This window comes from Chanos chanos, chromosome 1, assembly GCF_902362185.1.
Source record: "Chanos chanos chromosome 1, fChaCha1.1, whole genome shotgun sequence".
Taxonomy (NCBI): Eukaryota; Metazoa; Chordata; class Actinopteri; order Gonorynchiformes; family Chanidae; genus Chanos; species Chanos chanos.
The window spans coordinates 29,331,661-29,392,893 of record NC_044495.1 but is presented as its reverse complement, the minus strand read 5'-3'; the positions used below and the strand labels follow the sequence as shown (position 1 = coordinate 29,392,893).

Below are 61,233 nucleotides of genomic sequence, written 5' to 3'. Positions count from 1 at the left end.
AAGTTTTTATCCCTCTCTTTGGAACATACAAAAGTGTATGAATTCAGAACAGTGAACAACGCGGCAAAGAACTTGATGGAAATAAAAACATTTGTGTACATAACAAACATTAAGAACAATAACACAAAAATATGTATACAGATATGCACATTTCAAAACAACCTAAAGCAGTAAAACTATTGAATAATAAGTTAAAGTTTACATTAGGGAAAAAAGTTAAAAATGGCAATTCATTACCTTTGCTGGTCTGTCAATAAAAACAGTTTTATCTGTGACGATTGATCTATACCATGAAAATCAGTCTTCTAGAAAGGCGGACTCTTCCTGGTAATCTGATGTGCCAGTCCAGACCCGGTGATGTCTACAGTGGAAATCTTTGTGCTGTGATTGGTTAAAGTCGTGTGGCCCATATCACTGGCCAGCACACTGTAACTAAATTGTAAAACAGGTGCTATCGTCCATTATACATTTGGTCAACAAGACCACTGTCGTTTCCAGTCTTTCTTCGTGATAGTGCCGCAGCAGTCATCTGTAGTGCCAAGAACGGTCACAATTGATGTGGTCAGAATAAGTGCCACCACCAGCGGACTGTAGCCAAAACAGAGCTGCGCTTATACACAGTAAGAGCTTTGACCACACACGCATACACACACGCTTGTTATAAATCCAGTGGTTTCAGTTGGGAACTTGCTAATGATTCATCACACAGGTGGCTGGCCATTGTGTCGAAGCCCAGTGTAGGGCCACAGCAGCTGCTGGATGGTGGTCCAGGAGTCCCCAGTCCCCACTGGGGCTGCGTCCACCGCAGGCTGAAGAACAAGGCTAGCCAGTAGAGCCAGGAGACCGGCCAGAACCAGTACCAGTGCCACCCACAGCCACAGTCCACGAGCACTGCTAGGAACACTGGGACGGACCTCCATGGAGCAGGTAACAGCTGGCTCCATCTGACTGGTACTCGGACTGGTAGAAGTAGGACTGGGACTGAGACAGAGACAGAGAAACTGTGAAATGAATATGGGTCCAACAAAACATTTTTTTTCCCCTTTGGCCATAAGAGATGGCTGCAGCCACACAGAGGCAGGCGGAGTTAGACATGCTTGACCAAAGCAGCAGGATGCGAATCCTGCTCTGCAGCACAGAGAACATACAGTCACAGCCAGTCAGTCAGTAGCTCTGGCAGTGTGTCTGTAGCGTGTTCAGCAGCCAGGCAGAAGTGAGGTTAGAGACAGCACGCGCGTGCGCACGCGCACACACACGCGCGCACACACACACACACACACACACACACACACTCAGGTTGAGCAGAAAATCAGAGCCCAGAGAACTGTTATTTGTTACAAGAAGGAGGAGGAAAAACCTGATTATCCAGGGAGGCAAAAGGAGTGTTAGAGTGATGGACTTCCATGAGACAATCACAGTAATCCAGACCAAGAACTGTGTTTGCACAACACGTTTCTGGTGGTCTCCTGTCTTAGAGATTTGCCTGTGATGTGTTTTCAGGTGTGACTGTGAAAGAATATATGTGTAATGATACATATATAGTATAAAAGTATAGTAATCACAGGTCAGACTGAGTAGACCGTTTAGCACTCAGTCTATGAGGAAGAGAAAAGATGGCATTTAAGGGCATTGATCTCAAAGCTGAATTAGTCTTCCCCTAGCAGGCCATGGTCCCACTGCAAAGCAGCAGATTTACTGAGCAAGTCTCTCACACACACACATACACACTCCCTCTCTCTCTGTCAGTGCTATTGCGGAGTAGAGACCGGAACACTAACATCTTTTGCCTTATGAGGGCAGTGATTTTGTTGCTCAGTTCAGTTAGACTCGACTTCCTCTCCTTTGGCGGTTGCTCTCGACGTTCCTCCTCCGTGTATGAGTCTGTGTCATGACCGTACCTGCACATAGTCAGTCACAGTTCATACACAGAAAGCCAGTTCTACTTGATGGGCCATGTCATCTCCAAAACCTTTAAATGATGCTGCGCATATGGACGAGTGCACCTTTAAGCCGTTATATGTGAGCGATGCATTACATACATATGGTGAAGTGTAGCTGAAAAGTGATCGTGGGAACACACGTGTGGTCGTCATAACAACCTTTACCTATTGAGGAACGATGGCTCGTCAGTGTCGGCCCAAGCGCCTGAACTGACAAAGCGTTTCAGCGGCGGCCGCTGGCTGCTCTTCATCGCCACGCTCCTGCAAGCGTGGGACATATACAAAGTATCATCTGTTCTCTCAAAGCACCAAACTGCCACCACAGTCAGACCAGGACAGAGTGAAATAACTGAGGACTCTCATAAGTCAACCGGGATCCTGCTTAAAGGAAATATATCCTCCAAGAGTGAAAGCTGTATGTGTGTGTAATGTGATGCTGTCTACACACTACTCACCATGGTGATCTCCGGGCCAACCTGTCCGCGTCCGTTTCCGTGGCATCCTTACCCTGCGGGTAAGACAAGCAGTCAGGATGGATTTTCATGGTTTGGCTGAGACTTACAGCAGAAAATTGTTTCAAATGAATCATTTCCTCCCACAAAGGGTTAAAAGATATCTAAGATCCTGAATTTTAATTTTAACAGTTATAAGTTTATACACAATTTAATTGCTCTACATATGTGATACCCAGAAAGATTGGCATATCCAATGGAAAAATGCTTGAGTTAAAAATTATACCATGACTGCATCTAAAATAAGCTTCAAAGGACCTTCCTCATGTAGAATATTCTTTAGGTGAAACATTTAGGTCTTGTATTATGATTGCTAAGGTTATCCAAGATTCCGCTTTACAGAATACTCAAAGGGTAGGCCTAGATTCAGTAAGACTGTAAAGGGATGATAAGACACCTTAACCTCGCCTTGCATGGGTTCCAACTTTCATGGATTTGATTATTCGCGAGTCTGCCAAAGTTTGTCAATAATTAAATGGGGAATTTGTTTTGAATTTGGCAGCTTACTGCGGAAAAAGATGACATGTGTAGACTAGAAAATGTAAAGAAAACCAAAAAAAAGTTTAGTAAGTCATAAATGCAGTATAGTGTATTGTTTTACTTTTGTATGTTAAATATGGTCCACAGTATTAAGAGTTAAGGTTTGGGGGGGGGCCTAGAGATATTTGTGTTTTTTCCACTTTCATGGGCGTCCTGCACCCCTAACCTCTGCGAATGTGGGTGGCCGACTGTACTATCTAGTCTTTGTTCAATAAATAATAATATTATGAATATATATCTTTCACATCCATACAGATAACTACAGCATTGTCAGGGGAATCTTTGTGGAAGGGCTCAGGATAGAGTCATTGTGTCTCTCACCAGTTCAAAGTTCATGGGCCCACCACTACTCCGCGGGATTGCTGCAATACTGACCCGTCGACCAGAGGGCTGTGCAATGGAACACGTAGACACAAACACAGACACGCACGCAGACACACACACCACAAATTAAAATATTAGACATAATATCTACTGAATCAAATCTCACAATGACAGTGTCAATCAGACACAAATCATTCCCTATAGAGTTTGTTACTATAATGATACATATACTTGTGTTTTGACTACTGAATATACTGCACTGGATCATAACTCACCTTGTAGAATGAACCTGGCTGCTTTTTATTTCGAAAATCATCTGTAGATACCAAACAGCAATATTAACAAACATATTCAAAGGGCAACAAAGGGTAGTTGAAAATGTGGATGAGTTTGAGTATGTGAAAAGAGATGGAGAGAAAGTGGTAATGTTATGACAGAATGTGACAAAATGTATATGTGTGAACAAGAGCGTGAATGAGGTATGTGTGTGTATGTGTGTGTGCGTTACCTCTCTCAGTGTGTGTGCCAAAGGATCTCTCGTTCTGCATGAGTGTTTCTTTCAGCTCCATTAGCTCAGCATGTTCTTTAGTGTACATCCTCCGAAGATTCTCCACATGCTGTATCATGACCTCCACAGCTTTACCTATCCTACTCTCCTGCACAGCACACAGTACAGTTATACACCACACACACACACATACCTTTCATACTGTCCTACACAACAAATACAGTTTTAGCTATCCTACTCTCCAGTGAAACACTCAACCCCACTCACCTATACAACACACAGCACAGTCTGACACATGACTTTACCTGTTAAGACTCACCTATATAACACACAGCACAGTTCTACACACACAGCTTTATCTATTCCACTCCCCAACACAACACATGGTGCAGTTACTCACACTTTATATAACACACAGCACAGTTCTACACACACAGCTTTATCTATTCCACTCCCCAACACAACACATGGTGCAGTTACTCACACTTTACCTATTCAACCTATACATCCTACACGACACACACGCACACACATACACTCACTTGGTGAATGGCTCCCAACATCTCTGAGCGGCTAGATACTCTGGTCATGGCCTGGATGAGGATATCCAGATTCTTCTGCAGTCTTAAGATGATCTCCATAGACTGATTATCATCCTCACACCGTGGGATCAGTGCCTACCAGCACAACACAGCCCAGAGAACAGAGTTCAAATAGTACAGGCTAGTCATCACAGAGTTTTCATAGCACAGTTCAGTTAACACAGAGTGCACACAAAAGAGCTTGACAAAGTAAAAAACACAACCGTCAAAACACAAAACAAAGTCAAGAGCACACACAGCACAGTCCAGAAAGTATATACACTGCAGGTATCAAATTTGACATCAGTATGCACAATACATACGTAAAACTGCATATTTCCCCCCTGCGGTTTCTCAAAAAAATGATCCTGCTGAAGAGTGACTCCCCTATTGAAATCAGTGCTCAAATCTTTTCAGCTAAACTGTTTACTGCACAGAGTCACACTGCAGAGGCCCTCATACACATGCACACACTCACACGCACACACGCGCACGCACACACACAAGCACGGACCTGCAGCAAGCCTTGGCAGCTGGACACCTCCCTGCGAACATTCTCTTCGGCGAGATCTCGTGAGCGCTCCTCGAGACGGAGCCGCTTCTCCAAAGTGAACATGTCACACTTAAAGCCCAGAGAGAGCCGCTGGAACTCCGCCTGACAGCAGATAAATCACTCATATCAGCTGCTCATACATATCTATATTAGTTCCAGGAACCAGCTCATATTTAACACCAGGCTGTTTCCTCTCTAAACACACCTGTCGCACATTTATATGAGCTAATTTAAATAGAAATAAGTCAGCATATTGACATACCTCAATTTCTTTGTCACTTGGGGACAGGCTGTGGATGGATGGGACGTATCCTTTGTTAATTCATTCACTCATTTTATTATAGATTAATGTTGAAAAAACATGTTGTAAGATAAGCAATCTGTTTCACCACCAGTAAGGTGCTGAGGGGAAGATTCCCTTATATAATAGGATGGAAATGTACAGAAATGAACTCACCTGAACCTACCATCTGTACCATGAAGCATTTTTCATATGTTTCAGCTTAAATAAATGACTTGAAATGAATTGCTCGGAGTGTTTGAATCATCAAATATAGAATTAAAATTCCAGAATTATAATATTAAGAATAATGATTCACCTGTTTCTGTCATCTTTCACTGAATCGCTGGCATCCTCAGAGATGACAGATGTGTCACCTAAAACGAGAGGGAGTGTGAGCAAGAGAGAGCGGGAGAGAAAGTGTGTATATGCGGTTGATAGAAAGAAAGAAAGAAAACGAGAGAGAAAGTGAGAAAGAGAGACATGGAGAGAAAGAAGAAAGACAGGCAATGAATAGTGAGATGAAAAAGGAACAGAAAGCATACTAAATGTCGGCACAGCACAGTCGTTGAAAGATAAAGTCTTTGATTTACATCTGTTGCATATTTACCTTCTTTCTCAGTGCCTGCAAACACCTCACTGTCCTCCTGTGTTTTTTGTTCTTCTATGGCTTCCATACTGCGTGACCGATCCTGGAGACAGAGTGCATAATGTCCAAAAAGCCCCTCTACAGAGACCTCAGCTACACATACACACACACAGACTCTCACAACACTAAGACACCATTTACCGATCTTCCTCACACACACACACACACATTGATAGAGGACGACTGAGCAGGAATGAAAGCAGTTTTCACCGGTTGGGCAGGATAGACAAGAATTCTCCTGTGATTGTATGTGCTCTAGAAATTCACATGACACAAATACAGTCTGTGGTAAAAGCTCACCAGATCCCTTTTGAATTTGTTCCTCAGAATTAGAGATTCTTTTTTGGGTCCCGGTGGAGTCTGGCCCCCTAGTAGAGGGGTGGAGGGGAGACCCCCTTCTGTAAGACTGGGGTCAGAGTCTGCATGGCTGCCTTTGGTCTGGTTTGTTGGGCTGGATGGACTATCCACTGATTTGGGTTTACTGTCCATTCTCTCTGCACTTTGCTGGTCATGACCTAAGAAGAGAGAGAGAGAGAGAGAGAGAGGGAAGGGAAGGGAAAGAGGTGGGGAGGGAAAGAGAGGACACATTAGGGTTTGGATGGTCGGCTCAGTAATGGCATGAAGCCAGCTCTGTGTCACTCTCTCTTACCTGTTAAATCCACTTGAGCAGCTTCTGGCATGGCTTCCTCCTCCTCAGCCACCGGCAGTAAGTAGCTCCTGAACACACACACATACAAACAATACTTTAACAAATATAACAAAAATAAATTAGGCAAAAATAAAGACCGACATAAAATCAGTGAGGACCTCACCGGTCCAGCGTTGCGGAGGATTCGGAATGCTCTTCCTGGGACTGCCTCTGCCGAGAGGAGAAACAAGATTTTATTACTCATCTGGTAACACACACACACACCGCTCCACACTGTGCCAGCTGCCTGTAAGCCGTGCTGTCACAGCCCTGCTCTAGTGTAAGGATAGAGAGATGGTGAGAGGAACTACTAAATAACAGAATGAAACCTGCAAGACGTAAAGAAGAGAGGATAGGACAGGAGAGGAGAAGAGAGAAAAGGAGGAGAGAGGAAAGAGAAATTACACACAGTAGCATGGTGGTGCTCCTTTAGCTGTTTTTTTTTTAAACAGAACTGCCACTCTTGCTGAATTGGTCCTTACATAAAATGAAGAGCTAACAATGAGCGTTGGGAAGGGGTGTGTCCATTGTCCATCATAATCAAACGAATTTAGCTGTCAGCTCGTCTTAATGCCAAGGAAATCTCATCTAAGCCTCCAGACTGCGCCACTGTCTCATCCGTGTTCAAATGTTTCCCACAGCAGTGTTTCTACGTAACGACATCAGCCAGATATGAGGCATGATTTAGTAACTGATTAATTAATTATGCATTAATACCTTCTTATGTAGAGGAAATGGGATTGATACTTTCTCTAGTGTGTATGTATACACACATACACAAACACACATACACACACACACACACACACACACACACACACAGCACTACCTATTTCTCTCAGAAGGTTCCACTCGCACAAAGATTCAATTCGCAGTCTGCCTTCAGATATTTCTCACCAAGTTACTAACTTTCTGAGGCAAAACTGTGTGTATGGGACCAAGACTTAAAGTTACCTAAACTGTACCTATGTTACACTAGCTAGCACCAGAGAATGCTGGTTACTTATGAACAAAAGCGTAATATGAAAATGTGTCAATTGTTAAATGTTAAATGGCAAAAGCAAAGCCAAATAAGACAAGGTCACCCATAAAACGTGATTATAGTTGGAAGTCAAACAGCTTTCTCTAAGAGACCAACACAATTTTTCAATATGTTAACAACAGTGACAACATTTAAAAGACACAACTTACTTTGCATTTTAAATACCAGTCTCAGGTTCTTTTGAAATCTACAGTAAGCATGAGACAGCAAATCTGAAATATTATAGAATGACAAAGCAAACTACTTTTATTTTGTATGAGTAAACATTTTAACAAGCATTTTACTGTGACTGCAGTACTCAATATTGTGTTAGGTTGAAAATGTTTTTTATGCCTGTACTATATGTGCTCATGACAACTACAATAGAGACACTTCCCCAGGGCACCAAGCAGAGTTGCATGAAATTAGTTACAATGCACTCCCTAAGTGAGTGCATCTCACACAAACATGACAACAATGTAGTGCAGTTTTACACAGCACATCCCAGTCCTGCTTACCTAACATCGACCTCTCAGACGTAGGGCAGTAAAGAACTATTAAACCAACTACTATCAGACTTACTTTCCCTGAGCCCTGAAAAAAATCAATGAAAATATGAGTTTAAGAGATATATATGAGAGAGAGAGAGAGAGAAAGAGAGAGAGAGAGAAGAAAAAACGAGAAGGGGAAGTAAAAGACAACTAGAACGACAAATGTAACTGAAGATGAAGGAAGTGTCCTCTGCATGCTGTACTTCCTCTAAACTGACCTGTGAGTGACTCATGCCGTCTGTGGTCTCCTGCTCTCTCTGGGGTTCTCTCTCTGCAGCCTCCGCCTGCACCGCTCTGACCCAGGAAGAGAAAGAAGACACAAACTATGAGGATGCCTCTCTCAGGAAACAGCTGTGACCAATGGCTGTGACTCCAGCACTCAGTCAGGGCGGAGCTGGACCATGGGTGGGCACCCCAGCAGTGTCCCACAGGGTAAAGCATAGATATGCAAAGCATGGATGAAAACCCAGCGATAACCCCTCAATAGCCTTGCACACTGAGTGAGAAAGAATGTACATTTGACTGGCAAATGGGTCCAGAAAACACACACAAAGTTCATGAAGCTAAACTACACCATACACCTGCCATGGGATATCGCTGCACCTAAAGCCTTTGACTCTGAGGTAAAAATGAGATCAGGAAAAAAACGTACAAAAATCAAAAACGGAGGGCACCTTTCGGTTTGAGAAATGCTTGTGTCCAGTACTGGAGGGTTATTGCTGGGAGATGGCATCTCAGGGTTGCTTAGGAACCCAGGTTGTGTTGATGCAGCGGGTGACCCCTGTGTGAGGGACAGGAGTTCTGGTAAGGCCTGAACAGGAGTCTGGGTCAGCTCATCTGGAGGGAAAAGACACATTTTTTTATTCACCCACACAGACAGAGATCAAAAAAATCATCTCTGTTTTACACTGAGAAACAACAGTTTCACAGAAGCAGTGAGGAGACATCCAAGAAATTGATAATACACAGAGAGCAAAACTATACAAACACACATGTATCTCTCTCTCACGCGCACACTAATTCATGCACAGTAAACAGATTAGAATTCTGGTCTCTGTTCAGCATGGCAAAAACTGAGAGAGAGAAAAGCAAGAGCGAGCTCTTACCAACACACAGTGTGTGGGAGTGAGGGAGAGGAGCAGGTTCATTTGTTGCACTGTGGACAGCATGGTTGTGGGCGGCTTCAACTCTGGTGCATTCTGGGAGTCTGGCTTCCTCCTGCAAAGGACAGAGAAGTCCTAAAGTTAACTTCCATCCCTATCAGGATGACAAATTGGCTTTCCAAACACCACAGAAGCTGCTTTGGCTAGTTTTGAATAATGAGAGCAGCGAAAACACCACTGACGAATTTGCAAGGCAAATTATTCATGTGTCCTTGTGAAAATGTGTGACAGCAAGAGCATGCACATGACTCTGTGTGTGTGTGTGTGTGTGTGTGTCTGTGTTTTAGGTTTGCATCCTGTGGACCTTATGTCCTCAAAAGGATATAAGCATCTGAAAAAGTATGGAGATTTTGGTAGCCATGCAAAAGACATTTTTAAAAAAAAATATGATTGTTATGTCTTGTCTATGACAAATTGTCAAAATAATTTTTCAATTAGGGGTAGGTGAATGGCAGTCAATTCTTCAATAGGATATAAAGACAAACTTGTAAATATGCATGCACGTCTGTGTTCAAGGGATTTACGCGTTCCACCATTTCCTGCCTGCCACCATTCAGGAAAGAGCATCCCCTCTTAAAACTTTCATCGCCATGGCAGTAGGCTGTCACATGCACCTTCTAACCAATAAAATCACCCCAAAGAGCATATCCAATCACCATGACGACAACAGAACAATGTGGCTTCAGATGCATAAAACACATGACAAGGTCACTGAGAATCAAAGAAAAAAACTTGTTCTGGCATTAAACAGACCATTTCAGTCCTCCACTCAAGCGTTTTTACCTAAATTCAAAATGGGACATTCGGCATGCAGACAAACTATCAAAGGAAGTGTCACTCACCAGTGCAACTCCACTATTCTCTTGTTGGCCCTTCTTGGTAAAAATGGCAGTTTCTGAAAAAAACAACAACACAACAGCAGCAGAGGAGAGGAGAGAATTAATCCAGTGAAAAGAGAGGAGGGGTGGGGGGTCATGTTAACTACCATCCTTAAAGTTAACCCCCAGACATTAGGTGCTGTGATGTCTCTCTCCTGCCATGCCACCAGTCACGCAGAGAAGTCGATGAAGGATTACTGGGCCCGACTGAGTGCCAGAGAGAAGGACTCTGGCCAAAGAAGGGATTGCTTTGGGGGCCAGGACTGCCCTACAAGGCTGGGGTCTATAAAGATTGGAGGTCTCACCATCTTTAAGGCGTCAGGGCTGGCTGACTGCCTGGCACATTTCAGGGATTAAGAAAAGTTAATCCACTACAGACACTACAAAGAGAGGAAAACCTGCCCAAGCAGAACATGTTTACTGGGCCAGATCCACCATCAACATTACAGGGGAACTACAGTAATCTCTCAAACACTGACAGGCTATGCCTAAAAGATGCCTATACCTGCCCCAAAACAAATTAAATTGCCTTTGCATATTCACATAGTTTATATATTTTAAGAAATGAATGCCATCGACTACTCAATAATGCTCTTAGAAGGTACAATGAAACAGAGTGTACGTAGGGAAAAAGTAAAAAGCTGTGGAATGAACGCTTAAACTGCTCAAAGAGAAGTTTGGGAAACAGTGGTATAGATTAAAAAGATTTTACAATTATTCTCACCTGATGTGTCTCTGACAGTGAGGTGGTCTGGTGGAGCTGCCTGAGAGTGGGTGGAATCTTCTTTAATTTTTTCTTCTTCAACGCTAGTGTCTTGTGTTTCCTCTCTGTTTGAAGCCTGCTTCTCAGCTCCACCTTTGCGAATGAAGCATAGAACCCGTTCTTCGTCCTCTTGATGTCCACACCGTTCCACTCCTTCACAGCAGAACTCTCTCAGCACCTCCTCTGCCGGCTCTTTGTCTGGAGGAGACTCTGGGAGAGCATATTCCTCGTCCCACTCCAAAGAAGGAGCATCCAAGTCCTCGACAACCTAGAAATCACACACACATACATGTACACACAAACATGCACACACACACATCAAAGTCAACAGTGATGAAAAAACTTAAAACTAACTGGCACAATCTGTATCTCTGCTAGCTGGAATGGTAGGCTGCTAGCACGGGGATTGAAAGTGTGTGTGTTTAAGTATGTGTGTGTGTGTGTGTATTGAGCCTATTCTGAAGAGGACCTGCTAAAGTGGTGATGATGCCCACTCCTGCCTCCCACACACACTCCGCTCTTGATATCCTCTAGCGACCATCAAACTCATCCGCCCATATGAGCAGAAAACAACTCAGAAACCTCTACAAGTCACTATACACACAGAGAACCCCTTCTGATCTTCTGGTTGCGCTAAATATTTTTCTGCCTTTCTCTTGCATCACACAGTGATATTGTCCAAAACACCTCTGGCAAGTTCCTTCATTTGTTGTTAGTCATTTGTGTTCCACCAAACTCATTATAGCACTGACTCCAAGTTTATCCAATCAGCAGTCCCTATAGTCAGTGTATACTCAATATGTTATCATATGCAATAAGTGCGTGCTGTACACCATAGGTATTGCTTCCTGGCAGTGTGTGGATCAGCATGTGGTTAACACCTGGTCAGTGTAAGGTAAGAATTTGGAGCTCTGGTATATTAATATTACCTCAGTATGAGGTTGTTGTGTTCAGACCGTGTTACCTGCTGCAGGTTGTCTGGTGTCTGGCAGCTGGCTTCTTGACTGTCCTGAGGGGTCTTCAGCTGGTCCAGCTCCTCACACAGCTGTTGTTTCTGATTCTCCTGTTCTTGGACCCTACACACACACACACATCAAGGAAAACTTAATAGGATATCAGCTTTTTAGGAATTCCTTATGTCATTTGAGCTGCTAGATTTGTAAACATTGAGCAACTGGCTGTGTCCAGAAGTTGGAAATACTGTACCCAATCCTCAGGCCCCAGCAGTGTCCCATCCCAGCTGCACCCCAATCAGAACTCTAACAGTCCCTGCACAGCCACTATACCTCTGCTCCTTGCTCCAAACGTCCTCATAGTCAGATAAAAGATTGCCTCTTTCCTTATATTTACAACCCCCCCCCCACCCCCCCACCCCCCAGGCCAGTCCTCCTCCAAGCCATTTTATATTTCAGCATAGCTGCAGCCATGGGCCACGTGGCAGATTAAGAGGGACCACCCACTCTCCAACAACAACAAAAAAAAAATCTTAGCAAGGCAAAGGTCAGGTGTAACAGTCCCTTAAAACCAGCCATGAATCCCCCTCTCTCTCTCTTTTTTTTCTCTCTCTCTCTATGTATAAAATCACACAGTGAAAAGCAGTCCCTGGCTGTCATTGCCTTCATACATTAAGGGGAATAGGAAAGCTCACTCTGTTTTCCAGTAAAAGATCACAGCTGCCTCAAGCTGACGTAAAACTCCTCCCACTCACCTGACAGACAGGTGCAGGATTTCAGTGCGTGAGCGGCGCATGTTGCTGGTCATCTTCAGCAGCTCTTTCTCGAGAGAATCTGTGTAGTGCTCCAGCTGGTCCAGGCTGTGGAACCAGTCACCTCGTTGCTGTTCTAACTGCGCCTGGAGGCCCTGTAGAGGGTCCGGAGATGGGGCAGTGTTCAGTGACTGAGCTGCGCCGTGAGGCCAACTGCACAGCCCTGACACTTACACTGTCTGTTCACACACAACCATACACTTGAAATGTAACAATAACACATATGCTCACGCAAACGCACACACACACACGCGCACACACACACACACACACACACACAGTGTGTGTGCCATGGGATTTTCTCATTTGTGTCAGCTGGACAGTGTGATAACAGTACAGTGTGCTGGTCAGAGGGGGAAGGGATTCTTTGCTCTTCTGCACAGTCACACAAACGGACCAGTGTCCAGCCACTCACACACATATTCAGTGTGTTACATAATATTCTTTGTTAAGGCATACACAAGATACCAGAATGAGGCTGTCTTATGTAACCTTCTGATGTCCTTAGCCCTAGTCCTAGTCAATCCCAACACTGCCTGTACATCACCCTGTCTGACTCTACATCAAGAACCCAGAGAGATCCAGCATCTTAAATACCATGTCTAACAATCACAAAGACCATGATCTCCCTTCACGCTCTGACACACAGAGACAAACACAATCAATATTTTAGTTAGATGTATTTCAGTATGTTAACTAAAATTAAAAAAGTCTGGGAATAATTTCTTCTTACTTGCATTTTTAGAGATTAAAAAAATAATAATAATAATAATAATAATGAGATACTGAATATAATTTACCGGTATATCACATCTTCAGATTCAAAAAGGTGAAAGGCAAAAAACCCCCAAAAAACAAAAAAAATCACTGCTTAGGGCCTCAGATTGTTAGGTCAAAAAAAGTCCAGGAGAAAAGTTAAACTTACACTGAAGGGCATATCCATAGCTCTATGGTACAGCCTTCTACATAAAACAAGGATTTGCATAGAAGGATTGTCAGTGAAAAGACAATTCTGTCATTAAGTATGCAAAACAAATCCTCAAAACTGAAGCTTTTTTTTCAGGCACTTTGGACTGATGCAATGAGAACGGAGTTGTCTAACCACAACCACAAAAGACAGGAAAAAGAGAGAAGCATTTGAAGAAACCATAACCACCATTATGCATGAGAATGGACTTAAAATGCTCGATAATAACAGAGGTTGCGCAGCAGCGAGTGGCACATGAAATAGCGTATGGGAGGAAGAAAGATCAGATTCAATTAAAGATCAGCTAGACCTAGACTCAGTCAAAAAATGAAGCTGAAGAGAGGTTGGCTCTTAAACGCATCTTAAAATGAACCATGCAGTAATTCCACAAAAGACAGGTTAAAGCTGAGGAATGGACGTTATAGTCCTGAGTCTTAAACGCCAGTGAAAGTAAGTGAGTACATCAAAAAACTGCAGTGCTCACAAGAAGAAGAAACAGTGGGAAAAATTCCAAAGTAGGAACAGAAAAACTCTCTGATGTCGACAGGTTATATTGGCAGCTGTTACATCTGCCAAAGGACATATTACTGAGTACCAGCTGACAGTGTGGCGCAACTTTTTCACATTAGCTTTTTTTCTATGTAAAAAACACAAAAAGTCATTATGCATTAAACGTCAGATTTAACTTTAGTACCACATAGTCGAGTCAGCATCTCTTCACTTAACAATTCATCGTAAAACACTGATCAAGAGTGTACAAACAGGTATTCTATAGAAGGAAAAATCCAATAAACTTGTTTGCTAGCGGACTAGAGATCCTTTTAATTTACCTGTAGGACATGCTCAGTGCTGGGTTCTTGGCTGCTTTTAAAGTCTCTGAGGACAGACAGCACAGTGTGACTGTTCTCCTTAAATTCCTTTCTCTGTAGACAAACACACACACACACCAAATATATACCTGCAGTTAGCAAGAGATGAGATCAGTGTGTGGTCACAGCGAGGTTTGTGTTTCTTCAGTCTACAGTAGATGGGGCTGCGGTCAGTGTGTGGTCACAGCGTGGTTTGTGTTTCTTCAGTCTACAGTAGATGGGGCTGCGGTCAGTGTGTGGTCACAGCGTGGTTTGTGTTTCTTCAGTCTACAGTAGATGGGGCTGCGGTCAGTGTGTGGTCACAGTGTGGTTTGTGTTTCTTCAGTCTACAGTAGATGGGGCTGCGGTCAGTGTGTGGTCACAGCGAGGTTCGTGTTTCTTCAGTCTACAGTAGATGGGGCTACGGTCAGTGTGTGGTCACAGTGTGGTTTGTGTTTCTTCAGTCTACAGTAGATGGGGCTGCGGTCAGTGTGTGGTCACAGCGAGGTTAGTGTTTCTTCAGTCTACAGTAGATGGGGCTACGGTCAGTGTGTGGTCACAGTGTGGTTCGTGTTTCTTCAGTCTACAGTAGATGGGGCTGCGGTCAGTGTGTGGTCACAGTGTGGTTCGTGTTTCTTCAGTCTACAGTAGATGGGGCTGCGGTCAGTGTGTGGTCACAGTGTGGTTCGTGTTTCTTCAGTCTACAGTAGATGGGGCTGCGGTCAGTGTGTGGTCACAGTGTGGTTAGTGTTTCTTCAGTCTACAGTAGATGGGGCTGCGGTCAGTGTGTGGTCACAGCGAGGTTCGTGTTTCTTCAGTCTACAGTAGATGGGGCTGCGGTCAGTGTGTGGTCACAGCGTGGTTCGTGTTTCTTCAGTCTACAGTAGATGGGGCTGCGGTCAGTGTGTGGTCACAGCGTGGTTCGTGTTTCTTCAGTCTACAGTAGATGGGGCTGCGGTCAGTGTGTGGTCACAGCGAGGTTCGTGTTTCTTCAGTCTACAGTAGATGGGGCTGCGGTCAGTGTGTGGTCACAGTGTGGTTCGTGTTTCTTCAGTCTACAGTAGATGGGGCTGCGGTCAGTGTGTGGTCACAGTGTGGTTAGTGTTTCTTCAGTCTACAGTAGATGGGGCTGCGGTCAGTGTGTGGTCACAGCGAGGTTCGTGTTTCTTCAGTCTACAGTAGATGGGGCTGCGGTCAGTGTGTGGTCACAGCGTGGTTCGTGTTTCTTCAGTCTACAGTAGATGGGGCTGCGGTCAGTGTGTGGTCACAGCGTGGTTCGTGTTTCTTCAGTCTACAGTAGATGGGGCTGCGGTCAGTGTGTGGTCACAGCGAGGTTCGTGTTTCTTCAGTCTACAGTAGATGGGGCTACGGTCAGTGTGTGGTCACAGTGTGGTTCGTGTTTCTTCAGTCTACAGTAGATGGGGCTGCGGTCAGTGTGTGGTCACAGCGAGGTTAGTGTTTCTTCAGTCTACAGTAGATGGGGCTGCGGTCAGTGTGTGGTCACAGCAAGGTTCGTGTTTCTTCAGTCTACAGTAGATGGGGCTGCGGTCAGTGTGTGGTCACAGCGTGGTTCGTGTTTCTTCAGTCTACAGTAGATGGGGCTGCGGTCAGTGTGTGGTCACAGCGTGGTTCGTGTTTCTTCAGTCTACAGTAGATGGGGCTGCGGTCAGTGTGTGGTCACAGCGAGGTTCGTGTTTCTTCAGTCTACAGTAGATGGGGCTACGGTCAGTGTGTGGTCACAGTGTGGTTCGTGTTTCTTCAGTCTACAGTAGATGGGGCTGCGGTCAGTGTGTGGTCACAGCGAGGTTAGTGTTTCTTCAGTCTACAGTAGATGGGGCTACGGTCAGTGTGTGGTCACAGTGTGGTTAGTGTTTCTTCAGTCTACAGTAGATGGGGCTGCGGTCAGTGTGTGGTCACAGTGTGGTTAGTGTTTCTTCAGTCTACAGTAGATGGGGCTGCGGTCAGTGTGTGGTCACAGCGTGGTTCGTGTTTCTTCAGTCTACAGTAGATGGGGCTGCGGTCAGTGTGTGGTCACAGCGTGGTTTGTGTTTCTTCAGTCTACAGTAGATGGGGCTGCGGTCAGTGTGTGGTCACAGTGTGGTTAGTGTTTCTTCAGTCTACAGTAGATGGGGCTACGGTCAGTGTGTGGTCACAGTGTGGTTAGTGTTTCTTCAGTCTACAGTAGATGGGTGCCGTTGTGCAGTGTTGTGCAGGTCAGTGCGCAGTTGTAGTGTGGCCAGAGTTTGTTCACTCTGCAGTAAAGGCTATAATCAATGTGTCCTCAGCCTAAAGGAATTAAGAGTTGTGGTCACTGTATGGTAAGTGTGTGGTCAGTGAGGCATGCGAATAATGAGAAAACAGTATACAACAGATGAGAGTTCATCATGTTCCTCTTGTGGTGCGAGGTCAGTGAAGGTTAGTTTTTTACCAGTCTGTTGAGACGAGCCCTGAACTCCTGGGCCATTTGTTCTGGTGTAGGTCCCTGCAGCAGTAGCAAAACCTCTCGATCCAACGTCTCGTCAAGCGGAGAGGTGAAACACAGGGGGGAGGAAGAGACCCGCTCAGCACCCTGCACACAAGAACAAAACCATGCTACTAATACACCATGCGCATTAAAAAAAAGAGAGAGAGTGCTTAAACCTGTGGTAGGAATTACAGAATTAGGTGGAAAATGACCTCCTCAATTATCTGTACTAATGAGCGGAAAGTGAATTCCTGAATCATCATAGAACGGGATGTGTAGGGGACTTGTGTGAAAAAAGTGCAAAAGGAAATGATTTTCTTGATACCAGCCTCTCAGCACAAGTTACAACGTGTGACAGTAGGACATGGAGCCCTGGTGTTTTGTCTAAGTGTGCGCTCCAGTGGGAGTGAGTAACAGAGGGAAATAGATGTATGTTATACTTCAGAGGCAACAGAGGGTAGACACAAACCTCCAAGGAATTCTGGGCCATAGCCAGCTCTGTCTGCAGAGAACCAGAGCTTGTCTGATTCAGCCTGTAGGCCAGAGAGAGAGAAAGTCCTGCACTGATAAACAAACACACACAATCAGACAGAGAGATACTCAGATATTATAGACCGATGTACACAGAGAGAGAGAGTACTCTGCTCATAAACAAACACACACAATCAGACAGAGAGATACTCATACGTTACAGACAGATATACACAGAGAGAGAGAGAGAGAGAGAGAGAGAGTGAGAGACCTGCGCTGATAAACAAACACACACAATCAGACGGAGAGATACTCATATGTTATAGACAGATATACACAGAGAGGTGGAACACTCACACAGAGCAACAGAGGGAAAAAAATCACGTTTTTGTTTGGTTTGTATGTGTGACAAAGATTATGAGAAAAAGAAAAAGAAAGAGAGACAACTGAGAGATAGCTCACACTGTCATGTCGGGAAGAAGCTGCTGCATCTGACTTTCCAGCCTAGTCTTGTCTGCTCTCAGCCGCTGTTGGTACCAACAGAGAGCGAAAGGCAGTGAGAGTGACATCGGTTAAAATGATTAGGCTTCTAATTTGAAAAATTTTGGAAAATCTATCAAATATAACATAGAGAGAGAGAGAGAGAGAGAGAGAGAGAGAGAGAGAGAGAGAGAGCATCACCTCGGTGACAGAAGAGTATTCCATGACAGCAGCCTTTAGTTCCTCTATTTGTCTGCTTTTCTGTAGGGAGGAGAATTACATATCAACCTGTACAGTGTGTCTCCATGGAGACCTTAAAGTCTTGGGAGGTAATTAAATAGTTTAATAATTCATTCAAATTTCAGTTTTTCAGCGTTGTTAACATGCCATTTATGTTCATATGTGCGTCCAGTTAATTAATGTTGAAGTGTATACTCGTAAGTGGGTGCAGACTGGCTGAGACAGAAATTGGAATTGTAACAGAGTTCTCCATTTTGCATACTTTTTTTTTTTTTTGCTGGAGGCAAATTATTATTTTAAAGTGTCACATATCTCTGTGACATAAGCTCAAACACTCCCTGTAAGATCCAGAGCACAAAATAAGCCAAATATCACAGTTAAGTCATATGACCTTCACAGTTTATGACAAATGCATTTTGTTTTCACAGCTGGGGTACTGACAGTTTCAGAAATGGCACTCACCTCTTGAATCATAGCCTCCTTCTCTCCAATTACTGAGTCAAATGAGTGAATTTGAACCTAAAACCATGATTATGAAAACCAAGAAAAAAAATGCTGATTCCACCCCATCATGACAATTCAGAGGATACACTAACCCGTGAAAATCCAGTTATTTCAGTATTGAGAACAACTTTTTTTTCACGGTGTATGAACTTTGACTGGTAAGTGTTTAAGATCAGTGTCAAGTGACAGGGTCATTTAAAGCCCACCTGAAGGTCGGCATTGAGATCACAGAGCTCCATCATCTTCTTCTGTAAGTCATCCACTTCCATGGTCATTTTAAGGTTCTTTAACAAGAGAGGTGTATGAGTGGGGAAAGAGAGACAGAGAGTGAGAGTGAGAGAGAGAGAGAGAGAGTGACAGAGAGAGACAGAGAAACAGAAAGGGAAATTGTTTAAATAAGTGTGGTTGGGTTTTTTTTGGTTGTTGTAGATTAGTGTTGGGGGTCTTAATGAACGGTTTTGAAGGAGACAGAGAGGCCCTACCTCCTCTTGTAGAGAAGCAATCTTTGTTACAAGCTTCTGGTTCTCTCGTTCCTGTGGGTGTGAGCAGAGAAATGACAGCTTCAGCAATTGATCACAATGTTTTACTTTTTTGAGTACACGTATACAGCCCTGGATATCAGCAGCCAAAGCCTGAGATACATCTCACATTTGGAGTGAGAACTTGTGGGAAGTAAAACAGTCTAACATAATACCTAAGCTTAATGGGTATCCACAGAGGTAGAAAATGGATCTTTGACAGTGTCAGGCAAGTACACTGGTAACATTGACAACTTCACTGGCTCTACAGCTACAACTTCTCAGTCAGTTTGTCTTCTGTTTAGCAAATATGTGTGTTTGTGGATGTGTTTTTAGTCCCTTACCAACTGTTTGCTCTGCGTTGAGGCCTGTGCCCGGCTCTCCTCCATGATGTTCAGAGTCAGCTTCATCTCTTCAACCTCCTCCTTCAACAGCTTCTCCCTCTGAACCAGCTGCTGACCTCTGAATGAGAAAGAGAGAGAGAGAGAGAGAGAGAGAGAGAAAGAGAGAGAGAGAGAGAGAGAGAGAGAGAGAGAGAGTGAGTTGGTGTTTATATTACACATAGTATATGTTGCATTACAATAAAAATAGGACACTATCTTAAGACATGTGGAGGCAGTGGGCAAAACGCTGGAGGCTGGGTCTCTTGATGAGAGTGAAACCACAAAAACATATGAGATAAAAGAAGTGTAGCATCACATGCTGGAGATGATCTTTGATAGTCCATTACTTTGATGAAAGGAAACAGCAAATTAAGTGTGAATGTTATATTATAGCATGTTAGACACGGAATGATAAATTCTTGATAAGCTGGTTGCTCTGGTGGCATATTTCCAATCAGAAAGCAAATACAAATGGATGGCGCTGTAGTTTACCATAGAGAGAAAATGAGAGAGAGATGTGAAAGAGAAAGAGCAAGTTTTGTACACTTTAGCCTGAGTCTTGAGTTCTTCATTTTCTTCAATCAGTTTCTGATTGGTGTCCTCCATGGATTCCATGGCCTGTTTAAGCTTTCTCACCTCCTCTTGCAGCTTCTGATTATTAAACTGCAGGTCAGCCACACAGTACACCAGGTCTGACGTCTCTCTGTATACGTGCACACAAAAACAGTGTTCACTCTGGCTTAGAATGATCAGCATTTGCTACGCACATACTAAACAGCAGGCCAGCACCAATCACAACATACACACTAAGATTAAATGATCACACCACAGCAAAAACACATCTCAGTATTCCCATTCTTCGTCTCCCATTCTTTGTATACTCTGTCTCTCTCATTGTCGCTCTCACTCTCCCTCACACCAACACACAAAACTCTACTTACAGGTCAGCCCTGGACACTTCTCCCCCAAAAGCCTCCAGACTGCCAGATGTCATGTTGAGCAGAGCTGATCTCTTGGCTACAGAGAAAAGACAGAATAAAAGGACGTTTTAATAGGGCATTGCAATGTGTTCCAGGAAAGAGGAAAAAGGAAAAAACTGAAAATATGTAACTGATGATTCCTCTGGGCATGTCTGTAAGCTCAAAGTCACCTGACAGGCTCTCTCTGAGTTTTACTGCCTCCTGTGTTAGCTCCTGAGTGTCTTCCCTGAAGTAGTGAACGGATAGGAAGAAAGACAGTTTGTCAAAGAAACAAAAGGACAGGCTGTGGAACATAAACAATGTTCCAGGGCACATGCCAAGACAAATTCATTTTGTGCGACTTTTGTTTGTTTCACCAAAAGTATCAGAGCCCTCTGGACCCTCCGTCCCTGTGTAAAAACCAATATTACACCAAATTTGAGAAGGCATACAGTTGGCAAAAATTTCTTTCGTTCTATGAAAGACAGCACTCATGAGATCATAACAAGACAAGGTAACCTACATGAGTAACCAAAGCCATTTTAGTGCAATTTTAGAGTTTTGCAATATAGTGTAGCCTACTTACATCATTTAGGAAGTTTCCTTATTAAAGACTGAAGAATACTGAATCACTGACTCCATTATCCAATAGCTATCTAGAAAACCATGGCCAGTGATTTGGTTATCTGATCAGTTCTGATTGACTGAGCCAGTCAATACATACTCCTGGTTGCGACAGTCTTCAATCCACTCCTTCATAATGGCATGATAGGTGTCTAGATCGATGGAGATGTCTTTGTGCTCCGGATCCAGCATGTTACACAGCTCCTCTAGTCCACTGTCCTCAGAGCTGCGACTGGTGGTGTGACGCAGATAGTCCACAATACGTGACACATACACCTTACCTGGAGGAGAGGACAAGAGGTCACCGCTGGGTTGCGTCTGGTATACCCACCACTGACACAAGTCAACGCTCAGCTCTTTAGAAAGCTGTACCACCCACTCTGCCTGAGTCACAGCAACTCCAACGCAGTCACCGTTAAATAAAGCCTTGGTGTTTACAGCAGAGAGAAAAGGCCTAGACATCACTCATACAAACATGAGTCTGTTTAATATTCCCCTTACCAGGACTCAAGCTTAGAAAAACTCATCATGCATATCATGCTACCATCAAAAGATAGGCTAGTTAAAGGACGGTTTTGTTCCAAAAGCCACGGGGCACAAGGCTCTGTACACGGTGCTCGGGATCATGTTGAATGGAAGGAGGAGGACTGGACATAATGACAGATTAAAATGCCTGTTTCCCACAGGGGGAGTGTGGACCAGTCAGGGGAAAGATTACGTAACGCCCTTATGGAAGCACATGAGAAAAATGGCAAAACTGATTGTCTTGTATTTATTCTGACAAATAAAATGTATGGGGGAAAAACACAGTGTGTGTGTGTGTATATATATATATATATATATATATATATATATATATATATATATATATATATATATAAAGCATCATTTCTGAAATGCATGGTAAAAAAAATATTGTATAAAATGTATAATTCTTTGGTCTGCTCTATAGGCATAAATTCAAAAGGAAAACCATTTTGTGACAAACATTTAAAGAGTACACATTTTCTCATACAAATGATGATTGTTTGACTATTCTGAAGATTTAGTGTTGATGGTTCAAGTGCTTGTGTGGATCTGGAGAGTGAATATACCTCTACGCTGGGTATCACATGCGTGGAAGATGGTGTCAAGCAGGTCCTCCTCACAGATAAGGCTTACCTCTGCCAGACTCTCTTTTTTGGGCTCAGAGGAGCAAAGACCTCCTATAAAGGAGACAGATGACACGGACACATTGAACAGTCAAAAGACAGCGCAGTGCCGCCCTCAAAGTACAAACATTCCCTCAGTGAGAGCACAAAGCACAGGTTCATAAAACCTCAAATCACAACCAGTAACCAAACCTTACACGCCATCAAGACAGTGAGTATTTCACAATGTAAGACTTCTCAGTAACCCAGAGAACTTAAGTCAGCATCCTGTCAAGACATGCATAATCGTGAACTGGAACACACAGTGTGTTTACTACAGCTATGAGTCATTCAGAAATATTGGAAGTCCCTTGGCCAAAACACAGAGGGGGACTATAAAACAAGTGAAATGCACATATTTAAGATTTTCTTTTAAGATAGTCATACATGATTTGTCTACTCTCATAAAACAACCCTCACTGAAACAGCTGTAAACTTCATGTTTTGTAAGGAAGTGGGGGATTGGTGTAGTGTGGTGTTATGATACTTTACCATCTCCCATAGACAGTCTTTTGACAACCAGTGCTGGATAGGCCAGCTCTGAGTCCAACAGGGTGGAGGAGGAATTGGCAGAACAGAAGTTAAGGTTGTATGAGAGGAGGCTGTGTGAGGGGATTCTCTGCTGCTGGCTGTCCTGCCCTGACCCCTCTGGTTGGCTGTGGGTGGGGAAACGGGTGAAGCTGAAGTAGTTGTCTCCAGTCTGGGCAGATGGGGTGGAGCAGGGGCGTTGCCAAATCCTGCTCTGACCCACCCCTGTGCTCCTCCTCTCCCCAGTAGAGCCCAGAGTGCTAGTGATGGTGAATGTGGCATTGGCAGGTGTGAATGGGATGATGGCAGGTGTAGCTGTGTGGGTTGTTGGGCGGGGCCCTGGGGAAGCAGTGGGTGTCACCATGCCCGCAATCGTGCAGTCCTGGGCAGAGTCTGATTCAGGGTCTTCATGGAGGGTGCGCTTTTTCAGAATGGCCTCCAGGTTGCAGCGCAGCCCTGAGTGAGGGCTGTCGTAGCTGCTGGACTGAAACTTGGGGATCTGGAAGGGTGAATTGGTCTCACGATCACGGCGTTGGATGGTCTGAAGCTTGCGGCAGATGCTGTCTACTGGATTGTGCCGTCTCTGTGTTACACCCAGGTCCATTCTGGAGTAAACTTAGAGAACAGACCTCTCTCTGCAGAGGGAGATTACAATCAATGTATGGAGTTCAAATAATTTATACATTCTCCAAGCTAAGGGTCATACAATGTTTTGTATTTGTGTCAGCAATAAAATACACGTCAAGCATGTTTCATAAGTGGTTAGTACCAAACATGATGCACAGTATGACCCATTTTGATAAATGATAACTTTCAGCAGCCTCTGTGCAATCTACCTATCAAACCTAGGCCTACCTCGAAACATTTTATACCAAATGTCTACTGTGACCATTTGTTCTTTCTAAATTATTCAATGTTGCTCACAGTTAGGTCATGTCAAACCACCACTTTTGGGCTGCTATTCATTCATTAGATGGAAAGCAAGGGGTTGCCAAGGATTTCCAGCAGTCGCGTGGAAAATGTAACCCATACTTAAGAAGAAAGGTAGTTCAATACATAATTACAAATCACTCACATTTGCAACTTTCAAGATAGACTTCGATACTGCCTCAACTTTCCTTACTGCTTAAAGCTGTCAGTCTTTTCGACGACGAGGTTCTGATTGTGCAGATTAAGATGTTTTCATACGCAAGTGAAAAGCGATTCAATTAGGTCGGACGAGCCCGCCGGCATGACGTAATGTATTTAAACCTGAGGACGCGCGTACTGCCGTCATGTGGCTAATCTTGTCCTTGTACAGAATGCCACCCAGCGGACGCTAACGGTGAACGTGCATGTGATCACTGTGCAGTGGTTAGTTCATAAGTGGATTGCTTAGCTGAGTAAGGATCCTCAATAATCTGTGGGGTTTATTATTTATTTTTCAAAATGATTACCAAAATAGTTCATTAATAAACAAGAAAATAGACCATTCATAGTCAAATACACAGGCAGTGTTGTCTCTGCTATTCCTCTCAAATATATAACTCGGTAGTGGTGTGCCGGAGCATAAATAACAAACCGAGCTCAATGAAATCCAAACTTTCTCAAGATTTTTACAGAAATCGAAAATTAACTGTGTTAGTCTTAATGTGAGACCTGTTCAAGATGTTTAGATGCAACGACTAAAATCATTACTCATTTTCTAAAATGAGAGCGGACGTCCAGAGAAAAGTTGTTTGCTGTTTTTATCAGTATGCGGAGGTGTTTATTTTAAGGGATTCGGTTTTGATAAAGGTTATTCAGGAACTGTACGCAATATTTCGTCAGACTCTTGCTCAGCTGAGCAATCATGTCCAACAGTGTACATGTTATAGACTCTTAAAATCATTGACGAATACAAGTTTCTCATTTATCTTTCGCCTACACAGTTTCAACGAGTTTTAGAAATAATGATACTACAATTGCTTATTTAAAAGAAATGGGTTTAAACAACAAACATAACAGTTAAAATATTCATAAGTGGACAAACTTAGTTGTAGGTGGGGAGAACACCACATCTGTTGTCAAGTGCACTTACAGACATAAACTTAATTAAATATTAACACATTTTGTGCGAGGTGTATAAACTTTCAGATCCCAGCATTTTAATTTGTCTGAATACTTGATGTAAAATTGCAACGGTGTGGATAATTTTTAATCTGTAAGCGGTTTAAGAGTCACAGACAGGGTGCGCGACTCTTAGGCTACACGATATTCATCATGGCGAGTGTTCCAGTGCCTGCATCAGCAACGAGCGCTCCATCTCCCGAGGTAAATTTACTCCCCTTATATTTCACTGGTAACGATTGTTTGCGTGCGTAGGCTTTACATTCCAACATACTGATAATGTTAGGATGAAATGCCGAGGAGACCCAGGGCATCACAGCTCCGTGTTTTACAGCGCACCAGACGCTCTTATGTGGTTTACACATGGATTAGGAAACGAAGCAGAATGTCAAGCTAATTTCTCATGCTGCCATTATCGTGAATGTTCTTGTTTGTGTTGTTAGCACAGTAGTTCTGTAACGTACGATGTTGGTATTTGGGATAACATATTTCGGGTTATGAGACCCGGCCATATGACGACACATGATTTACCGTCGTCATGGGTCATGTATACAGAAGCGAGTTACGCTGTTTTCGTTACAACATAGGATGACATTCACCGGTTTAAAAAAAGCCGTTTGTCTAAGGTTACTATATGAGCCGTCTTTAAAATGTGAGGTAATTTCTTGAGGTAATTACAAATTACCGTAAATTAAGCGGATGGTATAAATAAATCAGAGACTGTGTGTGTTCAGCCAAGGATTCAACCAGCCAACGAGTCACATGCAGACTGAGTCCTTACTCTGAAGGAAAGAACTCAGAGCTAGTGTACCCTGTGTCAATAAAATATATTTCTCATTGAAGACACTCACTGAATGCACTCTTTTAAATTTGATTTTCATGATCCTACATTATTTATATTTTGGATAAGGGGAGGGGGGCGAGGAACAGACTACGGTCTACCTATGTCTGTGTTTCACTGTGTACCGCAATAATGTTGTTTATTTCTGCCTTTTGAGGCCCCTGATGCACGTAATTTGAGCAATGGACTGGCAGACATTACTCCTACCTTCAAGGTAATACTCTACTGTTTGTTTAATATCTGAAAAATGTTTGTATGTCAAATGTTTTTTTTTTTACTGATAATTGTACACACACATTTGATAATTGTACACACACATTTGAATGTAGAGCTTTACCAGTGATATTTTGAGCATGTTATTGTGTATGGTTCAACACTTGCCTTTAGTGGGGTGTCCAGTGGCAGCATTTTGATGTTCTCTAGGTCTTCTCTAAAAACATAAAAATTTCCCCTCTGAGTAGCCCAGTCACTCTGTACCCATCTCACTCTTTGTCCTGGATATCCTCTCGTCTCCCTGCTGAGTCCACACCAAACTCTCTTCTCACAGAAGCAAAATGTCCCATGTTGACTGAATAACTCCCATTGAACCTTCTCAGTATTCTACATGGACAAATGTTCTTAGAATAAAATAACTTTAACTCTTTAAAGACCTCTGTGGAGCCCTGACCTCATCTCCCTTACTGAGAGTGGGCCCTTGTTTTTGGACGAAGAGTTGAGTAAAGGCCCTTGGCTTTTCCAGTAGGTCCCGTGCCGAGTATAGAGACAAAGCACTTTCTCAGATCTCCCTAAGCCTTGTCAATCAAGCTTGGACCCTTAACTTGGAGCATGCTCAGTGCTCTGGGCTTTGATTGAGTGTGTGGTCGAGGGAGAGAAAGAGAGAGTTCTGCAGTCCAGTGTGCAGAATTATACAGTGCTGCTGACACACAATTTGTGACACGCTCTGACAACCTGTACTGCATGTTAAAAGGCAGGGGCATGTTCTTTTCAATGGACTTTAGCTTTGGCTTGGAACAAAGAGGACTAGTGATTAAACAGCTCAAGAAATAGGATCCACTGCATTTTTAAATTCAGACACAGAGTTTTGTAATGGCTTGTGTAACTGTATGACACCAGCCTGTGTACAGTTTACCAGACTGTACAGTTTCAGAGTTGATACTGTCACTAACAAGTCAATCTTCAGACAGACCAGAGTCAAACAAATACTGCAAGTCACTGAATGAGTGTCTGTGACCCAGTTTCTTTTTCCCATGTAGTTGTTTTTTTAATGATTATTTATTAATTTATTTAAATTTTTATGTATTTATTTATTTGTACCTGTAAGTGACCTAGCACCTGTGTTGTTTGTTGTAGATAAACTCTTCTAACCCTTCTTAGCTGAACAGTCTGGTCAGACAGAGTGCCAACAGCCTCTCAGATACACTTAGAAATACAACATAGACATTTCAGTGCCCAATGGTTCACTGTACAAAGATAAAACAATAGGATTATATATGGTCACGAACAGAGTGTGCAAGGCAGTCAGAATGTAATTGTGTCACCTGATTTCAGATGAAGACAGGATTTCATGGTGTGCCTGATTAATAGTTAATCAATAAAAATATTTCTAAAAGTGATAATTATATAAGCCTCCCTTTATCTGAAATTCATAAAGGAACAGTTTTTGTGTATTGTTAAAGAGGCAGCTCCATGATGGCTTCTTGTTTCTAGTGTTTAGAGGGATTATGGCCCATTGCACAATTGGATCTGGTGTATTTATGGAAAGGTAATCAGACCATTGGCAGTTCAGAGCTCGCAAGGTGAAGAGCCAGACAGCACTGGACATAGATTGTAACTCATTTACCCTAATTGTATTAAGGGTCTCTCTTTCTCTCTCTCTTTATTGGTCTCTGTCTCTCTCTCCCTCTCTGTGTGTTTCAGAGAGCAGCCCATGAAAATATTTGATATTAATACTTGCCTTTGTAATAAATGTCAGAGAAAGGTGAACATGACCAAACGGGTAGCCAAAAGGGAGACTGATGGTTTCTAAAACCGTCATGATCAGGTTTCAATGATTTTTTTTTAACTTTTAGCATAATTTGCACAGAATGTACAAACATAGTTGACAGAATTTCTGAGTTGGTCCTCTGTTGACAGAAGACAGTATGAATAACATGGTTGGTTGATAGGCAGTAGAAGCTGTATTTGAAATTAACAGTATCCTTGCACACAGTGAATGAAAGTGTCAAAGTGCTTTAAATGGTCACTGTGAGACAAACAGTTGTGACTGCATAGAGAGGCATAAGGCCCTCACCCTTCTCTCTGTAATCTGGGATTATACAGGAATGTAGCAGAACAGCAAAGCTATGAGTACCTTTAATCCCAGGCTCTCAGCCCAGCCTTCTCAGGGAAGGTAAGGACAGGCAGAGGGCCACTGGTTGGTCGCTGTTGTCTGTTGTATGCTTTATTGGTGTATTTACTGTGATCTTGTGTGGATATGGCACCACCTACTGGTTACTTTGATGACTGTAAAAAATGTGCTTTGAATGTAATAACGCTCAGATTTAATAAGATCTTTGAGTGAATGTATGTGTGTGTGTGTGTGTGTCTGTCTGTCTGTCTGTGTTGTGTGTGTGTGTGTGTGTGTGTGTGTGTGAATGTGTGTGTGTGTCTGGCCTTCAGGCAGAGGACACAGTGGTTGAGATGGCCCAGGACCACAAAGCTAAACCAGAGCCAGCCAATCTGGTGTTTGGAACGGTCTTCACTGACCACATGCTGACCATTGAATGGAGCAGTGATGGAGGCTGGCAGAAACCACACATTCGACCATTTGACAACCTGTCCCTCCACCCTGCGTGCGCCGCCCTGCACTATGCAGTGCAGGTCAGTCCCTGCCCCATGACCCAGGACATCCAGTGTGTCCCAGTAGCTATAGATAACATTCAGTATCACCCTCACTTGCTATTTCTAATCACTTAGAAGTTGCTGTACTCTGGCATTTCAAAAATTCATTTTGTTTTATTTTATCTTATACTCTGAAAAGCCATGCATAGTTTTAAAATAGGCATTTCAAATATTTCAGACCTTAGTTAAACCCTACTGCCTTTAGCAGGGTCTTTGTGTGGTGAACAGCTCATGTGACAGTACAGTCGCTCATACCACACATTTCAGTGGCATAGAACTGTTCTGAGCTGAGAATTAAGTAGCTTTGGGGTCATTGTTCAAGAGCACAAACCGCATGCAAACATCCCTATAGAACAGTGAATTAGATATTGGGGTCTGAGTGCATTGTCTGTAGATCCGTGCTTGTTTTCAGCTAAAATAAAAACACTGCTATACATAGGCAGACAGTATATATATATATATATATATATATATATATATACTGTCTACTGAATCTAGTCATAAATAAGTTATAATAATGATATTATGATGTAATATTTGTTTTGGGAATATAGACTTGCATTCGTTGAGCAAAGTCAGAGCTAAGACTTTTCATTACATCGAGACAAAGACATTTTGATCACATTTCAAATCAGGGTTATAGTTGATTCTAGAACAGACCAACTGTTCAGGGGTTTTAAGTAAACAGTGCTCGTCATTTTGCCTTCTTTAATGCACATACTCAGTGAACTTTTATTTTGTTTGTGTGTGTATCTGTTTATCTGTATTTGTGTCCCGGTGTCTGTGCGTTGTTTGTGTTCTGCACAGCTGTTTGAGGGGATGAAGGCATATCGTGGGGTGGATGGTAAAGTGCGACTCTTCAGACCTATGCTCAATATGAAGAGGATGTTGAAGTCTGCTGAGAGAGCCTGTTTACCTGTGAGACCAGTGTGCTACAACATAAATACACACACAGTGATACTTTGTTTACTGACTCAACTCTGATATCATGCGTATGTCTCTGTTTTTGCTCTCAGTTGGACTGGTTTACTGTTAAATGCTGATCTCTCTCTCTCTCTCTCTCTCTCTCTCTCTCTCTCTCACTCTCTCTCTCTCTCTCTCTGTATAGCTTTTTGATGGGGTTGAGTTGCTGGAGTGTATCAGGAAGCTGGTGTCACTGGATGAAGATTGGGTGCCTCACTCAGACTCTGCCAGCCTGTACATTCGCCCCACTTTCTTGGGCATTGAGGTGAGCTCAGGCCTCTCTAGTGTGGCACATATGGCATGAATGTTGGTACGTCAATGTCTGACCACATGAGTAGCTTTAGCTCAAATTCACTGACATCAAGCTTTGTGTGTGTGTGTGTGTGTGTGTGTATGTGTTTGTGTGTGTGTGTTTGTACATGTGTGTGTGCTCCTACTTAGCCTTCACTGGGTGTGAAGAAGCCCTCGCGTGCACTGCTGTTTGTCATCCTCACTCCAGTGGGTTCCTACTTCAGTACAGGGACTCAGCCTGTGTCACTGTGGGCTGATGCTAAATATATCCGTGCCTGGAGAGGGGGAACTGGAGACTGCAAGATGGGAGGGTGAGGACACGGATATGAACAGACAATAAAGAGACACATTATACCACACTTAAATTAGATGTATCCAGGCCCCAACAGAGACATGTTAGAGTATAGTCAGAATCAGTGCTAGAGACATTTTATAGCAGAAATCTGTGCATAAATATCCGTAACTTAATATGTAAGTGGCTTATATTTCACACATTTATACCTCACTGCCCAGTCAACACAGACATAGCTCACAACACAGTCAACTCAGACATATCTCACAGCACAGTCAGCGCACAAAGACCTTACAGCACAGTCAACACACAAAAACCTGACAGCACACACAGCAGAGACAGCACAGACATACCTGTCAGCACAGTCAACACACAAAAACCTTACAGCACAGACAGCAGAGACAACACAGCCTACCTCTCAGCACAGTCAGCACACAAAAACTTGACAGCACACACAGCAGAGACAGCACAGACATACCTGTCAGCACAATCAATACAGACATAGCTCACAGCAGGGTGAACACAGAAATGCCTTATAGCTGAGTTAGCACAGGTATCTCTTATTGTTCAGTTATCCCAGTGACACAAGTGACAGATGACAGATTTCTTTTAAATTTCACAGATGAAATTGTTTACTGCACCGTAGATCCACTGTTGCAGTTTGAAGATGTTTTGATGAAAAAAGCGGCCACATATGTGCAAAATCGCTAAAGTTGGAGTCACTTCTGAATTCAGCTGAGAATTGATGGATAATTCCAGTTCAGTTCAGGGATTTGAATAGGTGTTGACATTAAAAATCCTGAGAATGTAGAATTGTTGAATTAGAATGACTGGAAACACTCATTTGTGTTTATGTTAATTATTATGTTGATTATTAACTTTACATTTTAGATGCTGCTAAAACGTGTCTTCAAACTTTCTGCAATATTTGAACAGCACTTTTTCTCATTTTCCACTGAGACAATCAAAATAGTCAAACTTCTTTCAAAGTGGTGGACCTGAGTTTATCTTCCACAAAGTACAATAACTTGATATTTCTCATAATTCATATAAAAAAATCTTATAGTTGTAATTAAAATGCAGCTCCATTTCCTTAATGGAATTAGAAAATTTTCTAATTTCTTTTCTAATTCCAGTTCCAACCTGATTGTATTTCTTTACGTGAATATGATGAATTGCTTTGTAAATTTACCCCAATCCTAGTTGTAACAGATCTGTATGAACAAACTGCTAGTAGGCGGAAGTAAAATCTGAAAACTATTCGTATTCCACATTTTCCCTGACCTTAATACAGGCCCCACATACAGCCTCTTAAAGATTTCTAAAACATTCTGTTAACCAGAGTTGTGAGTTGAAGATTAAGCAAACTTTTCTGTGTTTGTGGAAAATAACAAAACTTCAAACAATGTTGTTAATGATTTGTATTCCTTCTGTCTAGAAACTATGGAGCTTCCATTTATGCCCAGTATGAAGCAGTAGAGAAGGGGTGTCAGCAGGTCCTCTGGCTGTATGGTGATGACCATCAGATTACTGAGGTTGGGACCATGAATGTCTTTCTTTTCTGGATCAACGAAAATGGAGGTGATTTGAATTTTTTCTCTCATATCAGATTCATTTGTTTACAGCCTTTTCTAAGCCATCCCAGCCGTGGTCAGAGGTCATAATGGCAAAACAGATTTTGTGTCCTTTAGGAACTGATTATTGCTATGAATGAATTATTTACAGGGTACTAGAATATACACTGATTTTTTTATCAAATGGTTTAAACTAATATCAGTTTGAGGTCAGAAAAGTAAAAGTAGTTCCCTACTCTGCAGAGGTTTGACTCATTTTGGTTTGGTTTTTCATCAGTGACTTTCCACTGGTCAAACAGTAGAACTGCCCAACAAGTCACATACAGTCAATCATATGCAGTCACAATACAGGTCACTGGTAGAGTTCTCAGTCAGGGCTTGGTCTCCTAACCTCATTTTTTTAGAACTCTGACCTGGAAAGATTGACTTGTGTAAAGTAATAAGTGTACAATGGCCAACCACTCTCAAACCTGTCTAGACTGCGGAGATTACTGCCCATCAGTAAGGGGAGGTGCCTGTGTTACTTATTATTTAAGTATCTCCTCTCTCGTCAGAGCATAATCAAGTCTGCGTATTTTTCAGAGGATGAGCTGGCGACACCACCTCTGGATGGAATCATCCTACCTGGTATCACACGCCAGAGCATCTTGGACCTCACACGCAAATGGGTAAAATCTGGTCTCCTGCCTCTTTTTATAGAGAGCTCCTTGAACCCACACACATGCCCTCCAGTGTGTCTGTTAGTGATAGTGTTCCCACTCCCTGTCTCTTCCCAGGGGGAGTTTAAGGTTTCGGAGCGTTATTTGACCATGGCTGAGCTGTGCGGTGCTCTGAAGGAAGGGCGAGTTAAAGAGATGTTTGGCTCAGGAACTGCCTGTGTGGTCAGCCCTGTAGGCAGGATCCTCTACCAGGGAGAGGTCAGTTCTCTCTCTCTCTCTCTCTCCCCCCCCTCTCCCTATCTCTCTCTCTAGGAGCCTTCAGTAAAGTCAAATATTGATATTTGATAAATCTTTATATTGCTAGTTAAAAGAAGTGTTACAGAGATAGTATTGATAAAAAGTTGATATGCTTTAGCTGGCCAACAAGGTCTGACATGTGTTTGCTGCCTCTTTAGAACCTAATTATTCCTAGTCAGGAAAATGACACACGGATAGCCTCAAGACTGCTGAAAGAGCTCTCAGACATTCAGGTGAGTATAACACCACAAATACACACATGCACGGATGCACATTCACACGCATGCAGGCATACACACACACACACACACAGAGCATTAGTCTGATATACATTTTGCCTGTTTTTTTCAAGCTTTTGGCTTTCATCTGCTTTAATACACTTCACAAATACTTCCTATAGCCTAAACCCTTGTATTTGTCTTGACAGAATAAATTCCCCCTCTAAGTTGTTAGCCATTGTAACATTTTTGTTATATTTACAAAATGATTGACAAAGATGCTGGTACTATCTAACCTCCTCTTCTGGAGGAGGTCCATATTTCTATGCATGTTTGTTTTTGGATTTGTGTGGCATGCAGGCACACCTACATTTGATCATATGCCATCAAAATTTCGTCATAATATTTGTGGTCTTGCACTCAGTCATAACTAAAGAGTATGCACTGTGCATCAGTTATAATGAGAACTGAACTGGTTTATTGTATTGGTCTTCTCAGTAGTGTCTCAATCAAACCTGTGGTAAGAGCAAAAGGTGCCATAGCTGTAGGACACACTGATGTTCAGTTCAGGTTATTGTATGTCTACAAGGCAGTCTTACACAGAATTGTCTAGTGTCAGGTTTAGAATGGAGAATTGGACCCAAAAGCAGATTTAGTTCAATTATTTAATGAAGAAAAAGATCTCACTCAACAAGTAACACAAAAATCTCCAGTCTCGCCAGGAAAAAGCAAAAACACAAAAACAGCACTCTAAATAGCTATAGACCAAAAACTTAGACAAACTGAAAACAGTCCAAAAGAAATCCAGACAAAGGCAGGCAAACTAACCAAAACAGCAGGCAGAAAATCACAATTCAGAAACTGGCAGGGTGCAAACAGGCAAACAGGCAGAATACCGCTAGCAGGCTAGCTGGACACAGTCAAGAGGCTGGGACAATCTGACAAACAGGGACTAGTAGAGGAAGATATAAATAGGCTGAGTAATACAAACAAAATGAGAAACAGGTGAACTCAGAAGGCAGGAAACAAACAATGGCAGAAGTAGAACACAAGTGAGGGGCGGGGTCAGAAGCACAAGGAAAACCAAAACAAACAAAAGCACATGGTAAAACAAAAACACAGAATGACCAGCAGGAGGCCACAGAGTAACCGTTCAAGCAGAGGTACTGACAGTCTAGCCCTGCCTTTCGTCATTGTGCAGCCACTCTTCTCAGTCTTTAAATCTCCAAAAGTCTAGCTTGGTGAATCAGACAGAGAATGTGCTGTTGGTGCCCATGTGTATGTGTGTGTAGCTGATGTGATTTCTGTGCATCAGCTCCGGGTCGCGAGGCTGACAGTATAAGGCTAATGTGAGCTTTAATGGCTGCCCAGGGACGGCGAGAGAGAGAGAGAAAGTGGTACGGGCCAGACACAGCTCCCAAGAAACCCTCATTACACGCCCGCTGTAATTACACAAGCCCTAATTACTGTCCCAGCCTAAACCATCTTCAAAAGCCAAGACGAGACGGATAAAGCTGCCGCAACACATAGGGGGCTGTAACGAACAATAAAATCGACAGAGCGCTTAAACGAAAGCGTCGAAATCTGTTGACATTTAATTTTTCCTAAGCACAACGCAACACACGCTTTCTGTCCTTCCAGAAGACAACAACAGGCACAAACAAGCGTGTGTCGGCGTGGGGCAGAGAGAGGGATGAAAGATGGGTTTACTAACGCGTCCGTTCATCTCTCTTTCATGTTAATTAGAAATCGCATCCCTTTTGTTTCCTCCTGGCGGGCGGCTGTTTATTCTGTACCCACCCGTCCATTAGAACAAATTTGCAACATGAGACGCAAATAATTGGATTTGTCTGTACGGTTGTCTTGGATTTGGAACATGTATTTTTTTTAATTTGTCTTGTGGTTGAGTTGATAGATTTGCGCTAGGATATTTGCTTGTTTTGTGTGTTTGTTTGTTGTGTGATTGGTAGCATGTTGGCACGGTTATGCCGTGGAATACATTGATGAAGGTCTCTTTCCCTTTTTTTTTTCTTCTTCTCTTTCTTGGTCTGAGCTAACTTGATATCACTCGTGTTTATCTTTCACCTTTTGCTCTTCTTTGGTTGCAGTACGGGCGAACACCAAGCGACTGGGCCTTCCTTGTGTAGTCACGCCGATCAGACGCGGAGAACCTGACACACGTACACACTCTCACACCAACAGACACACAAACATACACGCACAAACATAAACTACATAGGGATAAAACAGAAAAAATAGCCTCATGCCAGTATGTGGGTGAAATCTGTGTAGTGTGCAATAATTGTTTTTTTGTTGTTTTTTTTTTATCTAGAACTGCAATACAATAGCCTAGGCTTCTTTTAACTATACTTTTAAGTATACTTTGATTTAATGTGGAAAAAAAAAATTTCCAGTAGTTTTTGAAGGTATTTATGAGACTCCCAAACTATATTTTTCTTTGAAACACTGGTCATGCATAGTTGAGTGGTCTTATCCCTTTTTCCCCTGTGTCTTTCACTGCTCAATAAGTACTGTCTCACTGCAGAGTGGCTGCCATCGGTGTCACTGCCTCTGCCTCTGCGGAGAATCTCTTCAGAGTAAACCATTTTTACACAACAGAGCACAGTGTAAAATCTCCAAGACTAGCAAAGAAAACATATTCACACATTGATGTACTCTTAAGAATCATTTACTACCGTCATAGTTGATATGCAAGTACAGCTGGTGTATCGCACAGTAAATGCCATGCAAATGTGAAAACCCAATCTAAGCCTTAGTGAAATAGTGAATATATTGTTTCAGTTACACTGTTGTGAGTATTTTTTAGATAGAAATATATTTTTACATAGTCTTTGTGGTGTGTTTGTGTAAATAATGAGGAGGGGATATACAAAGATAGCATTTTGATGATTGGAGTGGAGTTGTTCGTTTACACTCAGTATGGCCAGAGCTCTCCAGCTGGACTGTAGGCTTTGAGTAATATTGTCTGTTCTTTTGAATAGAAGTGAGAATATGCAGTGGTGGCTTTAATGAAGAATGAAGCTTCTAATTGAATCATTCCTGTCCAGTTGCACTACACATGTAATGCTCAGTGTATGAATGTTATCCATTTAGTTTTGATGTATTTGTGTGTCAAAAGGGAACCCGAGGAATATCCCTGTGATCTTGGCCCCGAATACATTCTAGTGTCAGCGTGTGGTTCTCTATCTATACCGACCACTGGACCTGTTTTGCCTTGTCCTGACACCTCTGTTGAACACAAAGCACAATTTCTGATTCACGTAGAGTTCTATATTTGTCAAATACTAAAATTATAGTGTGAGTTACTTATGCATCAATGAGGTGGACATAGATAGTCTGTTATTTAGATCCTAAATAATAAACACATACAAAACCAAAAGATGAGTCTGTTTCATCTCTGTTAATGTTTTCCTAAAACATTTCTTCCTCTCTCTAAAACCTGGATTGTCTTAGTGTCTTCCTCATGGTCCTTAAGCAGATAAATAGATGCGTTGCATGTGTGAGTGTGTAAATTTTATTAACACTGGGTTTGTGTATTAGGGATATGGGGACCAGGGAAGATGATGTATGGATGTACTTATGGAAAGTAGATTGTCTCAGTGTTTAGAGAATCAATGCTCCAGCTCACAGAACTGAAAGTTCACACAATCTCACACACACTCCTTCTGCCACTGTTTCTCTTAGGCCCCACACACACATTCATCATCACTACCTGGCCTACTTTCATTAGACTGAATTAATCTATGCTTTCATCCTCCCACCATTGTCTCTGCACACACACACACACACACACACACACAAAAAGGCCATGCCACACCTAAAATGCCAGATGAAACGGCCTGAGACACTATAGAAAAGTTCCACAGAACAGTGGCACTGTGGTTTGTATCGACACGGTGGTGGCAGGGTGTCAGTGAACTTGGATTGAGACGAGTTTTAACCGGGTGACGGAGCATCACTCAGCCCCACACAGGTGATGGCACCGACTGCCAAGATCCTGAGTGTGAAGGCACCGTTGGCACTGGACCTGATTCAAACTCATCAGCATAATGGATTGGATTTAAGCTGCAAACGCTTGGCGCTGTGTTGGCTGCGGGCATTCAGGATCTCAACCCTCCTGTAGCTATAGAAAAAAAAAGAAGAAGAAAGAAAGAAAGAAATCTTGAGAAACAAATGGATATTCTGTGTTTATGATGCAAGGTGCGGCATGCTAACAAACAGTTGCCTCCTATCAGGAGCACTGGAGCGTGTTATTGAAAAAGGGAAGAGTTTCTCCCCCGTATATACCTTAAAAAAAAGACACAAATGGCCCTGGACCTAGAAAAAGGCTTTTACATTCATACCTATCATAGCTAGACTTAGTGGATTTCTTGTATGTTTAGCAGAATTTAGCATTCCTTCTACTTTGATGCTTATTTTTTTTTTTGAAAAGCAGCATAAACATTCATTTCTTTGCTTTAAGGACTTTTGAGGGTTGAGTGTCTCTGTCTGCCTTTCCGTCTCTCTCTTTTCTTCTATCTTTGCTTTCTCTCCTGTCTGTCTTGCTGGCTCTTTGCCTAAATGTAAGTGTCCTGAAGGCAGGGCACAAGCTCCCTGGCTCACACTCAGGAGGACAACACAGTTTGGCTTCAGCTCCCCCACTTCCAGCTGCCCAGCAGCTGGCTAACTCTCTCTCTCTCTCTGTCTGTCTGTCTCTCTCTCTCTCTCTCTCTCTCTCTCTCAACAACCCTATAGGAACATGTCTTATAATGCCTTACCCACTGGTGCAGTGCCTGAGGGTATCATCTCCCTGTCTTAACTCCCTGGTGTCTTGCCTTAGGATGCCTATGGGACAGTCCTTGCTCTCCCTCCCTTTCTCTCTCTCTCTCTCTATCCTTCTCCTATGGTGCCCTATGCCCCAACAGCCTCCTTCTGTCTGAGCAGGATGTTTTAATTGTCACTTCTCATTTGGAGCTGGAGTGGGCGTTTCTGGGCAGAGGGCCGTAATGAGAGGAGATGAACAGAGCTCGGTCCGCGCGCGCGCACACTTATCGGGAAAACGGCGTTTGGCTGGCAGGGCTGAACGCCTCTCTACTTGGCACAGAACCATGATCTGATTTGACAGGCACGCTGCTGTCATCTTGAGTTTGTCCAATTTGAAATTCTAATTAATGAACTTGCAGCCACTTTGCATTGGTGTCTTTTCTTTCTTTATATCTTTTTTTTGTGTGTGTGTCTCTCCCATGTTGTTTTTGTATGTTTGTTGTCTTTGAGATTTCTCTTCTTATTTGTCTTTTCACCATCCTTTCATCTCTCTAGAGCAAAATTCCAAACAGCACAGCTTGGATGTTATCAGAAAACTTAGAAACTCATCTCAATATGCTCATGCAATTAAACCTTTCCCTGTGAGGAAGATAAGCAATGTCATGACACCCAGTCATATGTCTAAGATTGTCATTGACAGAGTACTGAAGACCTGATTGCTTCAAGATAGCACTCCTCCCATTATGACTCAGTTCTAAATTAGTTCAGTGATACGGGCAAATTAAAAGGCCTTTATGTGCATGTTATCTCAGAGAGAAAAGCATTACCTTTGAGATGTTTGCTCTGTAATGCATTCAGCTTTGACATTTAGGTCAGCAGCACCAGTGATGACCACAGAAGCAAACTGATTGTCGTATGTTCAAAAACAATTCATTCCACTTTTGTCCAACAGGTGGCGGTAGCGTGTAAGCTTAGTAGCGCCGCAGTAGACACCAGGCTTTATCTGTCATAACATATAGAGTTCATATCTCCATTGCTGTGCTCTGGAACACTGCCAATCACTGTCCCAAAAACAGCAATGTTAAAGTAATCTATTTCCACGCAACTCTTAATCCACTAATACACTGATGAAATCATTTAATCGCAAATCATCATCATCATCATCATCGTCATCATCATCATCATCCTTTGCTGCCACTGCGCTGCTGTATTAAATGTGTAAATAACAGTGGGGATTAAGAGCAGCTTTAAGTGCCATGACATCGCTGCCGTTGACAGGCTCTGTTCACAGCAAACGAACGCAAGGCGTCAGTTGCACGACGACCACATTCAAGCTGCATTATCCTCTTCTCACACATGTTATTTGCCTTAACTGACTGTTAGTCACTGTTTTAACCACAGCTATCATACTTAAAGGCTTAGGAGAGACCCCGGTAATGGAAGGATAGATATTCAAAGTCGTGGTCCTGGACTCGTTCCAGAATGTTCCAACCACATGAAACTTCAGTCACATTCTCTATTTTGTTTTGCTTTAATTTGTCACATTCTACATGGCCTTTATACAGATAAAGACACATATATTTCTATTGACAAGTACCTGCTCTTCTGTGCAAATTAAAATTGATTGACGTGTTGACTCATAGGTCACTGACTTGCATTTTTAAACACCAAGGGGAAAAAAATTAGTACAGCATTTCTCTATTTTTTTTTTAGTGTTACACTGTCCTCTTGAACTGTCTCACTCTTAAAGATTTCATATTATTCCTTTGTGCTGTAACATTTTTTCCTGTCATTTTTTGTGTTATTCTTTCATGCTACATAATTTTTTTTTCAGCAATTTGTATTACTCCTTTATTCTGGATCACTTTTTGTGTTAGTTCTTTGAGTTTTCTTACCTTTTCAGGTTTATTTTTATATTATTCTTTTGAGCCATCTCACTTTCTCAGTGTTTGGTATTATTCCTTTGTACTGTCTCACTTTTTCAGTCTTCAGTGTATAACCCCATCAGCCTTCTGGCAGCCATCAGCAGTCTTTCAATGGAGGTCTCCTCTGTAATCTCCGCAGTGAAAAGTGACCAGCGTGACCTTTAGCTATGACCCAGAGAAACTCTCTTTCTCTCCCTCTTTCTCCCAGTCTCAGGCCTTCAGTCAATGGCTACCAGATGCCTCCAGGCCTGCCCGTTTCTCTCAGAGCATCACAATACCAGCTGTTTGTATTCTATTATTAAGCACCATAGCAAAGGAGGTGAGAGTCATGAAATGTCATCACACTTGCAGTTTCACACTAATTTCGACCATTTTAGAGGTGGGAGTTAAAATGCTTCATCATATGAATGTGAATAAATTAACATTCTAAATGTGGGAATGCTTAGACTGTTTGACGGGCGTGACAAACAAATTAGAGACAAGAACTTCTGTTTGTTCTCTGGGGGGCACAGGGCATGTGTGCTGTCCTCGTGGCACAGACAACAGACCACAGACTATTAACAGCAAGAAAACACTTCCTTTATGGTACACCGTGACACACACCCCTATACCTGTCCATCAGCTGGTCCTTGTGTCTCCATACTATGTCCTCCATTCGTGGAGGGAGAGAAAGGGAGGGCACCGTGAGGCAGTGAATGTGTCCTAGCGTGGCTGAATGTGCTTTTTGAGGCGAGTCAAGTGTGAGAGAGAGTCAGAGACAGAAGCAGGTCCCGCTGGATGAGTCATGTTCTTGGGGCGGTGGAGCTGCAGGTGGATGAGGTTGAGTCAGAGTGCTCGCTCTGCCAGCTCAGCCGCCTAGAGCGCCACAGCCATGCCAGCCCTCCCCTGGGCACCAGAGCAACCCCCCTCCACCTCCTCAAACCGAGGCTCGTTATGTTTACGAGCTAATGAATGCATCGCTAGTGTTAATCGGTGACATTAGTCCCCCTCCACTGCTGTGACAAACGTATTGCCAAGTTGACAAGATCCAGCTCTTTTGCATTCAGAGAGAGAATAGCCATACAAACAGGTGTGAGTGCTTTAATGGTTGTCATCTGGTGTGTTCACAAGTCATTATTTTACAGACAACAACATCGTCACTTAAAGAGTCTCTAATAAATCTTCCGTTACAGTGGGAGCATTGTGACTGTGTTATTGCTCTGTGTATGTGCACTTAAACTTTACTCTGATATGAGATGTAAAGCCTGGTTACAACTTACATATAATTTTAAATTAAATGTGTGCAGTGAACCTATATGTTCCTATGGCACGTTAGGGGCACCAAACATGTCATGGCAGCAAAAAAATAAGCTTTAAAGATTGTGTTTTGCATTGGACTCATGCAACAAGCCAGTATACAATGCAGTAGCTTGTGCCACTGTGAGTGTGATTGTTAGTTTGCCCTGTGTAGTGTTGATGTGGTGACATTTTGGGACTTCTCTACATTCCAGAGTGTTTTTCTACATGTCTTTCTGCAAATTGGCACATATGTGGCAAATATGCATGAGTTTGCATGTGTTTGTAGAGAGAGCACGTGAGAGAGCGAGAGAGAGAGAGAGAGAGAGAGAGAGAACAAGAGAGTGAGAGAAAGAGAGAGAGAGAGAGAGAGAGAGAACGAGAGAGTGAGAGAAAGACAGAGAAATCTCTGAGATTGGAGACTCAGGTGCATTATGTATCTGCAAGGTCCTCCATCCGTTCTATCAATATTGCACAATGCCCTGAGGGCACCCAAAGGACTTGGTGCAACCTCTCTTTCTGTTTCTCTTTAGTGTTGTCTCCCTCTCTCTTTTCTCCTTTTTTTGCACTGTTTCCTCCCTTCCCCTTTTCTTACCATCTGATATTTCTTCTTTTCTCTTCTATGTCCATTCCATGCTCTATTCTTTCATGTTTTTAATGGAATAACAGCCCTCTGCAGCTGAATGCCGTGGCGTTCCAGGCACATGTTTGCGTTAGATCTGAGAAACTCGTACTCCGGACACTGCTCTTTGGAATGAATGCAGCTGTGAAAGCTATAACCCCTATTTGATACAGAACACACTCAGAGAGAGTCCACAGCTCTGCATCACCCCACGTATTTACTAAAAGAGGGACCTTCCTCAACCTCCTTTCAAGAGTGTTCACTTACACAACACTTTTCCTCACACGTGGGCTCCTGAAGAGATATATTGTTCTCTTATTTATCTGACAGATAGTGGATTTACACACACTGTTTATCAGGGGTCAAGGCTAACACTAAGACATGTAACAAAGGTTTTTCACTGATATTTGTCGATATATGTGTGTGTGGATGTGTGTGTGTGTGTGTGTGTGTGTGTGTGTGTGTGTGTGAGTGACAGAACTGAGGAAAGATTCCATCCATGTATTTTCTGTAATGTATGGCTTTATAACCTGTGTTGCAGCTCTTAATAATATTATCCCTCCTTTCCTCCTAAAAAACCTCCATCAATCCCAGTCCCTTTCTCTCTTTTTACTTCTCTTCTCACTCATCTATGAAAGGACCCTCCTTTCCATCCTGGCCTGTCCTTAAGAGCCCTCTCTCTCTCAGTCTGTCTTTTCTCTCTCTCTCTCTCCCTCCCTCTCCCTCTCTTTCTCTGTCCCGTTCTGTCTTTTCTCTCTCCACATCCCTCTTTTTCTTCTGTCTGTCTGGATTGACATTGTGTTAATCCCTGGGTGTGGATCTGTGTGCCACTGTTAATCCCTAGTAGAGGATAAGAAGGTGCCTTACTTTTCACTCTGTTTAAGGAGAGGGAGGGAGAGAGGGGGAGAGACTGTGTAAGAGAGAAAAAAGTATGTGTGTGTGTGTGTGTGTGTTTATCCCCTCACCAGTGTTTCCTGATGTTTAAATTAAGACTGCATACCTATCTACTATGTCACTAAAACAACAGCCTGTCGCCATGGCTAGATTTATGAGAGTGGGACATAGGGTGGGGGTGTGTGTGTGTGTGGGGGGGGGGGGTACATAAACGAGTCATTGTGTGCCTGTGTTTGACTAAACCACCATGGCTGCTAGGGCAACTGCCCTCCTAACACTGTGTGTCTGTATGTGTATGTGTGTGTGTGTGTGTGTGTGTGCGGAGTTTGATTAGGTGATCACAGCTTCATATTCCCCACAGGAGAAGAGAGGTCAGTCATTTCCTGTGAAAACAGAGCAGTTCACAAAGGGCTCTTTCAGACATGGCTGGACCACTGCTAGCTCTCTCTGACAGCAACCAGACATTCAGGGCTTTGACGGTACCTGCCCCCACTAAAACACAACCTCACTCTACTGAACTCACCCCCATAAAACCACAACCTCAGTCCCCTGCCTCTGCCCCTGTAGAAATACAACCTCACTCCACAAGCCCCTGGCCTCCAATAGCGCAACAGTCCAGTGTGCTTAACAATAAATACAAGCTCCCTCCTAAATGCAGCCCAGTTCATAATGCATTGAGGGGGAAAAGCTGTAACACAAACGCTAGCCTTGACCCAGGCTGTTTTACAGTGGAGCCCTGAGAACACACCCTCGCTGATGAATAAGGTGAGCGATGCCTTGGATGGTAAACAACTGCAGTCACAAGACCAGTGATGGAAAGTCGGAATTACCACTGAACTGCTGTGGCTTTAGCTTAACCCTCTGACTTAGAAGGTCTGACAATGAACAATGGACATAGCTGTAGGGTTTTTTTTTTTCCCATTGCGCCCAATTCCACTGTTCCATATTAGAGTTCTGTAAGTTGATTATGGCGCTTTTTTTTAAAAATCTGTGTATGCATTACCCTTCTTTCCATCAAATTACAACATGTCGCTGAAGTCTGAGTGAAGACTGCATTGGTTGTGAACGCTTCCCCATGTTTTAAGATATAAATTTCTGAGTCATTCACATGATGTCACGCATAGTGTAATATCACTTACTAGGCCAGGAAATCTCCTGCAAAGGTCAATAATAATAATAAAAAAAAAATGAATATTGAAGAGGCATAGATATCCTAGAGTTAAATCCATTCTTTGTAGACCGTACCATTTTTGTCTGCTGTAAGAGACTTGGTCATGAATTTGACAAATACAAGTTGTTCGTTTTGACAGTGTTACTATATTAATGTGCCTTTGGAGAAAAAAAGATCAAGCCAAGCTGGCAAGAAAAATATTAGGATACAGGGTAAAGTTAGGTCACTTGATTTGGTTAGCTACTTGATTAGATTACCAGTAGTAAATGTGCTCATTAAAAAGACTTTGTACATTTCAAATGATTCATTGGTTATCGAAGTTTATACACATATGAATAGTCTTGTTAATATTTTAATCATATCAACAATATATTGAATATTATATTCCAGTACAAGTGCAGTCAACTAGCCTGGCCTCCAAAAGGCTACATTAAAAGCAGTTGTCATAACTGAGTGTTTCTTCCCTTTTTTTCCCCCCTGTTTGTCAGTTTGGGACTGTCTTACCCTACAGACATACAGACTGAGTGGCCATTTCAGCTTTTATTCATCCAATTATTCACCTAAGTTCTAAATTCATATCAAAAATGAAATATTTCCAGGTGTTGTTACCAAAATTGCCGTTTTAACATGATCTGTCATACATAGCTCTAAATATAACCCAGTCCCACTCATGGCTGTGTAATAGAGCAATGCCAATTGTCTTGGTGCTAAATATTTTGTCGTTTGTGTTGGAGTGAATCAGTGATGGGACTATTTCTGGTCTGGTCTGCAATTGCAAATGTGTTCATCTGTGCTGTGTATTTCCCCCATATCACATCCTTTGAGAGTGTTTTCAGTGGGTGGTTTTTGACAAAATCCATTTTTAGATTGGTTTGAATCATTTGAGTGTCCATAAAGTCTGTCTTCACTCCTCTCTTTCCCTCTCGCCTTCATTCTTCTACAATGATACATCTAACTGGTCAGTGTTGTCATACCAACAGATTCATCTCAACTAATCAAGATGCTCAACAGTGACTAAAGAAGGGACATCCATGCTGAGCAAGTCTCATGCGACCAGACATACGCAATGCAGCATGTAGTATGTTTCTCTGCCCTGAAAAAGATAAAAAATAGATAGGTTCATGTGGACGGCTGCAAAAGTAGAAAACCAGTGACTAAAACTGTACTTTTTTTTCTTGAGTAGCTTAACTGCAGATTCTGCACCCCAACAAAACTAATGTTTATATGACACCTCACAATCTGTCCCCCTTGTGTTTTACAGGTCAGAGAGCCTTTCGAGAGTAATGCCAGTGTGTTTTACTAGTCAAAAGCCTCTCACACTCTGTGGGAAGCTTTAAATTACCCCCCATTACAGGTAAAAGGAAAAGAATCTGGGCAAAAGAGAAATTCTTTTGAGAGATATGATTAAAGTCATCTTTTTTCCCATTCACCACGACAACTCTTCGTGTCATCGGAGAGCAAGATATCAGACACTTCAACTGCAACCAAAAAAAACAAACAAACAAACAAAACTCCCCTGAAAACGACCTGTAAGTGAATATAATTATATATGGTAAATATCTAAAACACAGACATGTCATAAAATGGCCTACAAGAGCACCACACACAATGTGGCGTGTGTGATTTTGTTGTGGTGATGTTTGCCTGTGTGTGGGTCTCTGTTTGTGTGGTTTTATTTGTGTACTATATAAAAGCTCTCACAGACTGTGAGACTGGGCCTGTTCCGGCAATGTCTATATTAAGGCTGTGTGCATGTATGTGTGTGTGTTTGTGTGTGTGTCTGTGTGTATGTATTTGTACTTGTCCCCTCATGGGACCCATGTACAGCACAGAGTTCCACCTGGAACAATGCGATCTGCTCTCTCCCCCCTCCCTTTGCCACCCCACCTCCACCCCCCTCCTCTGCCTACGTATCAGCCGTAGGAAGTTCCGCACAGCCGCGTCCTGTTGGGTGCAGGAACAATAGTCATTGTAGTGTGCTGATATGGAGCAGGCTCAGGTCCTGTGTGAGGCACTGTGACGCCCGTAACTTATCCACCTTTAGACAGCTCAAGCAATGATGGATTGACGAGGCTACGGCGCCACCGAGCAAAAAACAAAACACAACAACAAAAACACAAAAAAGGCCAAAGGGCCAGAAAAAGACGAGGTCGCAAACAATGTTGTTTGTGCGGAAGTCTCGCCTTTTTATGCCGAATCAGAACCATCAGATGTGTGTAGCGTTCATGCATTATTTGGCTCCTTACAAAATTACATTTTAACAGTTACAGAACTTTTTGACTCTCAATGGTGAGAATGTATTCAAGATTGCTATAGGTTGGTCTGTTATGTGCCATGGTTACAAATGTATGAGTAGTGATTTGAGACTCTTGTCTTAATTGTGTGTGGTAGAGATATCTTGAATACATTTGCTTCTTTTTGTAACATTCTTTACATTTGTGTTCTTTTGGACTATCAAGAATTGTTGACCTATAGCCACGTTTCAGTGCATTTGTAGTTCAGAGCTGAGTGTGAGTATTTAGTGGTTGGCCATGTTGCTGATGGAGGTTAAATATGAATCACACAATTTATTTCTTCATCTCTTTTTCATACATATCTGGGCTGCAACACAATATTGTTGCATGGGCGGTAGCTTGTATGGGCGGTAAAAAGAAAAAAACCCAGGAGAAAGTACAAGGACAGCATAACGTGCGCAGAGACACTACTGCTTTACCTGGAGATTCCACAGCACTATTTAACATCGCTCTGACACTGCGGGAAATTGTTCAGCTGGGTAGGCTAGTCAGTGGTGGTATTAGGTGGTGCATTTTTTTAACGTGCTCGTCTGTGTGTACGTGTTTCTGTGTCTGGAAGGAGGATGGAAAGGGTGGGGGTGAAGCTTCAGATTTATTGAGACTTACATCCGAACGCCGGCAACAGATTGTCACATTTTGACTTCGTTGTTACTCAAAGAACTGTTTCTATGTGCGCGAATGCGCGTGTTTGCGCACGCTGTCGGCTTTAGTTATTAGTCACTCATTCCATCTACAGAACCCCCTCCCACTCTCCCCCGCCAAAATGATTCTTAAGTAATAAAGCTTAAAGCAGACAGATGTAAGCTGGGGTCCAAATACGCACATATATTAACCAGCTCTCGGGACGTTTGATAGCCTACTGGGTGATAGCTGCTTTTGAATCCCCGCTACCAAATCCTCACACGCCATAATCACGGTTTCACTCTTCGAGATGGGCTCTTTTGATACAACAGAGAAGAACTGTCTGTGACACTGCTTCACTCCTCATTCTACCCCTTCCTAAAACAGAGAAGTAGGCCACTAAGAATAGCTTAGATCCAATCTTGATTCTCATATCGAATCAATGTGGGAAAATGCATGATGGAGAAAAATAGATGGTTACTCGTAATAATAGCCCACGTTATCAAATGTGTTGAAAATTACTATTTTCAATAGCCTACCTCTTTTGCATCCTCAGATTTGAGGAGTTCTACTTGGCCTCTGTTATAGCTTGTGTTTATTATTTTGTTATCAACATAAATTTTCACCCCACGGAACTATGTAGATTAAGACACGGTTTGTAAACGGTATTTGGAGACAGATCAGTATTTCAGTAACATGTAACGAAACGTGGTGTCATTTAGATGAGATTTTTAATTAAACAGTTATTTCTAACGTCTTTAATTTTTCTGGGGAATTCTGACAGAAAAATGACCCTGAATAGATTTTTGTTTGCTAACTTACATGTCATATGTAGAACTTAGGTTACATCTCTCTAAAATAAATTCACTGGGTTAATTTCAGTGTCACTGATTACGGGGAAGAAATGAAAATACAATGGCTAGAGACAGGGTTGCTTGTTAAAACATAATAAACAGATACCAGATATCGGGTTTTAAGATCTAACTGCTATGAACTGTTTTTTAACTGAATTAAATATATACGTAGAGACAGATGATGGTGAAATTTAAGGTCTCGTCAACACGAAAAATATAATCGCTCCCTGAGAGCTACATTGTGGTAAAATGTGTTTGGATATGTGTTTAGCTTGCGCCGAACATGAGTCTTCTGAAATAGCCTACTTCTTTCACCGTTTTATTTATGCTCAAAATACTTCTCTTTTCTTTGGAATAGGACAGACAAATCTTTGTTTCCTGAGTAGTGGATGTTGCAGGATCGCGCGCAAGAGAGAAAAAGTATTCAGTGTCATGGGACTTTTGACCGTTGGACCATTCATCACCGGCATGCAATATTTCACTCGCACCGCTAGAGGTCAGTTATGTCTGATATTATGCGTTTTGGCAAGAGAGCAATAAATGATGGAAATGTGTTTACCATTACAATATAATACTCCTTGCAATATTTATACGTATTGTACAGGTCATATCCCCTTCTCTCGTTCTCATGGAATAACAACTGATAGAAGACAAGTCCACTTTAGGATTTATATATTAAAAATGGTAAAAGAGACATAATTAAACCACAGTTTCATCATCTGCAAAACCGTAGCCGTTGATTTAATCGAATTAATAAAAAAACAGAGCTTATTATTCCCTTGTGATTAGAAACTAACCATCAAGTATTGTCATACTCACTGACGCAGATAAAGAAAGGCACTCGACGGTCCAAAATGAGTTGAAATTCGTTCCTCTCACAACATAATCTCACCATTCATGCCTGTTCAACATGATTATAAATTACCATGATTATATGATTTTTTTTGTCTTTATGCAGATTAATATTTTGGCTTTCTAATAATATCTTACAGTCTTACAGGAATTTAAAAAATCATCGCTTAACCCCTCTAGGCCCCTCTAATACAGTGATATGAGCTTATTCACCTTGAACCTTACATTTTCTATTAAATACGTATTATTATATGCCCGTTTAAACAAATGCTTATTCTGCAGTTGTCAACAGTTCTTAGCGGAGTCAACAATAAACTTGAAGAGCTCCCGAGACTTCAAAGAATCAATATTCAGCAATGTAGCCTACAATTAAAGCAACAAATAAAGAACTTTCTGAGTACCGCAGCATTTCGCAAGTCGGCCCATTTTGTTAATTTTTTACGAAGTGTAACCGACTATATTGCAGACATACATTAATAGGATGTCACGTGTGAACAGGAAATCGAGAGGAGAGGAGTTGTTATAGGCTTGATGTCAGTGAGAATGGTACAGATTGAACAGAGCATTCGCCGTGGTGACACAGACAGTCATCTGTTTAAAACTGTGCATGAATTCATCTTATGCATTCAGTACAGTGGCATGTCGCCATAAGTACTACATGCATTAATGTATTGATTTATTCGACTCGTGGTAACTGAAACGAAAAGAAGGCGCCTGATGTTGTAAATACAGGAGCACGTGCTAGAGTCGGTAAAGTCGACAGGGTGGTTAAACCGAGCTCAGCAAACCGCTGGAGATAGAGCATACTCTGTGGTGAGAGCTGCACCCCCCCCCCCCCCCCTTTTTTTTAATTCTTTAAAAACAAGCTTCTAGAGCAAGGGCAAAAGCTAAAATTGTACCACACATTTGGCCTAAAAGAAAAGAGCTTATCATCGTATCAATAAAAAGAACAAGACCTACTGATTGTTCAGGCCTTTTCTTTCTTAGGCCTATCCCCTACGTACAATTAAGTGTGACACGCAATGCAGATTTTCCGTTACACAATGAATTCGTTGATTTCACTTGGATGTCAATAACCATGTTAGAGGGAGTTCAGAATATATTTGAGGCCTAAATCCTTGTCCTTAACAATATTTTAGTTAATTTTCTAAACAAACAAACAAGCAAACATGATCTTTTAAATTCGATGAAAAATAATGTAAGCCTAGTATATTTCAGAATGTCAAAAGGCTCGCTTGAGGCATGGTGCCCCAGTGCATTACATTATTTTAACTGTTCAAATTCCCTCCCGCCCAACACCCACAAACACGTGTGTGCGTGTTGTGTAACAGAGACGTCTTAGCTCATGCTCCAGCGCGGTAAATGGTAGAGACTCAGCAGATGTGACAGGTGAATTAAAAACAAACAGGGCGAGCGGGAGGGGAGGGCAGGGGGGTTGGGGGGCAGTGGTGACGGCAGAGAGCTAATTACGCGCCAGAGCACGAAGGGGCCCATGATTAGCACCTGTGCTCTAATACGCACTGCCGACCGGTATGTTTCAGCGGATAGGTAAGCACCCAGAGTTTATGCCCAACTGTTCACTTCCTTCAGTGGTACTTTTTTGTCAAACGAAACGCGCATTTTCACGCACGAAATAGTTTTTGAGGAGTTCAACACTGAAACAGGAAAGAGGAATCAGTGATGACATCTTAGTTATTGCTCTTGACATTTCAGAAGCGCTGCGCCGCATATGTGCTGTAAAAGCAACACCTGAGGGGTCGCCTCGGCGGACGGCGCTGTGATTAGGCGCTAGTTAAGAGGCAGCTGAGGACAGCGGCGAATGAATAATAAAGTGTGTCAACGCTGACCTATGCGGCCACTCTATTTAGACGTCCCACTATGTGACACATTTATCCCCCCCCCCGCCTCTCTCTCTCTCTCTCTCTCTCTCTCTCCTTCCTACCACGGGGAGGAAATTTTCCCATGTGGGTTAACTTTGAAATCGAAACTCGAGTTTAGAGTTTTGCGGGAGTTCCCGTGTTTTGCCAATGTCCCGTGAAGTGTGAAAACGAACTAGACAGAAACAAGCAATTAGATCTTAGCAACTTTTTAAAAAACAGTTTATTGTGCCCCGCTAGATATTCGCCTATAGCTTTGGATGCACTGTCCTATGCCATTTAGTAGGTACAGAGCGCACGGATATAAAACGCTTTGAAGTGCGAGCGCACACCGGGTTTGAGCATAGCTTCGGTGTAGGCTACTGGATTTGATGGTTCAGGTTTGACACATTTCATTGCTCCGACGAGTCAGAGCGCTAAGGTAACTGGTCTTGGCTCTAAAGCCCTTCTTTACACACGCAACAAATTGGCTTCTCCTCCCCCAGGTCCTTGCCTTTTGTAATTTGCTCTCGCGTTGTTGTTTGTGTCTGAAGCCGCCCGATGACCAACCCTAGGATTTCACCTCGTCCTTGAGAGCAATACAAATCATCAGAAATAAAGCGTCCGACCTCTCTCACCTCCCCGTCGCGGTGCTCCTTTCTCTACGAAACACGTGGATGAAGCCATAAACTACCTTTGGTAAGTGACTGAAACCGCATCGAACTTTAAAATAGCGTCGGTTTAGCTTTTTTCTTTCTCTTGATCGGAATGTGCACTCGGGGAACAGCAGCTGTAGGCTTGCGTGACTGTCGGTTGTGTATGGTTTCGCTTCGCGAGCAGGGGGAATCAGACGTGGCTTAGGCACCGTACGGGCTCAGACGCTCTCCGCGTTACCCAGCTATAGCAATCTTTCCACATTCTCCTCTAGTCATAACATCCAGCTGGAATTACAACACGATACCATCCAATCAACTGCAAATGCTGCCATTTCACATTAGAAGTGCATGCCGTTTGGACTGTCTCAGCCCATGTCCCCCACTGTAGTTAAACTGATTGACTGAAATATTTTGATTTGAATTATCTGATTAAAAATAAATTAAATGTATATGTCACTTTTAACTCACACAGTGTTATATTTAAATGGTCGTATTATGTTGTTTACATCGTTTGCTTGATTTGTAAGAAAGAGCTGTAAATATTGCAGTGCTTCCACTGTAATCGTATCACTTACTGAAGTATTTATGTTATACTTCCATTCATTTTAAATCCTCTAATCTTCCCTATTTTGTTATCAGCCCATATAAAGAGTCACTTAAATGGTTAATGCATTGTTTTACATTACTGTCTAAACTGTGTAGATTCCCCAAGTTTTAAAACTGTTACGTTAGGACTTATTTTGAATCCGAAAGAACGCAAATAATTTTTTCCCTTTAAAACCCACTCAAATGAATAATTACAAATATAGAAAAACGCAAGTCTAAAGACACAGATATGTTTCATAACTACTGGTTATACCAAACACTTGAAATTTAATGTAGGAGCACAAATAGATACTGCCCAGAATCAAATGAACACGAGCAAACTGGTCGTTTCCCCAAACTACTCTTATCTTTAATAAGTTATGTTTAAGGTGACTTATTTTAGTCTGCACACACATAAATCAGTAATGCTAATCACTCAAAATTATTGCTGATCAAAACTACATAATGGCAGCATGCTTTTGTCAAGAAATATGCTGTTTGACAGAAAACAAAAATAAGAGTGATATGCCATAGGTTTACATCATTGTTTTGTTTTAATTTTTATCAATTCTATCTTTCTTACAAATGTAATATTCAAACCAAATAGATTCCAATTTAATATTGTGACATATTTTCCAAAACTGCTTGCATTATATTTTGTTGTTATTGCTGTTGTTTTGTTTTCTTGTTGCTTGGATGATGATATGCTGTCAGTTATAATATCCTCCCTTTTTGTTTGAGTTTTTAATAGTCCTTTCATTTGTCAGAGGAAGTTTGGTGCGTTCACAAAATTGGGACTTGCTGCTTGAATACATGTTTGCGTTGTCCATCTTTGTCTGCGTAACGATTATTTACCCATTTTTTCTTTTGCCATTCCTCTTTCTCTCTTTTTCCTGGTGACATACCACCAGGAATATTTTTTTATTTGTGTGTGTGTGTGTGTGTATGTGTGTGTGTGTGTAAAATGTTTTGTGTTACTGCAAGTCTGAACAGAAAGTTTTGACACTTGTTATTTTGAGTAGAATGTAACTAATTTGCCTTCTGAAAATAGCCCGTCTGTAAACGCGTGATGGAAACTGTTATTTTAGGCTGTGTCAGTAGCCAAGTGTTTTTTTTTTTTAATCTCGATGAAAAATCAGGGATTGGTTTCCGATTGTTGGGAGAAAGAGAGGGGGCAAAGGGAGGGAGCAGAACTGCTGGTACACACAGACTCTCTCTCTCTCTCTCTCTCTCTCTCTCTCTTTCTCTCTCTTTTTCTTTCTCTCTCTCTCTCTTTCTCTCTCTCTCTCTCTCTTTCTTTCTCTCTCTCTCTCTCTCTCTCTGTCTCCCTCATGCACTACTCCTTTACTCACTCACTACTCAACATTCTAAAACATTCTAAAGCAGTGAACTGATACAGTTAGACACTCTCTCTCTTTCACTCTTTCACTCAATCTACATAGACATACTCTCTACTTTAAAGCAGTGAACTGGCATTACTATTGACTCAGTTGTCAGGTAAATGTTAAACCCGTCCAAGTCTTTGTTGACCCTCTCTCTAAAATGCCTTCATCTCCCTGGATAACTCATCTGAAAGTTAAAGGCACTTCTGACTTCTTAGAGTGCAAAGGAAAAGAAGAACAAGAAAGCTTAAGGGGAGTTTACACATGCTCTCAGTGTAAGAAAATTAGACACTCTTTCTGAAGCCGGCTTTTCCACAGATAGAGGATCTGTAGCTGCTCTGAACATAAAGGACATTGGTTGGATGCCCTGAAGGCCAGTTAGTGCTAGAGGATGTTCACGACAGCGCTGACTGGTCAGAGGCAATGAGGGGGCAGGAGTTTTCTGAAAGCTCCCTGGCTCGTCCCCCGCAGTCCATTGAACTGGGTGTTGATCACAGGACAGGAAGTGGTAAACAAATTCCCCAACATGTGGTGGCTTGACTGGAACATACTTTTCCTTTTTTCCCCATGTCCCTCTCTCTCTCTCTCTCTCTCTCTCTCCCGCTCTCTCCCTCTCTCCACCACGAGCCCGCCAGCAAGCCTCTGACAGCACCGCCCACCCACCCCCTCTACCAAGCCGGTGGGAACTGCAGCGCTGCAGAGCTTGGATGCCTCTGAATAGCATTTGCCAAGACATATGAATAATATGGCTAATGGGCTTAAGTGGCTTGTCCCAACATTGTCTCCTCTTAACAGTACAGAAGCCAGGCTTAAAGAGAATAGCAGAAATAGATTGAGACTGAAACCAAAATACTCCCCATTTTGAGGTCAGGATTAGAATGGATGAAAGACACACCAACTTCCTTTTTTTTCTACATGAGACCATAAAATATTTAATTGTTGGCAAATTGAGGGATATTTCTTTAGCTGGCGAGTTGCTTTCCGTGTGTATTATGATTGCATATTCGGCATTGAAAAAAAGGTATGACGATGATTCTCCTCATGACCGCAAAACTGGGGCAGAACGTCAGGCTTATGAAAAACTAGAGAAGAAAAAGCAGAGTGAGTTTTCTGGGCACTGTGCAAACGGTCTTGGCTGTGGTTTTTGGGCCATGCTTTTTGTGGTACTGGTCTGGATGTCAGTGCAGCTGTGCCCCTGGACACTGCTCTCTCTCTCTCTCTCTCTCTCAAATGCCCTGTCACTGGCCTAGTTCAGCTTATCCTTCACTGTGATTGGACGATTGAAGCTTGTGAGTTCTAGGCAACCAAGGGGTTTGGTGATACTGAAAGTTTTTTTTCCCCCCATAAACATCTGCCATGGTTACCTTTGAAAAGTGGGTTGGATTGGAGGTTTTGTAGAAGTTCTTATCAGTTACCATACTTTTTTTCACAAATAACACCCTTTTGGAAGAACTTGTTTGAGTCATGGTTTACGCAGATGTCAGTCAAGCACATCTGTGGTGAATAAGGCCTGTTAGGAGAATGTGAGGTCTGTAAGAACATCACTCAACACTGTGAGAAAAAACCTATCTCTCACTTCCCTCTTTTCTTACTCCTTTTTCTCACAGGAAGAGGAAACTCTCCCCCTGTTTAACTAAATATGTGAGCATAGGTCTGTACCTTTGGTAATGACGACTTAAAAATGTGACCTAATTGTTTGCTGAAGCTGCTCTCCAGCTAGTTTAATGGGCTGGGAACTCTCATCACCTGGATGAATGACACTCTTCATTGTCTGTCTTCAGGAAAAAATAAATAAATAAATAACAATGCCAACTTCTCTGTTGTGTGTCATATGTGTTCTGGCTCAGAGACTTCCCTCACCAAGCTGTTCATCTTAGCCTCAAATTAGGCTGTGCAAAAACTGCTCTTTTTCTGTCATTCACCAAGATTAATTCATTCACCAATATTAATGGGTCCTTCAGCAGCATGCCGGTCACTTCAAACCAGTTGTGCTGTTTAGGGACTTTGGGTTTGAAGGTTTTGAGACTTTGAGGTGCTGATTTCACATAACCCGTGTACCCCATGTGACGCTTTGTAGAGCTGTGATGCCGAATAACCAAATTTGTTCCCTTTTTTTGAAAATGGGTACATTCTCTCTGACCCAGGCTTTTTTCATCTGTTGCCGTGGCTCATGTTTTCATCTCCTCTTGAGCTTATTTTACTAATTGGTGGCTACACTGGCTCCACACCGATTGCCTTTGATCAGTGCAGATCATTACATTTACCTCATTAATTGGCTCAACGTGCCGCTTCTCCAAATTTAAGGGTCCTCACGAAATTGGATTAATAAAACATGTTACGAGCCAAGAGAGACTGAAATCCCTTTGTGGTCTCTGTCTGTCTTCCCCTGCATCTCCTCTTGCGGGCGGGCCGGCTGGGTTTTAGGGTGTGTGTGTGTGTGTGTGTGTGTGTGTGTGCGTGCCAAACAATGCCTGATAGAGAGGCTCTGTGATTTGATATTGATCTGAATCCATACTGAAGGGAACTGGGCTCTCCTCTTGGCACAGAGAGAGTACTACTGAAACTTTGAGCAGCGCTACACACACACACACGTACACACACCTGCCCACCCACTTTACGCATAGCCCACAGATACATGTCTAATGCAGTACCTCTAAAGCACTGAAGGAGATTAGCAATCCTCTAATGATGTAAGTCAATAAACTTGAGTTTATTGCTCATATTTTCTGCACAAACCTCCTATGACCGAACAGCCCCACGGCATAAGCAACCATTACATTGTTTTATACTGTGTAAATATAACCTGTGGTTTGATTATGCCTATGTCCCCAAGACATGTAAGGAATCATAAGGATATATTAGAGCTTCCCACTTTGACCCACACTCACTAGCAGAGTACATATATGTAGTACCATATTTCAAGTAGATACAAGGCTTATTTATCTTTTAAGGCAGTCTGTTGTGTCCCCTGGAATGTTGCTCTTACAAAAGCATTATGACTCAGTCGTACAGCACAATATAGCAATGTCTCTGCTAGTCGACAAAAGGGACTCATTTTCTTTGTGGTGAAGCATTTTATTGTGCCTTACTCCAACAAAGACATGAGCTGTCTACAGAGAAGATTGCACATCATTTTGTCTTCAGCATAACACATAATGCATCATTGTGCGTGTCTGGCATATTGTCAAACTAAGATGCTTCTCTCTGTTATCATATAAACATACTTAACTGGCAGAAAAAAAGGAAACACTTGAGTAAGGGAGGGATGCAAAGTGTACTAGAAGCAGGTGTCTCCACCCAGGTGTAGCTCCTGAGTAAGTTAAACAAGTATAACATTCCATCATGCTTAGGGCCATGTATAAAAAAAGTGCTGGGCAGGTCCATTCAACCATTATTTTAACCACCATAGCTAGAGGGATAGGTCTCAGTGACGTTGAGAAAGGAGATGTGTTTGGCATCGTGTTTAGCAAAAGCTCCAGCGATGAAGACTGTTGAACACGCTTATGTTTAATTATTCAGAGAACAGGCCCTAAGGGGAGGTTGGTATGGAAGTCTTAGGGAGAAAGATCACCAACTACGTTCAGCTGTGGTCGAAAAATCACACTCCTCGACTGTGATGTCACTCCATGGACAAAGCAGATGAGCAAATGAGTTTACTGCAAATGTTCGTCAGCGCAAGCAAGCAGTTTCATCGTGAACAGCCCTTTGATAACTCATCTGAAGGTGCACTGTGCAGATTGAAGTGGTGCACAGGTCACGAGTGGTCCTTTCTACTGGATACAGTAAAAGGTCACATGGTCAGGTATTTCATCCCTTGCCTCGCTCACAACAAACACACCAAATATATGTGGCAAAAGAAAGCTATAGATAAGGTTCTTGTTTCCCCAACGTCAAGGGTATTGATGGTTCCATAATGGTGTTGAGTGGGTTTTGTCAGAATCGCAGAGGTGCATTCAACCCTTTATAGGGCAACAAGAGCAATGAATACAAATCCGTTCTGAGTTATCACCCTCTGTTGGAATGACCATATTTATTACATCTTCCCAACATCTGGATCTCTACAGAGGAGTTCCAGACACTTGTAGAATCTATGCCAGATTCAGCGAAGCTACAGTGGTGCCTTTTGAAAGCCCAACACCCTGCAAAGGCACTTCAGCGTGGTGTTTCCATTGACCACTTAAGAGCTTTTCTGGTTACTGTAATACATTGTGTAGGAACATATGTGTATGTGTTAGTTTCAGTGTCTCGGTTTCAGTATTTTATCTTGCTTCATTGTTAATGGAACCATTATACCTGCCATTAAGAAAACAAGTAAGAAACCTATTAGTAGTCTTGGTCAACATACCTTTATTTTGAAACCCATGAACATCATAAGCAGTACTGACATTTGTGTGATGTTTCTGTCCTCAGAGTGTGTGTCTGTATGTGTACTCTAGCTAACTCTTCTTGTCGACTCTATTGTTGTGCTGTGTGCTGATGGTGTGTTGTCCGCTGCTCAGTTTTGAGGGCAGCATGAGCTTGTTTGTTTGTGTGGCAGCTCTCAGTCTGTACCCTCATTTACTCTTTAGTACTTTGTGGCGGTGGGTTTTCTGTGTAACTACAGGGTGTCTTGAGTGTGTGTGAAAAGATGTTCTACTCAATGAAACTGTAAAAAAAATATAGTTGAACAGGTGTATTCACCCTCTCAGTACTCAGCACCTCCAACCTCAATCTACCCAACACATCAGACGCCTGCTCTGCTCCAGCCTTCCACCACCAACCCTCAGTCACATTGTTGAAGCTCACAGCAAGTTTAGTTTTTTTTGTTGTTTTTTTTTTTTGCCTTTAACAGAACCAAAAGCTCTTGTTCCGCTGCTTTAGAGGGAATAAGAAACCCCTTGATACTCCTCCTCTCGGTGTATTTGGCTTTGTTTTTCATGGAACAGAGGAGAGTCAGATGTGTGGAGTGCATTAGGAATCATTACGGCCTTTGTGACACACATAAAACTCTGCATGGCTGGAGCATATGTTCAACTCTTCCCATTGTTCTCTCATGGAAGCTTTTTAGTGTGTGTGTGTGTGTGTGTGTGTGTGTGTGTGTGAGAGCATGTGTATGTGTATGTGTATGCGTGTGAGCGTGTGTACGTGTGCATGTGCACCCTGTGTATGGAGCAAAGACCTAATCAAGCCTTTATGTGTTCTGTGAGTGTGTATGTGTGTGTGAGCCTCTTTGCCTGAGAGCGTCCCTCTGATCTTCGCTGTGCGTTCTTTCACTTTCAACATCTTTCCTTTCTTATGGAAAAGAGCCAATTAGAGTTGTGTCTGTTTGTTTAAAACAAAATGGCTTTTAATTAGTCTGATCAAAACCTCACTTCTGTAAGCCCCGGGTTCCACTTTGTAGTTCCCCTCTAGATTGCACATGGGTTTGATGCTGCTTGATAGGACAGGAAGACAATCTGATGGGTTTTAATGAATGCACTTACTTTGTCTGCCTTTCTCTCTCGCTCTCTCTGTCTCTCTCTTTCTCTCTATCTCTCCTTCTTCTCTTTCTCTTTATCGTCCTCTCTCTCTCCCTCTCTCTCTTTTCATCACTGTATTTGTTGTATTGTTCCTGGCCTTCCTTCCTCTCTCTCTCTCCCGCTCCCTCCTCTTCAGCATTCCTTCTCTCTTTACGTCTCTCTGATGATGGGGCGCTGTGGGTCTGCTGTGATGCCCAGTGTCCGGCTGCAGTGGTGAGCGAGCCTGGCACTGGACAGGCGGGGCTCAGCTGTGTCTCTGTCCTTAAAGAAACTCCACACAGACATAATACCTCCTTTTGTTGAAGTGGGTAGCTGGGGCCAAGGGCGAATCTGCCGCCTCCTTTACACTTCTCTCAAAGAAATCTTATCTGTTCTGCGAGTCTCTTTATCTCATGCCTTCAGTGCAGATCATGTGGAACAAAGCATCTCTTTGCTGGGGAGAAGTGAATTTATCTTGTCTATTGTAGTCATGAACAGGCTACAAGTTTCCTTCAGAATCTCCTCACTGATGGAAGTTCTGCTGGTAGTGCTATGTTAATGGTGTTAATGTCCTCACACAGAGGTCACATATGTGTGCATGTGTATCTTTAGTGTGCTTGTGTGTGTGTGTGTGTGTGTGTGTGTGTGTACTGATGTCAATAAGGTGTTACAGATGCTACTCCTTCATGTCTGTGATCTACTGGCTGCTGACACACCACAGTGCTGTGGTGGATACATACATACACACACACACATATATATGATAACTGTATAGTTTCTTGCAATGCCGAAATGTTTCTACTCAAACTAGTTGTGTAGAGGGCTTACAACTCGTTTCATGGTCTTGAATGGCTCAGCTACACAGTTGTGATACAGAAGTCTTATTGCTTGGCCTTTGTGTTTTTCATGCCTATTTATTTAACAAGCTAACCATGACCCCACCACTCCAGCAAAACAGAGAGACAACAGCAATTCTAACAATACTGTCCTCTGAACAAATATACATTTCATTTGCTGGAGGCAATTGTATGAATGCGTAGTTGCTTCTCTCCCTCTCTCTCTCTGTGTTTGTCTGTGTGTGTGTGTGCGTGTGTGTGCGCGCGCACGTGGACTGTCAGTTTTAAGAAAATTCTCTAACTTTATGACAGTCATTCATATCTATTGGCTCTGTGTTTCCAACCTTGATTTATGAAGGTTGTGAAATGACACAGGGGACCTATAAAAGCATTGGATAGAAGTGTGTGTGTGTGTGTGTGTGTACGTGCATATGCGCGTTGCTCGTTAAATAGCTGTATGTTTAGTGTGTGTGCGTCCATATGAGTTAGAGTGAGCAACCTGGAAGTTAAAAGGCTGTAAATTGAGTGTGGGTGAGTGAGTGTGTGAATTTAATGCATGTATTGGTGTACAGTGATCTCTGATAGCTGGGTGAGGTTGGCAGCTCTTGCTTCTTGACTGCTGGCTCTATGACCTGGCCACCCAAATGAGCAGCACTTAGCACACCCCTTCAGTTTGCCTTCATTTCCATGTAATTTGATTTGGGCTGAAATGTCACTTCCACTGCATTGATTAAGTCTGACTGCTGCAGCTTCCACCTCTCAAATAGACCAGAGAGGTTAAAGGGACTAACAGAGGAACATTGCTTGGCTATCTATACTCACACACATTCAGATACACACAGCAGACAGCATTTAGCACTCATGCAGACACATGGTGGACTGTGTGTGTGTGTGTGTGTGTGTGTGTCTATGATTTAGGGATATGTGTGTGAGGTACAGAGCAGCAGCAGGGTGAGATGTGGAGCAGGAAAAAGATGTTTTAGCTATAACAGACTAGTGCTCTACCCACTAACCTCTCACTGACAGAATAAGAGCAGACTGACTTAAACTCCATACAGCAAATAACCCCCGCCCCCCTCTCCTTTCTGCCCACAAGGATGATTTGTTGAAATCTGCTGAACCTGTGTGTTATATTATCAGCGGGTGAGTCTGCCCTATATAAGTTGTTGAAGAAGTGTGTGTGTGTGTGTGTGTGTGTTTGTGAGAAAGAGTGTGTGTGTATGTTTACTCATGTGTGTATGTCTTTGTTTCTTTATGTGTGATCCCCCAATACACACTGCACGGTGCACCATTCCAACACACATTTGTGGCAGTGATGGATAATATGATACTTAACATTATAGTTCAAGTTTGTACACCATCCCCCTCCCACATCCCTGTCTTCCTTCTGCCTGAATCACTGTGTTTTCCATTTTGTGTATTACAGCAGGTTGTGTGACTCTTCTCCTGCAGTACAATGGTCCTGTCTTTAAGCGGGCATCTTTAAAGAGCAAACCTGATCAGTAGAGTGGGTAGTTGTATCTATCTGCAGATGCTGGCCCCATGGTCTTTGTGAAAACATGTACATGTTGGTGTTGGCTCAGCTCTTACACTAGAGATGCTTTTTGGAGTTCCTCAGCGAGGTTGAGCATGAGCAGTGAAAGCATTCCTTGTGAACACACACACGCACACACACTCGGCAGTCTGATGTATAATTAGTAATGGTGGCACTGTACTTTTATCATGCATAGCTGAATATGCCACTCTATGGGTTTATCAGGCTTGTGTTTATTAAAGAGACATCACATGGCAGGCTGACAGGCGTATGGGCTTTAATGTGCCCTGCTTTGCCCTAACTGGACCAACTAATTCAAACATCAGCCTCAGGATCCTTGCCATATACCCACATTAGAACTGCTGCTCCCTCACCCTGTAATGTAAACCTGCTGTCTGCGTAACACACTCCACTTTTGGCCCTTGCCTAAAGCCCCGCCACACGCGCTGCATATCACCTTTCACCAAATATCACAAGACAAGGCTCAGAAACAAGGGGCTGGGATGTATAGAGTGGGAAAAATATAGTGATGTAAGTGAGGGAGAGAAAAGAGGTAGAGAGAGAGAGAGAGAGAGAGGGAGGGAGAGAGAGAGAGAGAGAGAGAGAGAGAGAGAGAGAGAGAGAGAGAGAGAGAGAGAGA

General features: G+C 42.6%; 2 protein-coding genes across 2 annotated transcripts; one reads left to right on the top strand and one right to left on the bottom strand.

The window, feature by feature from the left end:
- Positions 1-701: 701 nt before the first annotated feature.
- Positions 702-23,496, bottom strand: lrmp (lymphoid-restricted membrane protein). Its single transcript, XM_030780709.1, is given in 38 exon segments — positions 702-960; positions 1,779-1,898; positions 2,106-2,185; positions 2,389-2,448; positions 3,314-3,382; positions 3,592-3,632; positions 3,825-3,972; positions 4,367-4,501; positions 4,920-5,060; positions 5,221-5,248; positions 5,558-5,615; positions 5,849-5,930; positions 6,188-6,402; positions 6,537-6,604; positions 6,700-6,746; positions 8,179-8,190; positions 8,366-8,441; positions 8,822-8,984; positions 9,254-9,365; positions 10,153-10,205; positions 10,913-11,219; positions 11,916-12,027; positions 12,660-12,811; positions 14,514-14,606; positions 16,960-17,100; positions 17,465-17,558; positions 17,929-17,993; positions 18,148-18,207; positions 18,649-18,705; positions 18,897-18,974; positions 19,173-19,223; positions 19,553-19,670; positions 20,136-20,294; positions 20,533-20,608; positions 20,742-20,797; positions 21,275-21,455; positions 22,269-22,379; positions 22,857-23,496. Coding segments are annotated over 38 exon segments (4,518 nt in total).
- A 1,637-nt stretch (positions 23,497-25,133) lies between these two features.
- bcat1 (branched chain amino-acid transaminase 1, cytosolic) lies at positions 25,134-35,142 on the top strand. Its single transcript, XM_030780598.1, has 10 exons — positions 25,134-25,184; positions 28,480-28,680; positions 29,509-29,619; positions 29,810-29,929; positions 30,106-30,266; positions 31,686-31,828; positions 32,404-32,489; positions 32,598-32,738; positions 32,936-33,010; positions 35,104-35,142. Exons 1-10 carry the CDS (start codon positions 25,134-25,136, stop codon positions 35,140-35,142), a joined length of 1,128 nt encoding a protein of 375 aa, XP_030636458.1.
- The last annotated feature ends 26,091 nt before the right edge of the window (positions 35,143-61,233 follow it).

Excerpts from the sequence above, each read along its gene's own strand:
- bcat1 (XM_030780598.1), top strand. The coding sequence starts at position 25,134 with ATGGCGAGTGTTCCAGTGCCTGCATCAGCAACGAGCGCTCCATCTCCC. Across the intron at positions 25,185-28,479 it reads CGAGCGCTCCATCTCCCGAG|GCAGAGGACACAGTGGTTGA; the intron begins GTAAATTTACTC and ends TCTGGCCTTCAG. Across the intron at positions 32,490-32,597 it reads TGGACCTCACACGCAAATGG|GGGGAGTTTAAGGTTTCGGA; the intron begins GTAAAATCTGGT and ends GTCTCTTCCCAG.